Consider the following 56,063-nt stretch of genomic DNA (forward strand, 5'->3'; position numbering starts at 1 on the left):
CCTACTCCAGTGCAGACCCTCATCACCTCACACCTGGACTATTGCAATAGCCTGTCCTTGGATCTGCTTGCCTCAAGTCTCTCCTTACTCCAATCCAGCCTCCATTCTGCCATTAAAGTAATTTTCCTAAAATGCAGGTCCAATCACGTCACCCCCTTACTCAATAAACTCCAGCGGCTCCCTGTTGCTTCCAAGGATGGAATGCAGAATGCTCTGTTTGGCATTCAGAGCCCTTCGTAACCTAGCCCCCTCCTACTTTTCCAGTCTTCTTACATCTTACTCTCCAACATGTACTTTTCAATCCAGAGCCACTGGCCTTCCAGAGGTCCTGCCATATTTTAACTCGCCCCTCGCCATCCCCTCCCCCCGCACTTTCTTCACCTGTCTCCCATGCCTGGAATGTTTCCCCTTCTTAACTCTGCCCACTGACCTCTCTAGCTTTCTTTAAGCCCCAAATACAATCCCATCTTCTACAGGAATCTTTCCTCAACCCCTCTAAACTCCACTGCCTTCCCTCTGTTAATTATGTCCTATTTAACCTCTATACAATTTGCTTTGTATATATTTGTTTGCATGTTGTTCTTCCCATTAGAATGTAAGCTCCTTGAAGGCAGGGACTACCTTTTGTCTCTTCTTGCATCCCTAGTGTTTAGCACAGTGCCTGGTGCATGGTAGGCACTTAATAAAGATTGATTGATTATGTAGGACACCATATAAAATCTAAACTCCAATCTCCTTACTAGTGACCCCAATACCCTTTTTGGCCGTTTTGCCAAAGTGATTTATAAAAGTATCATTGGATCAATGATACAAGTATGTAGTATGGCAAATTAATTTGCCCAGCACCAGTCAGAAAAAAGAAAGGAGAGCTGATAAGGTAGCTCCAGAGTTTTTGAGTCCACTTCATGTCTGTAGCTTACTGTCTCTATTGTCTGGGTTGTTACTGGTGAAAAATGATGGCCAGGTCTCCCAGCACTTTTATGCCAATACCTGGTTTCTGTGTGCTGCTGTTGCCACCACTGTTACCAGTGCTGATCTAATTATTGCTTCTTTATTCATCCCCCAGACTGGGGAATTAGGAGCAGTGGACAGGGGACCTTTGGTAAATAGGAGAGACGGAGATGAAGAGAGGATGCATTCTTTGATGAGTCATAAAATGGAATTCTGCACCTTATGAAATGATTCCTCCACTAAAAGCCAATCCCAAGCCTCATGCAGTGTGGAGGTAACATTGGGTTCTTGAAGGGTATACCAGCAGAACACAGACCCTGGCAGGCCCTACTAAGCTGGAAAGCCTTCCAATACTAAGTGATAGATGTCTGTTTGAAATCTGAGGAGCAATTAGAATTATAACTAGGCTGGGGTTACCAGAGCTTTGCCCAAAGGTGATGAATTTAGAGGGCTCTAACATAATTTTCAATCCATCAGCAGGTGAGCTTAGCACTTAGTGAGAAAGAAAAACTGATTGAAATGGGAAGCTATAATATGGTGGGCTGAAGTGAGCTTTTCTTCTTGCCCCCTCTTAGACTGTCAGGCAGATGCCAGAGCTAGCTCAGTGTTTGGGAGTCTCTGAAGGAAAGTGTGGGAGAGAAGAGGTATCAGACTGACTACCAAACTGAAGGTCTACAGAGCTGTTGTGTTGACCTCATTGTTGTATGCCTGTGAAACATGCATAATATACCAGAGCCATATCAGGAAACTGAATCGCTTCCATTTGAATTGTTGTAGGAAGATTCTGAAGATCACCTGGCAGGATAAGATACCAGATACTGAGGTCCTTTCTTGAACTGAATACCAAGCATTCAAACTCTACTGCAGAAAGCACAACTCTCATACGCTGGCCGTGTTACTCAAATGCCAAACGTATGTTTACCTAAAAGACTATTTTTTAGAGAACTCACACAGGGCAAGAGCTCATGTGGTAGTCAGAAGTGATACAAGGACACTCTCAACATCTCTCTTAAGAACTTTGGAATTGATTATGTGACATGTAAGCCATTGGCACAGGACTGCTCCGCATGGCGTGCCCGCATCCAAGAAGGTGCTTGCTGTGCTCTATGAGAAAGCAGAATTGAAGCAGCTTAAAAGAAATGTGAGATGTACAAATTTAGAGAATTCACTCCAAGTGTTCACATGGACTATTTGTGTGTGACCTGTGGTAAAGCGTTCTGAGCGTGTATTGCTCTGATCAGCCATAGTCCTGTACTGTAACTTGACTCTAACATAGTGTTGTCATTTTGGTCCTCTTTGAGAAGAAAGGACAATAATCAACCAACCAGGCAGGAAGAACATTTCTCATGTGTCAGTTATTCTGCTGAGCAACTAGGTGGCACAGTGAATAGGGTGCTGGACCTGGCATCAGGGATACTCATCTTCTTGAACTCAAATCTGGCCTCAGACACTCACTAGCAAGTGACTCATTTCACCCTGTTTGCCTCATTTTCCTCACCTGTAAAATGAGCTGCAGAAGGAAATGGCAAACCACTTCAGTATCTTTGCCAAGAAAGTCCCAAATGGGGTCAAACAAAGTCAGACATGGCTGAATAACTTAACAAGTCATTGTACTAAGCACTCAGGATACAAATACAAACAAGTATGATAGTACTTGACCTTGGGAAGTTTATATTCAAATAGGAGGGGCAGGGAGAGTGGATGACAATACCTAAAGGGAAGCTAGAAGTGGAGAGTTTGGGAAAGCTGTAGAGATGGCCAGAAAGTGGTATGAAGGTCTGATTCTTATGCAAGATAAAGTGAACGCTCATCTATCGTTAGAGTTTGGGGTCTGCAGGACAAAACCCAAGGTTCCTATGGCAGAGGAGCTGGAGCTGATGACTAGAGTAGAGGCAGCATGGTGTAAAGATGTCCTAGAAGAGCTTGGCTCTGGTGGCCTCCTCAGAAGTCTCATGTTGGTATCTTAGGGTCTCTGTCTCTCCTCCATGGGGCAGTGCCCTGCCTCCCATTACACTTTGGGAATGCTTTGTGCCGCTTGCCCTGGGTACTTGCCTTAAGTGTAAAAACTCCTTTGATGGCTCTGGAGCCAACCTGGCTAAGTTTATAACCAGGAGGTTGGCCACCAGGGCATGAATTTTTTCAATGACAGGAACTCACAATGCCCATCTTTCAAGCCAAAGAGGCCTTGTAATCTACATCAGTGATAGAAGTATCCATCTGATGGAATTACTGATCCTTGGACTATGAGAAGATTACTATCCAAATGGAGCCCTTGGAATTAGGGCCTGTTAGAGCTGAAAGAGGCCTTAGAGACAATTTAGTTCAACCCTCTCATTTACGATGAAGAAATAGAGACCAGCAGAGATAAAGACCTCTGCCTGAGGTCACCTAGCACGTTAGTGGCAGAATCAGTACCAGAATCAAATATCCCTAACTCCCAGTCTCTCTTTCCTTCCAGACAGACCATGTTGCTTGCAGAGGCAATCTAGGTCAATTTAATTTTTTTTTCTTTTTTTATAATGTAGAAGTGGTGGGAATGAGTGTAGAAAAATCAAATGTTAGAAGAAGACCTGATAAACTAACTAGTATTACTGGAAAAGAGTACTTACATAGAAAAGGAGAGGGTTTTCATGGTGGGTTCCAGTTAGGGGAGGCTAGAACCAGCTCGAAGGGCTTGTGAGAGCCAATTGTTAAGTTTTCAGTGTGAGCATTTACACCTTGGGAATCTGCTAAGTTTACTACAAATCAGGGCTTGATTTTAGTTAGGTGATTGTCTAGACTTAAGAAAATGATGGAGAAAGTGGTAACAAAACAGATCAAATTTGAAGTGTGGCCTGAGTACCAACCTCGCCCCCCCTAACTGGTTGTTAAATGTTTACCAGCATACCACTGGTTCCAAGCCTTTGGGACAGAAAGGTACCTAGAGTAGAGCTAGGTGGGGCTGTGAATAGGGCACAAGGCTCAGAATCAGGAAAACTTGAGTTTATATTTTGCTTCAGACACTTACCAGCTGGGTAACCCTGGGTGAGTCACTCTGTACCTCCATTATCTCATCTGTAAAATGGTCTTAATGGCCTCTGAGGACCCTTATAGCCCTGAATTATGATCTTGTCACCCCCAGATTATCACAACTTGATAAAAAAATCCTTAAGAACCTGAGCTCCCTTTGTACTCATTCTATATTTCCAAGCAGCTTCCTCATCCATGTTTCTGGTTTCCTGAATGGGTCTAGCCATATTACCCAAAGTAGTGACCTCTCCAAGGAAAAACATGGCCTTATACATAGGTTGATCTTGATTTGGGGGTCAGGAATGCTACAGAACCTCATATAACACTGTTGTTAAATGTGTAGCAAGCAGCTCTTTATGGATAAAATGATTAATGTATGTTTGCTTAAAGTAAAGTGAGTGATAAATGTAGAAAATAGGGTCATGTTCCCATCCATTACTAAGTACTATGTTATTATGAAGCAGGCACCTGTCAGGTTGAATAGCACAGGGGGGCTAATTGTGATACTGTTTGGATGACTCTTGTATGACTTATAGAAATCACGAAAAGGCCATATTGAGGCTTCAATACCTTGGCTTTGTATTAGGTTCCTATTTAGATATGGAACTAGCCTGTTAAATCAGCTACAATATTTGAGAGTTTGTAAATGTTCCTGAAATATACTTGTACGAGTTTTTTTTATTCCTCTTATTCCACTCTTAGTTACTTATGTGTGCATGTTGTTGTCCTCAATAGATCGTAAGCTCCTTGAGCTTAGATAGATCAATATATAGACAGACATAGATTGATAAATAGATGGATAGATAGACAGACACACCTATTGACTGACCAATAGACACATATATGCTTACATAGATGGATAAATGGTTGGATAGACAGATAACATATTTCTGCAAACACATAGATACATAGGTTGATAAATAGATTATAGATAGATAGATGGATGGATGGATGAGTAGGGAGGCATGTAGATAGATAGCTGGGTGGATACATGGATGGATAGGACTTATGGAGTAATTTCTTGAGGAGAACATACTAGGGGAGATGCAATCAGAATAGTCTTCTTATAGGAGATGCCACTTGAATTGAACTTTCAAGGAAGGTAGGGGTTCTGTGAGTTGAGTTTGATAGTTTTTCAACTCTACTTTCTTCTATATCTGAAAATCCTCCAATTGTCCCTTTTTACTCCACTATTTTTTTTAATCTTATACATTATGCAACTTGATCCATGAGCTAAGGATGAATAAGACAGGTTCATCTAAGGTGAGATGAGTTACTGTATAATTAAAGGTTATCTGAGCTCAAAAAATAAATGTAGACAATGAATGAAAACAATATCATGGCTCATAAACCTTAAATATGTAAGGTTCTCCTGTGTCTCCTACAACAATTAGTAAATTGGCATTTTAGTACCAATCTGTCTTATTTGAGTTGGGATGGTGTGAGCCAACCTTTGGAGGGTCAATGCTTGAGTGAGCTGACTACTGAGGTTCGTAGGCCTATGAGCTCAGGTTCAGGGCAGGTGGTGATCACATGGGGATATAGCAAGCCTTGGAACCTAACCTAAACAACTTGCCAGCCTAATGATGATGATGATGATGATGATGATGATGATGATGACGATGATGATGATTATAACAAAAATAAAAATAGCCAACATTTATCTAGTGTTTTAAGGTCCGCAAAACACTTTACATACATTATCTCATTTTGATCCACAGAACAACTCTGTGATGTGGGTGTTTTTATTATCCTCATTTTATAGATGACGAAATTGAGCTTGAGAGAGGTAAAGTAACTTGCCCATGGTACCAAAGCTGATAAGTGTCTGAAATAGGATTTGAAATTCAGTCTTTGTGGCACCAGGTTTAGAGCTCTATTTACTTCACTGCTTGCCTATTGGAAGTTGGGCTGTTGTGAAGTGTCTGCAACAATGCTTAAGATAGGAATAAAGGGAGCCTAGAATGTGCAGTCTCTCCTTGCCCCTCCTTTTCCTTGGTAGAGGAAGGCAGAGGCCAAATCTTGCTCTTTTTATTTCCCCACAGTGTCAAGCACAGTGCCTCACAGGTAGTCTGTACTCAATAAGTGATTGTTAAATAAATAAATGAATAATAACATTTGGAAATAAAAACACATTTATATAGGGCTTTATGGTTACGAAGCAACTTACATACATTATCTTATTTGATTTTGTTTGCCCTTCACTGTCACAGGGTAAACAATATTAAGTTCCCAAAGGGCTCCCAATTTGATAGTGGGAAGGTCCCCAAATGATAGGAAGGCAGAGTAGGACAGTAGAAAGAGCACCAGATATGCAGGCTGAGTAAACGGGTCAAATTCCACCTCCACCACTTAACTACCTGTGTAAAGTCTGGGAAGTTACTAATCTCTCTATTATCAGTTTCTTTATCTGTAACACTAGGCTGGACTTGGTGATGGATTTAAGGTCCTTTTCCCTTCAAAATAGATGATCTTATGATTCAATGATAAGCAGGAACCAAAATTAAAACTGATTGGAGTCCTTTGGTTGGAAGAAGAGAAGAGATTAATCCTTCCTTAAACTCTCCATGTAGTTGGACTGGAAGGCTGAGGGGAACAGGTAAAAGTTCAACTCAATAAATATGTATTCAGTGATACACACACACACACACACACACACACATGCACATATATGCATATACACATATGCATGTATACATATATACACATTCATGTATTTATTATACACATATGCATATATTCATATGTATGTATATGTATATGGGTGTGTGCGATTTTGATGAACCACTAAGGATATGAAAAAGAAAAAAGATGTGGTTATCTCTAAGATTGAATGTATAGGGTGATGGAGAGGGTAGAGTCAAAGAATATTCTGAAGCGTCAGAAGTAGATGACAGGGAAGAATTGTGGTGCTATCAACAGAAATATGAAAGGTAGGAAGAGGAGTTTTAGGAGGAAAGTGATGAATTTAGTTTTAGACATGTTGAGTTTGAGTTAATTGTGGGATATCCAGGTAAAGATGTTCAGTACATAGTTGGAAATATTAGACTGCTGCCTTGGGGTCACATTGGGGCTGAATGTGTGTGTGTGTGTATGTGGGTGTGTAGAGACAGTAGATGGATAGATAGATAAATAGATATGGGAATCATCTGCATAGAGGTGATAATTTGAGTGACAGGAGTAGGTGAGATCACCAAGGGACAGAATGTGGAGAGAGAAGAGAGTTTCCCCCCATCTTTTTTTTTTTTTGGTATAGCCAACTTTGTCTAGCACAGGGTTGGGCACAATGTAGGTGTTTATTATAAATCTGTTAACTTAGCCTTTAGTTCCAGAAGGCACTTTTTTAGCCAAGGCACACAGACTTTTCCAGGCTCTACTAGAACAAAAGTAACTGAGATTATAAAACCATTTTGTTGTTCAGTTGTTTCAATCATATCTAACTTTTCCTGTCTCCATCTGGGTTTTTCTTGATAAAGACACAGGAATGGTTTGCCATTTCTTTCTCAGCTCATTTTACAGATGAAGCAACCAAGGCAAACCGGGTGAAGTGACTTACCCAGGGTCACACAGCTAGTAAGTATCTGAGGCCAGATTTGAATTCAGGAAAATGAGTCTTCCTGACTCCAGGCCCAGTGCTCTATCCATTGCACCACCTAGCTGTCTCTTAAAAAAAAAAAATCATCCGATTCCAAACTGAGCAAAAGTTGTGGTCCTAATCCCTATACAGTGAGGCAAGGTTTTCATGTCTCTTCTCTGAATTTTCTTGACCCTATCGTTCTACCTTCCTGACTGCTCCTTCTAAGTCTCCTTTGCTGTTTATCATCTATATCAAACCTCCTCCTGCAGCTGTTCTCCAAAGATCTGTTCAGTATTCTCTCTCTCCTCCCTCTATACCCTCTCTCAGTAATCTTATCAGCTCCCGTGTAGGTAACTCATAGATTTATATATCCAGTCCCAGTCCATCCCCTCATCTTCAGCCTCACATCACCAATTGCCTATTGGACGTTTCAAACAGGATGTACCAGAGACATCTTAAACTCAATACATTCAAAACGGAGCTTATTACCTTTCTCTCTAAACATAGTCCTACTTCTGGCTTTCCCTGTTTCTGTCAAAGGCATCACATCTTCCCAAGTTCTCACATTTGTAACCTTGCTGCTCTCTTAACCACCTCCCTCTGCCTCATTCCTCATATCCAATCAGCTGCCAAATCTTTCCATTCTTATCTCCATGACCTAGCTTTCATCTGACCCCTTCTCTAGCGCAGGTCCTTGTTACCTCGCCTAGATTATTGCAACAGTCTCCTAATTGGTGTCTCCTCATTCTAGTTCATCCTACTACAAATTACTGCCAGTCATTTTCCTTAAGTATAGGTAGGAACATGTGACTTACCTAACTTCCAACTATTGTGGTTCTAGAATAAACTTGCCTCTAGAATAAACTAGAAACTCCTCTTCTGAGCTTTTAAACCCTTACATAGCCTGGCTGTAATCTACCTCTCCAGTCTCATTGCACATTTCTTCCCCCTCCTGAGCTCTGCGATCCAGCCAAAGTAGCCTTTTCTCTGATCTTCTTCTGACCATCTGCACTGGTCATCCTATCTGCCTGGATTGCACTCCCTGCTCACCTTTACCTCATAGAGGTCATCTCTTCCTTTAAGAGGCATTTGAGGGGCAGCTTGGTGGTACAGTTGATGGAATACCCACCTTGGAGTCAGGAGGACCTGAGTTCAAATCTGATCTCAGACACTTGATACTTATTAGCTGTATGACCCTGAGCAAGTCACTTAACCCCAGTTGCCTCACCAAAAAACCCCCAAATCAACCAAAAACCAACAGCAACGAACAAAAATCTTCCCAAACTACTTTGAATTCAATTAGTTCACATATACTTATGTTTTTAAATTTTGTATTTATTCTATACATATTTTAATATGTATTTGTTTTCTCCCCCAGTAGAATATAACCTTCATGAGGGTATAGATTGTTTTCTTCTTTGTACTTGGTATACCCAGGGCCTAGCACTGTGCCTGACACACAGCAGGCATATAATAAATACTTGATTAATTAATTTATCTGTCCAAACACCAAGTTGTGCAGGGCAATGTTGGCAGTGAATGTTTGCACAGGTCCTGCTTGCTTCAGAGAATAGTGTTCAAAATGTAAAAGACTCAGTCTTGATCAAATCATTGACAAACTTTCCCCCAAGGAACAGTCTAGATATAACCAGGTCAAGCTGATAGGCTATAGAATTTACAGGGTATTATTCCTTCCAAATTAAATGTCCCTGATATTAAGCTAATAGTAATGATAGCTAAAATTTTTATAGCACCTACTATGTGCCAGGCACTGTGCTAAGCACTTTACAAAAATTATCTCAATTGATCCTTACAACAACTCTGGGAAGTAGATGCTATATTATCCCATTTTACAGATGAAGAAATTGAGACAAAGAAAGATTAAGTGACTTGCCCAGGGTCACACAGCTACTAAGTATCTGACATCCCATTAGAGGCAACATGGTAGTATAATAATAATAATAATTGACAGTATTTATATAATACTATAAAGCTTGTAAAGTGCTTTGCATACATTATCTCACTTGATCCTCACAGAAACCTTATGATATAGGTGTCATTATTATTTCCATATCACAGATGAAAAAACTGGCATGATGGAAAGAGTGCTAGATTTGGCATCAGGAAAGACCTGAGTTTGAATTACAGTTTGAACACTTATTAGTTGAGTGACCTCAGACAACTCCCTTTATTTCTCTGATCCTAAGTTTGAGGCAGTGGAAGGAACAATGAGTTTGGAATTTGGTTCAAATATCAGCCCTGCAACTTATTTCCTCTAGAACTGTGGCAAAGCCACTAAATTTCTCTGGGCCTCAGATGTCTCATCTGTGTAATGGGAAGGTTGGACTAGATGTCTCTGAGGTTGGTGCTAAGTCTATAATCCAAGTTTTGTGAACCATCAGTGGCTACTCTAATGCCTTCTGAAATTTGGATGCTGGAGCCCTAGGTAAGCAAAGCTGAATGGGTGTGTATGAGCAGAATGCAAAATGTAGCTTCTCTTATAAATCAGGAAGCTTAGCCACAAATCACCTGGCAGAATGAAGCTTGGGTAGCTATTGGATTTAGAGCTGATTCCAGACTCCCAAATAATTGCTAAGATTATAAAAGTCTTCCTGACCAGAAAACATTTTTTTTTTTTTACAATTACAAGTCAGGTAGCTTATATAGGTTTCACTGGGCTGGGAGAAGTAATATGTGGCTACCCACATTAAAACCCTGACCTCATAGACACAATCCCAGAAAAAAACACACACACACACACACACACACACACACACACACACACACACAAAACAGAGGAAAGAAAAGTCAGTGGCATGCATCTACCAACTTTTTCTTTACAAAGTAAGCTCTTGAGTGTGGCAGCCATATGTTATGCTTAGCACAATAGAATCTAAGTTCCTGGAGGGGAGATATTGATTCATTATTGGGTTTTGGTCTTTAGCATCCAGTACTGTGCCTGGCAGCTAGGTGGCTCAGTAGATAGAGTGCTAGGCCTGAATTGGGAAGACCTGAGTTCAAATCAGACCTTAAATACTTACTAGCTGTGTGACCTTGGCAAGTCATTTAACCTCTGTCTGCCTTAATCCACTGGAGAAGGAAATGGAAAACCACTCTAGTATCTTTGCCAAGAAAACCTCATGCACAGTATTGCTGTACTATGGTACACAGGGTCATGAAAAGTTGAACACACCTGAACAACAACAATGGTTCCTGGCACATAGCAGGTGGATTTAAGTAAATTGAATTTCTTATTGAAAACAAATAGGATAGATAAAAGGGAAGACGAGGTAGCAGTGTATATTGAGAAGGGATACTCATGTGAGGAAATCTAAGAACCAGAGTGGGGAAGCATAATGGAGAATATTTGGGCAAAGCTGAATGGAGGGAGAAACAGAAGTGGTTTTTGTCATTCGGATATACTATATATCACCTAGATAGAAAGAGGAGATAAATGAAATTTATGGGAGGCAAGACACAAGCCAGAGGACTTCAATTATCCAGAAATCTGCAGGAACTTTCTCTCTGTAAAATGCAGATCAGGTAATGACTTCTTCACTTGATTTAGTGACAGTTTCATCCTTCACAAGCAGAAGACAGGTGAGTTATGGTTAGATAGCAGATGTTTTGAAGAAGATCTAGGGGTGTCAGTGGACTACAAGCTTGCAATATGAGTCAGTCATATTATATAGCAGCCACAAAAGTTAATGTGATCTCCAGTTGAATTAGGAGGCATAGCTTTCAGGAAGAGGGAATTGACAATCCCATGGTAGCTTGTGTTTGTCAGACCTTATTTGGAGAATTGAATACAATTCTGGGCACCACTATCTTGCTGGCTTGAATTTTTATCCCCAGCATTTGGAACAGTGTCTGCCACAAAATAAACATTCTCTCTCTCTCTCTCTCTCTCTCTCTCTCTCTCTCTCTCTCTCTCTCTCTCTCTCTGTCTCTCTTTCTTTCTTTCTTTCTTTCATCTATTTAATTATTTATGCAGCTAGGTGGCATAGTGGATAGAGTACTGGGCTAGGAGTCAGAAAGACTCCTCTTCATGAGTTCAAATCTGGCCTCAGACACTTACTAACTACGTGATCCTGGGCAAGTCACTTGACTCTGTTTACTTTAGTTTCTTCATCTATCAAATAAGCTGGAGAAGGAAATGGCAAGCTATTCTAGTATCTTTGCCAAGAAAATCTCAAATCGGGTCACATGTATTTATCTATAGAGTTATCTATCCTCCTGTCTGTCTTTCTTTCCCTTTCTCTCTATCTTCTGCTTGAAGATTTCCAAAGAGGAGTAGGTCATGAGAAATGAGTAGGCTGAAGAACTTGGCAGTTGGAGTGTTTAAAGGAATGTCAATATGTATGTTGAAGTCCCCTTGTTATGAGGGCAGGAGCTAGGGAAGCAAGAAAAATTGTGAGCCAGTTGGGAAAGAGAAAATGATGTCAGGTAAAGAGATGGATTAACAAGACTAGTTCACACTTGTATGGCTTTTTAAGGTTTCAGAAGTACTATATATATACAACTTCATTTCATACTTACTGCAACCTTGTGTTGCTTCCATTTTACAGATGAGGAAACAGGCTCAGAGAAGTTAAATGATTTGACCATGGTCACACAGCTAGTTAAATATCTGAGGTGGGTTTCAACTCATGTTTTTCTGATTCTGAATGAATTACTCTATCCACTTATACTTTGATACTAGACACACATAAATGTGTTAGTGCTAAGAGGCACTTCTTCCTCTGTGACTACAGGGGAGAATGTTTTTAATCAGTAACATTTACTAAACATCTACCCCACACTCACAGAGTTTACTAGGTAGTCAGGGAGATGAGAGATGCATGTTAAAAAAAGGGTTTACAAAGTATTCTTTGTCACAACAACCTAGTGAGGCAAAGGTGGGACTATATCCTCATTTTTTGATGCAAAAAACTGCTTTAGCAATGTTCATTGGTTAGTCATGAGACCATAAAGATTACTAAGGAACAGCCAAGGCCAGGTTCTAGCTGGATTGTAAAAGCATGTCTGCTTGGTTATGGGCTTTTTCCCAATTATATTCCGACTATCAGTATTTGAGCCAGGATTTGAACCCAATGTTCCCTGAACACAAATCCAGGGATATTTCTGCTAAACTATTCTAATGGCAAATATTAAGTAAAGTAGATGTGAAGACTATATCCAGTAATATAGAAGATCAGGGAAGAAATGATCCATAAGGCAGGGTAAGTTTCCTGCGGGGTTTGAGTTATTTTAATGGAGGATAGGATTTGGACCTTGGGGATGGGACTTGACTGTGAGCTTCTTGAGAAAAAAGAACCATTTTTTGCCTTTCTTTGTTTCTTCAGTGTACAGTGCCTAGCACATAATAGGTGCTTAATAAATAAATTCTAGTTAACTGACTGACTGAGATGGCATTTTAGTCTGGGGAATAGCAAAAGCAGAGACATGGAAGTGGGGATAGGAGATATGTAGTGAAAAGAAGGAATAGGTTTAGATGAAGAAGACAGAGAGAGGGGAGTCATGCTGATCTCAATGAAAAAAGAAACGAGGTTTTTATTATAAGCAGTAATTGTAGGCAAGGACTTAGATAGAGAAAAGAAGGTTTGAAACAGTCACCCTAGAGAAGGAGCCAGAGAGTTGATGTGGGTCAAGTAGCAGGATTACTTAGGAATGGCCAGAGCCAAGTTGTAGTTGGATAGTAGAACCTTGTGGTGGTCCAGGTCTGCTTGGTTATAGGACTTTTCCCAGTTGTATTCTGTGGCCTAGGACCAGGAAAAGAGAAGGGGGTTTGCTGGGATTAGAAGATGGCAAGGCCTACTCAGCAGAAGGTCAAGGAGGAGAGGAAATCTAGGGAAATAACTGATGAGAAAGTCCAGGATGGGATGGCAATGTAGTATAACCAGGTTGGAGCTAGTCTGAGAGAGGTAAACACTTTTTGGGGTATGCTCATGCAAGCCTTTATGAAATATCCTCACACCTCAATGGCAGAGTGGGTTATATCCCCCACCTCAGATGAGGGTAATAGTAGTACTTAGCTCATAATAGGATTGTTGTAAGGATCAAATGAGAAAATGGCTGTAATGTATTTAGCATAGTGCCTGGTACACTATAGGTGCTTCATAAATGCTTGTCCCTTTCTCCCCTGTGCCTACTACCCCGCACTACTGAATCAGGGGATAATCATTGTCTGTAAAGTTCTTAGCATAGTGCCTGGTACATAGCAGGTGCTTAATAAATGCTTGTCTCTTTCTCCCTTTACCCCCCTTCCCTGCTACTGAGTCAGAGAAGACAGTCAATGTCTGGGATAACAGGGTGAGCAAGGATGTATAAGGGTGTGGGGGAAGTGAGAAGCTAGAAGAGAAAAGCTGTAGGCCTATGGCATCTTCCATCACTAATTAGTTCCTTAAGAACATGGAGTTAGGCAAAATGATGTTGTTGAGGGCAGTTATTCAAGTGACAATGTGACAGATGTGCTACTGGCTGAATGACTTTACAGCAGAGCTTTGCAACTTTAGGGTGGGGACTGGTTATGTTACATAAAGGACTTGCTAGAAAACAACTCTGGTGTGCTTAATTTGGGATAGGGGAGGGGAATAAACATTTATATGACTCCCACTATGTACCAGGCGCTGTGTTACATGCTTTACAATTATCTCATTTGATCCTCACAACAACCCCGTGAGGTTGGTGCTATTATTATCCCCATTTTACAGTTGAGGAAATTGAGGCAAACAGAGGTTAAGAGACTCGCCCAGAGTCACATAGCTAGTAAATGTCTGAGGCTAGATTTGAACACATCTTGATTTCAAATGCTCCTGACACTAAGTCTAGCTCTCTACCCCCTGTACCACATACCTGTATACCACATACCACATTCCTGATTTGGAAGCTGGGGATCTGAGTTTGAATCGCTGCTTTGCCACTTACTATTCACATGACCTTGACCAAGTCACTTGACTTTTCTAGGTTTCAGTTTCTCCATCTGGTTGGACTAGATAGCTTCTAAAATCCCTCCCAGTTCTAAACCTGTGATCCTATGAACCTTAGCAGTGAACTGGATTCAACAGATTCAACACACATTAGGTACCTACTGTATGCAAGGCCCTTAACAAACTTATCATCTAATGGGGGTGGTAGTCTAAGACATGTGCACAAATAACTATAGGTAGCTCATGAAAAGGACAAAAAAAAAATCTCAAAGGGCTCATAGAAATTGAAGGAGGGAAGTCATTGCCTCCAGGTAGTGACGCATTGGATAGAGTGCCATGTCTGGAGTCAGGAAGATCTGAGTTTAAATCCAGCCTCAGATACTTACTAACTTGACTTACTTGATCCTGGGCAAGTCATTTAAACATTGCCTGCCTCAGTTTCCTCAACTGTAAAATTGGGATTATTTTATTCTCAATTAAAATGGAACGAAACAAGCATTTCTGTGATACAATACAATAAAAAGATGATCGCATATGAAACTTCAAATCTACCACATACAACTTGCTATTTCCTCCAAATAGACAACAAAGTTATCGTGTAAATTTCATTTTTCCCTCCCCCCCACCAGCAATGGCTACCATCGGACACAAATAGGCATCTATGTATATGTATGTGTGTGTGTATATATATATATATATATATATATATATATATATATACACATATATATATATATACACACATATATATATATACACACATATATATATATATATATATATATATATATATATATATATACTTATATATAGAAAATGATTTCATACCCACATCTATTTATCAGTTCTTTCTCTGGATACAGACAGTCTTTCTTCATATGTCCTTCATTTTTGATCTGTGTATTATAAGAGTCAAAAAGTCCCTCAAAGTCGTTCTTAAAACAATGTTGCTCTTACTGAACACAGTGCTCTCTTGGTTTTGCTCACTTCACTCTTCATCATTTCATGCAAGTCTTTCCATGCCTTTCCAAGATCACGGAACCTACTTTTCAGGGCTATTGTAAGTATCAAATGAGATGATATTAGGAAAGTGCTCAGCATAGTCCCTGGCATAGTAGGGGCTTTATGGATGTTTAATCCTTTTCCCCTATTTCCTGCTGGAGGTGGAGGGAATAGGGCACAGATGCAGGAGCAGTCAGAGAAGACATGCTGGAATCAGCAGCTCATGAACCGAACTTCATGAGGGAGATGTAGGGAGAGGGTTTCACTCCAGTAGGACAGCAGGAGCGCAGGTAGGGAGCTAGGAGAAAGCTAGTGGTGAGACAGCATAGCAAAATGGGTAGAGCAGCAGACAGGGAATCAGAAAGATGAGGGTTCAAATCCTGCCTTAGATACCAAGTCTTTCCACTTCTTGAGGCCCCAGTGTCCACCTGTGTAAAATGAGGAGGTTGGCCCAGATAGTTTCTGAGCTCTCTTCTAGCTCTGAGTCTATAATCCCATGAACGGGGTAGAGGAATGCCTTGTGGCAATGAGGGCCAGCTGTGATGTGACCACATTGATGGTGGCTTGTATGAATGGCCCCCAAGGAGAACATGAAGAGTCCAAATGGATATTGTTTTGGGACAGGGCAAGGTCTGATAGGTTTTCTTTGGAGATTATAAATTTTCTACATGAACTAGGTTAGCTGTTTTTGTGTGTATGGATTAATTCTGGAGATCACTGAAAAAAAATCCCCCACTGTTTGCCTCCCATGTGTCTCCTATGAGCCATTGTACTAAGAGCCCAGATTGGCTACTTCTAATAACATTTTTGACAATATTCAAAAGGGCCTTGTTTTGTTTGCTTGTTCCAGTTTCTCTGTATTTTGGGTTGATATCCCTCTGCTACAACCCTCCACCAGCTGTCCTTCTATTGATTTTTTTTTTCTTCTCAGCTCCTCATTCTTCTAGTTAAGTGTATGCACTCTGATTCGTGATTGTTGGCAGACCCTGGTAACCTGAAATCAGCCTGTATTTTCCACAAGTTGCTAATTATGCCACTTTGGAGCACAATAAGGAAAGAATAAGGAATAAACGTCCTGAGTCAGGACACTTGGCAAGGCCCAACAACCTTTGAAAGCTGGTCGTGAGCTCTCTCTGGTAGACTCATGCAGAGCTTTATGAAATGTTCCTCCCACATGCCACTGAGTTTGAAGGCTCCCTGTGTCCTGAGTAGGGAGCTCCTTTGGTGCTAGGAAATTGGGCAGTGCTGATAATCGATGCCTGGGGTGAGTGACATTGATGCTGTGGGAATGCGTGGAAGAACAATTTTGGCTCAGCCTTCATGGGTCCTGTGGATGGGTAAGAAGTGGGGGCTGCTACAGTCGGGTTTCCAAACCCAACTCGGACATCTGTGAAACATATCAGGGATAGTTAAACGAGTCCAAGCACGAAACAGCTTCCAACACAGTTAGGACCATTTGAAAAAGAAAATTCTCCAGTAGGTCTGAGCTTCCCTCTTGCACTTTTTACATGGTATGTTTCAGTTTTTAAGAAAAATCGTTTCCCTAGGTGGACTAGTAGCACTGATGGTATTTGACAGCTGGGAGATTTCCTTTTTGGAATAGTATATGGGGGGTTGTTTTGGTTCTTTGAAGGCCTCTGTGGTGTGGGGCCTGTTGTGGGGGTTGGATTTGATTTTCTCCAGCTTGCATATGGCCTGATAGTACAGGTCAGTCTGTATACAGCTGGTGACCAAGAAATGATGTTTCACATTTGCTTAGTGCTTCTTACTAAGAGGTAAGACTTCGAGGAGCTCCAGATGTCAGTGGGTTGGTGCATTGGTTCAGTGGACACAATTCCAGATTAAAAGACCAAGAGGCCCTGACTTCTAATTCTAGCCCAGGCAGTTCCGTTGTGTAGGCTCCTCATAGCCTCAGACAGTAGAGACTCAGAATTGGAAGGGACTTAAAGGTCATGTAGTCCAGCCCCCATCCAAAATCTCCTCTAAAACATCTAAAGCAAGGTCATCTGGCTTCTTGAACACCTGCTTGAGCATCCCTCATAAGACAGTTCATTACATAAACAATTTTAATTATTGGAAATTTCTTTATATTGAGCTGAAATCTGTCTCTCTGTATTTTCCACTCACCTAGTCCCTTTCGGCCCTCTGGAGTCACACAGATTAAGTCTAAACCCTGTTTTGCCAGCTAATCTTTCAAATATTTGAAGATGGCCATCATCTCCCACCTACATTTTTTTTTTATTCAGGCTAACTAGCCCTAATTCTTTCAACTCATTTCCACATTACAGAATTTCAACCTCACTGCTCTGGGTCTGAGTTTTCCTGTTCCTAAAATGAGGCCTAGAAATCATACTCTGTTTCTTAGTGTGGCTATGAGAGTCACCAAAGGAATGTGAAATCTTTATACATAAAAACACCATGGGATAAAAATCATTCAGTAACCAGTATTGTAAATATAAACTAACATTAGCAACTTATTGGGCTAGGTGGATAGAGTTCGAGGCCTGAGGTTAGGAAGGCTCATTTTTTCTGAGTTCAAATTTGGCCGCAAACACTTACTAGCTCTGTGACCCTGGGCAAGTCACTTCACTCTGTTTACCTCAGTTTCCTTACCTATAAAACAATGTGGAGAATGAAATAACAAATCACTCCAGTAGCTTTGCCAAGAAGACCCTAAGAAGAGTTACTTATAGCTGAACAACAAGTGATTTATTAATAATAACTCATTTACACAGTGTATTGAGCTTTGCAAAGTGATTCTATTGTGATGCCTATTTAGGATCATAGGATTATAGATTTAGAACTAGAAGGGACCTTAGAGGCCACCTTGTCCAACTCACTCTGAGGTCCAGAACTAAGTCTGGAACTGAGTCTGGAAATGAGGTCCAGAGAGAGTTAATTGGTTTTCACAATGTCACATTGTTAGTAAGTAGCTGAATCAGGATTTGAATCCAGATCCTCTGACTCCAGAGTCAGAAGCAGTGAGAAATGTTGCCTCATAATCCCAAATTTAATATGTTCCACTTTGGTCATTTTCCCAACTGGTGATATTTTCTCCCATTGTCATTACCTCAGGGGAGTTGCAAATTGGATTTTCTGTCTTTTTGTGAGGCTGATTTCTTTCTGGGTTAGTAAGAATCCAAACTTCTTCAAACAGCTTATACTGACAACTCCAAGAATTCCTCAGAAACTTGGCCTGAGTGGTTGTTTATATCTGGCCAGCAAACATTATGTGTATCAGAGAATAGGTTCCTAGAACAATTATTTTTCTTCTTGCATGACCTTTGCATTTGGGACTAGATCAGGTCTCTAAGCATTCAAACAAATGCAGTATGGTAAAGTGTGTGTGTGTGTGTGTGTGTGTGTGTGTAAATGCCAGATTTAGAAAGACATAGGTTCAAATGCAGGGCACTAGGTGGTGTAGTGGACAGAGTTCTAGGCCTGAAATCAGAGAGACTCATCTTCCTCAAGTTCCCTATACCAATGAAATCACAGATTAAATTACAATCTCTATCTATCTATCTATCTATCTATCTATCTATCTATCTATCTATCTAGTCATGTTACATATCTAAATACATATATTCGTATACATACATGTATGGAAGGTAGCATGGTACAATGAATAGACAGATAGCTCAGAGTCAGAAAGACCTAGGTTCAAGTCCCCAAACTGCAATATTCTGAAGAGCAAATGAGATGAATTAGCACCTAAAAAACACATTCTGTAAAAGTAAATGTAACTATTATAGAATGGGCAGCTATGTGGTCCACAGTGGATAGAGTGCTGGGCCTGGAGTCAGGAAGACTCACCTTCGTGAATTCAAATCTGGCTTCAGACACTTACTAGCTGGGAAAGTCACTTCACCCTGTTTGCCTCAGTTTCCTCATCTGTCAAATAAGCTAGAGAAGGAAATGGCAAAACACTCCATTATCTTTGCCAAGAAAACCCCCAAATGGGGTCATGAAGAGTTGGACATGACTGAAATGGCTGAACAACCATGGGTTCAAATGTTGGACTTGCTCCAAACTCAAAATGAGTTATTTACCTTCTCTGGGTCTCAGTTTGCTCATCTGTGCAAGGAGGAGAATGAACTAGATGACCTTCGAGCTGTATTTTAGCTCTAAATCCCATGAATCCTGTTAGTTTTTCAGGGCTGGCCATCATCATATGTTTTTCCTTTTTCAGTAGTGGGAGCTTCCACCAGCCTGATTTTGAAAGATCAAGCCCATTGCCACAGGCTCAATAAAACTAAGGGATCAACTGTATGGAAAATTAACTTCCACCTGATGCAGGAGAAAGAAGAAAGACCCTGAGATACAGTTTGAAATCTAAGCATGAAAAGGAAGTTAGGAGTGAAAATTGGTGAAGAACTGATGGCACACATAGATTTAAAAAAAACCCAAAACAACAAAACCAAAAAACATTCTTCCCCAAAATGCTCAAAAAATAACCACTGCCTTCTGGTGTCCAACTGAGTATGTGAACAAAAAACAAAGCCAGATGCAGTTGATTAACTCCAATGCTTCCTTACTGCAAGGCAGCCATGATGGGCTCCTCTCTTGCACTCATTTCTTCAAGATGAGTTTCTTCAGTTTAATGCACCCTGCATCTTGGTGATCTACCACCTAGGGTGGGAGCAAGAAATTGTAAACATGACATAATGCAGTAGGCAATTTTCTGTGGCAACCGTGCAAAGCCTTCTCTCTGTCCACAACATCAGACCCTACTTATTTTCCAGCTTTTGACACTTGGCTCTTGCTGTGACCAGAACTCATTTTAATGATCTGAAGTTTGCAAATACTTTCCCCACCTGGCATTCTATAAAATGGCATCAGATGTGATGGCTGTTCTACCACTGGCAAAGACAGCAGAACCCTTGGCATAAGGCATCCTTTGTGTCCTTGAAGTTGTGTTTTGGCATGCAGAAGACCCACAACTAGAATGTTTCTCAAAGAAACAAAATATCATCCATTCAAAGATCATTAATAGAAATGGCAGTGTTTTAATCTTCTATTTATAGGGCAATTCCTGAAGGCAATGTAGCCTGGTCTCTCCCTGTTTAATTCCGGGTTCAATTTGTTGTCAATTTGGGCTCTGTCCTAGATATAAATCAATACATGCATACACACATAGGCATTGAGTCATAATTTGATCAAGAAACGTTCTTCATCCACTTGATTTTTCCTGTGTGAATGATTAGGCCAGACTCTTAAATGGTTGTAGATTCTTTTCATGTAATATTGAATGGTTGATGAGATTCCTTCCAAGTTTAAACTTATGCGATTCTGTGATCTCATTCAGGAGGCTTTGTAATATTCTGGGACTTGAGATGGGGGAAGACTAATCTTTATCATACCAATATTCTTCTAGTTTTGTTGAATGGCTGGCAGTGATGGAATGCTACAGTCTCCCAAGAATTAAAATGAGTATCACAAAGAAGATAATGAAAGGCACATGATGAGTCGAGCAGGCTGTAATATATGACAAATAAGGCATTTTGAAGAAGAACTAGAATAAAAAATATCACCAGGGAGTTGTATGAGTTTAAAAATATGGCTGGTCACATTGAGGGAACGAGGTATAATGGGAAACTGCTCAAGTGCTTCTCTGGTATTTTTTTTGTCATATATCAGGAGGAAATAAAGAAGGTTCTTAGCACATTGGGTCAGTCACCCTATGATACACTTATGGTAGGATATGAACAGGATTCATAGAGAATGGGCAGACATGGATAGGTTGTGATCCGAACTGGGAAAAGGAAAATCCAATTTTATGAGATGATTGGAATATTTTGGAAGATTTAATTATTGAGAGGAATCTTCCTTCCATTAAACTGATAATGTCACTTGCATAGTATCCTCCCAATACTGCCCAATATTACCACCACTTATTGGGTAAAGGTTGAAGAATGTAACCCCTGTTTTATGTATTGAGAAACAGAGGCACAGACAGGTAAGCATCTTCCCTGGGGAGACAGGGTGAGTCTGTGACTGAGCCAAGACTTGAGTCTTTTTGAGGGGAAGTACAAGGCTCTCTGAGTCCCCCAGTGGAACCTGACAGAGGTCTAATTTAGTTTCTTAAGTCCTGGCAACTAGGATGCCATGTGTTTGTATAGACTTGCACCATTTAAAAGGTTCTTGGAGTTTAGATCTTGCATGTAATTTGCTACATTAGCTCTGGGCAAGAATATTTGCTTTTGGGTCCTCTGTGGTTTAAGTTCCTTCTCAGTATTAACCTGACATGTTAGACAGAGCTATACTGTAAAAAGCAGCAGGAGGCAGAGGGTTCAGAGCAGGGTGAAGGCAACGAGGCTTATTACTAATAGCTGTTTTGCAGACGGTGGGAGCTCTTATGTGATTTTCCCAGTGTGTCTTTTTTGGACATTTTGCAGCTGGGATTAGGAAGCCATGGCTAGATCAAATGAAGCCTTTGGAGTGGAGGAGGGGCTATTTCTGTTGAAGCGACTGGCCTGAATTATTGGTCTGGCAAATACCTTTTAATTAAGTGAGAGTGTCTTGGGGATGACTTTGGGCCAAGGTAGAAGAAGAGGCATACTATGGAAACAGCCCTGGGTTGGGAATCAATTCTTGGGTTCAGATCCTGGCTGGGCCGCTTACTACCTGTTCCTGAACTGCTAAAGAGATGATCATACTTGATGTGTGAAGGTTCCAGTGATAACAATGATTACAACACTTTTTGTTCTCACTCTCATTTCCTTTTCCTTCCTTCTTTTCTTCCTCTCTCCCTTCCTTCCTCCCTCCCTTCCTCCCTCCCTTCCTTCCTTCCTTTCTTCCTTCGTTCCTTCCTTCCTTCCTTGCTCCCTCCCTCCCTCTCTTCCTCTTTTTTCCCTCCCTCCCTTACTTTTTTCCTTCCTTCCTTCCTCCTTCCTTCCTCCTTCCTTCCCTTCCTTCCCTTCCTTCCTTCCTTCCTTCCTTCCTTCCTTCCTTCCTTCCTTCCTTCCTTCCTTCCTTCCTTCCTTCCTTCCTTCCTTCCTTCCTTCTGTCTCTCTTGCCTAGGCCTGATTTTTCCAGTTAGGAAATTAGTTGTTATCCTCTCTGGGACTTAAAATGGAATTCCATCTGGGAACTTAATGAACTAATTTACCTCCGAAGAGCAAACAAGTCATTGTCAGAAAGGAGTTTACTTACCACTAGGCTCAGGCCCCTTGTGTCATTTATCCTCAGGAGAAGGTACTCCTGGGGGCAAGTCTTGTTTCTGGAGAAGCAGAAGCCCAGAACATGAAGTGATAAGAAGTGGGTCATATAATGATGAGCAAATAGCAGAACTGGGCATCCTAAACCCAGTCCTCTGAGGCGAAGTGCCTGCTGTTATTATAGTCATTATCACCATTATCTGGAATAATGTATCTGGAATCATAAATGGCATTTAGTTCTGGGCCTTGCATTTCAGGCAGGCATTGACAAACCAGAGCATGATGCCCACAGATTGAGGTGACCTGAAATCTGCAACATGAGGACTGGCTGAAGGAACTGGGGGTATTTGGCCTGTAGGAGAGGAGATTTTTGGGGGGCAGTGGGGGAGAAGGAATTTGATTATAATAACTAACTTTTCTTGACACTTTCAAGATTATTTTCCTCCTAAGAAGCCTATAAAGCAGATAACAGTACAAGTGTCATTTCTGTGAGACTTATAGGAAAATAGCTCCATGGACTCAGAGAAATTTAATGTCTTGCCAGTAGTCATATGACTGGGTATGTATCAGAGGCAAGCCTGGGAACCAGATCTTCTATTCTTCACAAAATATCATTACTCTTTCATTGTCTGAAATACTGTCATTTAATAGGGATTAAATTTTCCCATGGCTCCAGAAAGTCAAAGTAGAAACATTAGGTGAGTATTATATTAGAAGGAAGCAAATTTTGGCAAAATAAGGAAAAACTTCAAACTTGATCTGTCCAAAAATGTAATGAGTTGTTTCATTAAGATGAGCTCACTAAGTTGTGCTATATAAATGTAATGGAATGCTATTGTGCTATAAGAAATGATAAGCAGGCAGATTTCAGAAAAACTTGGAAACACTTACATGAGCTGATGCAAAGTGAAGTGAGCAGAACCAGCACACAGTAACATCAACATTGTACAATGATCAGCTATGACTAACTTAGCTCTTCTCAGAAATAGAATGATCCAAGACAATTCCAAAAGATACCTTGTGAAAAATGCTGTCTATATTCAGAGAAAGAACTGATAAAAGTCTTAATGCAGATTGAAGCATAGTATTTTCATTTTTTTTCATGGTTTTTCCTTTTGTTCTGTTTCTTCTTTCACAACATGACTAATATGTTTTACATGATTGCACAGAAGTAATCTTTATCAAATTGCTTACCATCTTAGGGAGAAATGAGGGGAAAGAGGAAAGCAGTAAATTTGGAACTTAAAATTTTATAAAAAATTAATGTTAGAAAGTATCTTTACATGTAATTGGAAAAAATAAAATGTTATTAAAAAATAAAGGAAGTTCACAGAATCACAGAATTTGAGAGTTAGAAGAGACCTTGGTAGCCATCAAGCCCAACTCATACCTGAAAACGAATCCCCTCTAAAATACAATTAACAATTGGTCATCTGGCCTCTATCCGAAGGCCTTCAAAGAGGTGGAAACCTCCACCTTTCAAGGCAACACATGCCGCTTTTGGGTAGTTCTGAATATTAGGAAGTTTTTCCCCAACATTGAAATTACTAACCTCTTTACATTTTCTTCCTATTACTCCTGGTTCTGTTCTCTGGGATCAAACAGAATATTTCTCTAAAATGCTTGAATGCAGCTGGAAGGGTTAAGCAGAAACCATTTGACCGCTTGTTGGGCATATTGAAGGGAAGATTCATACTTCCAGAAAGGTTTTGATTAGATATTATCTCAAGGTCCCTTCCAACTCTAAGATTCTATGGTTAATATTAGAAAGAATTTAATATTTATGTCATATTAATTGATCACTTTATGGCTACCATTTTATTTACATACGACGTAGGTAGTATAGAAATCATTCCCATTTTTAACAGAAATATCCAAGTGAGAGGTACTGGAATTGATGGACAAGCATTACATGGTGATGGTGGTGACAGCTGTTTTTCCTTATTACTATACCTGTTCTTTCACTGTCATGTTGCAAGAAAAGTAAGAGGCACATCAGACTCCCACCCAGAGGAGCTCAGAATGACTCCATCTACATGAAGAGGAGTGAATCAAGTACAAGAATGTTCCCCTTGCTGGTGGTCATCCTTAAGAGTCCAGCTTTTGGTGGCCAACAGAAGGTTTGTTTGCCTCAGGAAGAAGCAAACTTCATATACAAGGGGATTTCAGTCTGGAGGCAAAAAATAATATTACAATACACTAGGGGGAAAGTCCTGGCTGAAAGGAAGTTCTTTATTTCTGCTGAGGCTACCATCTTTCCAATCACATTCACAACATCAAAGAAATCTTTGACTCTTCCTTTTCACCTTTCCTATTGAATCACCCATCAAGTCCTATTGATGATATCTCCTTAATATTTATGGTAGCCATCAGTCACCATAGAGCTACCACACATTTTACCATATTTCACTCATATGGCCTCTGTTGTAGTTCAGGATAATTACTCCTCATCTGAACTACTATAATAGCCTTCTAATTGGGCTTGCTGTTTCCTTCCAGTCTCTTACCTCTTCAATCCATTTTTCCCATCATTGTCATGTTGATGTTTCTAAAACACATATCTAAACATATCACTCACCTATTAAAAAATCTTCAGTGGCTCCCTGGTATCACTAGAATAAAATATAAAATCCTTAACGTAATACTTTAAGGCCTTTACAACATGACTCCTACCTACCTTTTTGGTCTTATTTCATTCTATTTTTCTTTTCATGAACTCTCTTGGAGTCAAACTGACCTGCCAGCAGTTCCCCTCCATGGTGTTCCACATTTCATCTCTATGGCTGTATATGGGTGGTCTCCCACACACATCAAACACTTCCTCTTAAACATAACCCTCAGAGAATCCCTAGCTTCATCCAAAGCACAGCTCAGGTGCCAATTCCTATACAAAGTTTTCCTGAAGCAGTATTTTACAGAGAAAAAGCATGTTGGATCTGGAATTAAAGGTTGGATTATATTTTACCTTACAGCTTCAAATTTGTGATCCTAGTCATAGGATCTGCAGTCTTCCCCTTCCCCAGTTATTAATGCTTTTCCTCCTTTTGAAATTACTTCAAATTGTTCTGTATTTATCAACTTGGGTACATGCCATATCCCTTCCCCCAAAATAGAATATAAGCTCCTTGAGGAAAGGAACCACCCCATTTTTGTTTTTATTTCTCTAGAATCTAGTAGTGTCCTCCCCATCAATTGTCAAAAAGGAAATGTCTTTGAGAATTAGGGGCTACCACAGAGCTTTAACCAGAGAGAGCTGCTTTGGGCCCACCCTTTATAGCAGTACTTGTTTTTGAAGAATTTATTGCTGGGTACTATCCCTATAGAAACGGTCAGTTAAGTCCTATCTTTCCCCACCCAAACCCCCAACTCCACCACTACTATGATCCTGGGGAAAAGGAGGAAAAAGATGTGGCTAAATTATCTCAAGAATACCAGATGACTTGGGTGTGACTGTGGCCTTTGAGAATTTCCCTTGAATTCTTTTTTAGCACAACTCTGGCCCCATGTTCATTTCAGGGACGAGTGGGGAAGCTGGGTTCCATTTGGAGGAACATCCATTATTTCTTTAATCCTTGGCTAGAGCAACCAAAAATTTACAGGAAATGAAATCCTATTTCATTACAACTTTCACGTACAGAAACCTTGAAATTTATAGCTCTTACATATAAATTGGAATTAGTTATTTTCTTCACTCTTAGTTGCTTTTGCATTAGTGGGAAAATATGAGAGGTGTCTGTTGGCCAAAATGATAGCTGTTCACGCTCAAGCACTCTAACCCAAATTCCCCCACCTAATGGGTAAAGAGTCTGAATCCTTATGTTAAGGCCACTGGGTTCAATTTCTGCTGGGATGTAGTTTTTAAAATTAAATTTCCATTAACTTTTCCCCTCTATATAATTATATACTAATTCTTAATATGTTTCTAAAGATGAATGAGTGAAAAGAAACATCTTGATACATGTATCATGTAGCTGAGGCTGAAATATAATGTTGACAGCTTTTTAGTGCAGAAGACAGGGAAACCAGCAAGGGGGTGAGTCTTTAGACTGGGCCATGGGCACTTGGAGCAACTGGGGCAGATGTGGCAGCTGGAAGATAATTTAGAAGATAGTAGGCATTGCAATTGTTGTATTCAAGAGTCTAAGGATAGAAAGGAAGGGAAAAAGTCAGATCAGAGCTAAAACTTTGGTAAACTTAAAAACATTACTCGATGAGGATTGCACGGTGATAGGGAAAGGAAATATAAATAAGCTGGCAATTTGAAACAAGATATAAACGGTGGGATAACAATAATCATGCCCGAACTTCGAATAGTTCTTTAAGGTTAGAGAGGCAGAGTAGTCTTGTGCATAATAAGGCAGAAAGATCTGAGTTTGAATCCTGTTTCTAGCTATGTTAATTTCCGTTTCCTCATCTGTCAAATGGAGATAATAACACAGTTATCCCTTCTATAACCCACACAGTTTAGATATATCTCAGGATCGGCATAAGAAATTAAATGAAAATTTTTGGCAAGTTTTGCGGAAGCTGCAAACAACATAGGAAGCCCAGCAGATGACACAGAAAAAGTTTAGAAACTCAGAAGTGCATAGAAAATATATACAGTATTACATAATATCAACATAGTTTAAATTATGATACCATAATAATTCAGACTTCTTTGGTATGAAGGGAGGGTCAACAAATTTTACATTGATTTTTCAGATCTTGGGGTGGGGGGGTGGGAGTAGAGGGTTTGGGGGGGGTGGGACTAAGCCTGTAACACTGCTGATATGGAAGGGATAACTGTACCTGAATTACCTGTCTTGAAGAATTGTTTTAAGGCTTAAATGAGATCACATACATAAAAAATGCTTTGTAAATTTTAAAATGCTAGAGAAATGGGAGTTATTATAGTCATACAACAGCTTCCCTACATAAAGGTCTCCCTAACCAATAGGCAAATGGCATAGTACATATTAACCAAGACTCATTGTAATGAAGCAAAATCTTGCTGTACTGGAGGCTGCAATATGGAAATACCAATCCCCTCCACATTCTCATTGGTAGATGTCAATGGTCACTGGGCAGGCCTGAAACAGCATCAGGGTGCCCCAAGGAGCACTTTCCCACCCCAGCTGGAAGGAGAAACTATGTGAACATTGATGTTTATTGGCTTCTCTTCACTGGGACTGGGGCGAGTTACAAGGAGAAGGTGTGAAATCGTATTGGACACAGGTAAAGTGTTACAGTGTGTGAAAGGAGCTCCTGCTCCTATTCTCAGACTCTCTCAGACCCAACACTGATTGGGAGAGGCATTTGGGGACATTTTTCACTTGCCTTTGTTTCACTCATCAGAAGAGAAAACTTGAGCCTTTGGGGTAGAGGAAGTGAGAAATTGGGTTTGTATGGGAGTAAGTGTTAGTATTACAGATATTATTTTGTCTCAGTTCTCTGCAAAGTCCCAGTTTAGGCTTTTGGAAGTTGAATTTTGATTACCTGAGAATAGATCTCAACTTGGTAATTTAGCTTCTATGGAACTAACTATTCCCTGTGATGTTATTTCATCTAACTTTTTTTTGTGTGTGTATGGAACTAATAACTGCATTAGTTGGAGTGTATCTCTACATTCTCCAATTTGATTTCTGCAATAACTTAATAAGGCAGATGGGGAAAATCATTATTATTATCCCTAGCACATAATATAGTGCCTCACACATAGTAGGCATTTAATAAAATGTTGACTGAATTGAAACAGGATTACTATAAAGAGATTATTATAGACATGTTTACCTAGATTTTGGCAAGACACTTAACAATATCTACTAGGCCATTCTAGTGGAAAACATGAAGATATCTGCACTAGATAAGAGTATAATTAGGTGAATTTAGAACTGACAAAATGACTGAATGCAAAGAGAAGGCATTAATGGTTAGATGCAAACTTAAAACAAAGGGGCCTTAACCTGAAGTTCATGGACCTCTCCAAGAGATCTTTGTAAAGAGTTTGGGTATTCCATTACCTTGAATGGCAAAGACAAATTATGTCTTCTTTTTCACTAACCTCTAACTGAAATTTAGCATTTCAACCAATTATTTAAAAACATAATTTTGCGAAGGTGTCTTTATACTTTTCCAGATTGTCAGAGGAGTTCATGACATAAAAACACGTATGAACCCCTGACTTGCATGTCTATTGTAAGTTGGAGTGGAGAAACCCACTTGGTTTTGTGCTGTTTAACATTTTTTATCACTGACTTGGATAAAGGTATAAATACCATATTTATGTCTTTTTGTAAATTAATTTTTTTTGTAATCATAAGCTTGGCAAATAGCAACAACCGTTAACATTACTGAATACAAATAAGAGCAGGAAATAGGATTGTATATAAAACCAAAAATTTCTATAAAAATATTGTTTTGTTTGAAAAAGCATATAACAGATTCAACACATTAGTTCTAAAGATGCCATCCTTGTCTTCTTAGCCCTCTGAGTTTACTTCCAGTCTCTTCTATACACTTAAGAAATTTTTCTTTTTTTCTTTGTAAGGAGTCATCACTAACCTTCCTGTCCTCCATACTAATTCTCCCCTCCCTCCCAAACTACTTTTTTTTTTAATAATAAATAACCCTAGCCAAGTAAAACAACTATATAAACTGAACATTTCTGAAGGGGTATGTTGCATTCTGCACCTCTAATCTATCATCTCTCAGACAATACCCTGACTAAATTTGCAGATGACAGAAAGCTGGGAGGGACAGTTAACATGTTGAATGGAAGAATAAAAAAAATTTTTTAAAAAATTACCACAGGCTAGAATATTGGGCCAAATCTAAGCATAGAAATTGAACAAGATCAATGTAAAATCATACACTTGTGGTAAAAAAATCAAATTCACAAGTATGTTACAACATTTTATTTGAAAAAAAGATCTGGAGGTTAATTCAATTTATGACATTATATGCCAAAAAAAGAATTCTTTATTAGGTTCAATCAATCAATCAACAAGTATTTATTAAGTGTTTACTATGTGCCAGGCAATGTGTTAAGCACTGGGATATAAAGAAAAAGCAAAGCCAGTCTCTCATACAGCTTATATTCTAATAGGAGAGACAATAAGTATGTGTTTAAGTGCATATACAAGGTATATGGGTGGCTAGGTGGTGCAGTGGATAGAGCACCAAGCCTGGAGTCAGAAATACTCGTTTTCCTGAATTCCAATCTGGCCTCAGACTTTTCGTAGCTATGTGACCCTGGGCAAGTCACTTAACCCTGTTTGCCTCAGTTTCTTCATCTGTAAAATGAGCTAGAGAAGGAAATGGCAAACCACTCCAATATCTTTGCCAAGAAATTGCTGAATGGGGTCACAAGGAGTCAGATACAACTGAAATGACTGAACAAGTAAGCAACAAGACACATATATACCAGAAGGAAGGTAACTTTAGAAAGGAAGGCAAAATACCTAGGGGGACCAAGAAAGACCTCCCACAGAAAGTGATGTTTGAGCTGAATCTTGAAGGAAGCTGGGAACTGTAAAGAGCAGAAGTGAAGAAGGATAGAATTCCAGGTCAAGGGAACAGCCAATATGAAGGCACAGTGATGGAAGATGGTGCATCACGTGTGAAGAACCCAAGTGGTCAAGTATGGAAGGACCATAGAGTGCATGGAGGAAAATAACACGTAAAGAAGACTGACTCAAATATTTACGAGACAAGTGAAAAGTGTATGACCCTAGATAAGTCATTTAACCTCTCTCAGCCTCATTTTTCTCATCTGTAAAATGGAGATAATCATAGCACTTTGCTGTGAGGATAAAAGAAGATTATATTTGTAAATTGTTTTGCAAACCTAAAGCATTATATGTGTGCTATCATCATCATTATCCTTATGAAAAGCAACTTTGGAAAACTTCAGAACTCTGATGAATGTAGTGAACAACCATGACTCCAGAGAACCTATGATGAATCAGCATTCTGTCTCTTGACAGAAAGGTGATAGACTAGGGGTACAGAATGATATAGCCATTGTATAGAAATGTTTTGCTTGACTGTATTTGTTAAAAATTTATTTTTTAAAATTTGTTTGAGGGGCAGATGTATAGGAGAGAGGGAATAATAGTAACACCTAAAAAAGAAGAAAAGAGCATTAATTATAATGTATTATGGCATAAATGTTATGCATAATTAATTATAAAACACAAAAGAAAGCAGAATGGGTTTCAGAGACACAAGATAGCATTAGAATTTCCATGTTAAATTTATTTTATATGTACATATATGTATGTATATACACATACAAGCCGTATATAATTGAGATTCATGGTTTTATATGCAATTCTCCTTTCTGTTCTTCCTCATCTATGGAATGATCCTGTTTGTTTTTGTTCATCAAGTTCATAAAATACATTTAAAACAAAGATGCTGCAAAAAAATAATAATAATTAAGACTGAAAAGACAGAAAGGTTGAGGTGGAGAAAGGTTCAGGTTGAGAAACGGCTTTAAATGCCAAATTTCTTAGAGGTTATAGGGAAACACTAGAGTTTATTGAATAGGGGCTAACATGCATGGTCAGACCAAAGCTTTAGGAAAATCACTTTTGTATCTACGTGGTAAATGGGTTAGAGTGGGGAAAAAGGCTTGAGGCAGGGAGATCAGTTAGGAGGCTGTGAGTGAAGAAAAGAAGACTGATTTGAGAGATTTTGTGGAGAAAGAGACAACAGGGATTGGACAACTGATTGGATATGTGAAGTGAGATTGAGGAGCTAAGGATGACACTGAGGTTGTGACCCTGAGTGACTAGGAAGATGGTGGTACCTTTGAAAGAAAGAAAGAAGTTTGGAAGAAAAGTTTATGTTTTGGTTATATTGGGTTTGAGGTACCTCTGGGGTATCTAGTTCAAAATATCCAATAGAGAATTGGAGATGTGAGCCTAAACTAGGGCTGGCTATGAAGATCTGGGAATCATCTGCATAGATATAATGAAGGCAACTGGACAATGAATCCAATTCTTAGGAGCATGAGAATCTTGCTCAGCTATAAAGTGAGTAGCTTGGAGTGTGACTCTTTCCTGTCTGTCTGGTGTTCCAGAAGGAGGTTGAGTTAATGTGGGTCTCTGGGTGGGGAAGGGGCCTTGGGCTGAAATCACATGGCCCTGCTGTTGCTTCTCTCATTGTTGTTTCTGTCCTTTGCTATTATTAGGTGAAGGAGTACCATGACCTGGTGAGCTTTTGAAAGAGCAAAATGGCAAGCCATCAGAGGCCCAGGAGTCCAGATGAGGATTTGATGGAAACCAGATGGTGATGAGTGAAATACTGAGCAACCTGCTAGGCCCAGCCCAGAGTTAACTGAGGCATATATTCATCCAGTGGCTATGCTCATTTGGAAGCAAACTTGGTGAGACCAAGGCTACGGAGAAACGGTTTAAATTTGAGTCTATTTTTCCTATGGACTAGTATGGTTTAGGGGAGATCATGTCCCCAAGTGCTGAGAGGAGATGTCCTTCTGTTCTTGCTATATCTTCAAAGTAAATATCCCTGCTTAAAAGTTATATGATTTTAAATGGCTAAATGGAAATGGGTGGTAATCAGTGGCAATTAACAATGGAAAGAATACACTGGAACAAGGTCCTGAGCTAATAACATCAGAGAAATATTACCACACCCCCTTCAAGGATAGATAGTACCCTAGAATCTTGTGAGGCAGGGGAGATGTAGTTAGCCTTGCTGGAAGAGTTAACTCATGGGAGCAGATAAGATCACTTAGTAAGAGAGTATAGAGGGAAAAGAAAAAAATGAGCCTTGGACAGAGTTATGAGGGATAGCTATGATTAGTGTATACGACATGAATGAAGAACCAGCAATGTGGAGTAAGGTGTGGTCAGGCAGATAGGAGAACCAGTAGGGAACAGGAACACAAAAACCCAGAGAGGAGAGAGTTTCCAGGAGGAAAATGCTGCCAAGAGTATCCAGTACTGCTAAGAGGTCAGGAAGGTTAAGGATTGGAAAAAAGGCCATTTGTTTCATTTAGAGATCATTGATAATTTGGAAGAGAGATGTTTCAGTTAAATGATCAAGTCAGAAGCCAGGTTACTGAAAGTTCAGAAGCAAGTAAAAAGAAAGGAAGTGAAGGCACTAAGTGTAGCTACCTTTTCCTCAAGGAGTTTGTCTAAAGAAGGGAGGAGATATGATTAGCAGAATTCTACTGTGGATTTTTTCAGAATGGGGGAGAGAGATGTTTGTGGGCAATCGGAGATGAACCAATAGATAGGAAGAAATTGAAGATTAGAGGGGGGATAATAATGGGATGATCAGTTAGAGAAGGTCGGAGGGAATAGGATCAAGGTTACTTGTAAAGGGGTTGGCCTTGGCAATAAGCAGAAGGGGCCATTTCATTATCAGGAAATCAAGTGTAGGAGGAGATACTGGGGGATGACATTAAAGGAATATAAGAGTCAAACAGGAGAAGGAGCTTACACTGAATGGTCTTTGCTTTTTCAGGTAAAGATTTTGGCTGAGTGGATACAGATAAAAGGGGCAAGGAAGGCTTGAGGAGAGATGAGAGAAGGTTGGGAATAATTTCTGTGGGGAGTGAGATAGGAAATCAGTTGTTTGCCTTTCATTCTGGAGGAAGACCAATGACATGAGGAGGGCAATGTCTTGACTTGCAAGTGAATTGGATTCAGGTGAGACTGAGCTGAGCAAATTCATTAGCTTCACTCTCTCTTCCAGAGTCATGGGAGTCCAGTGGCTAGACATAGGTCAAGACCCCAGGCAATGGCTCCAGATGCAGTAGGAGACCATGGACTTTTTAAATTAAGGTCTTTCCCAGATCTCAGTTTGTTTGAGGCAACACCCATTCAATAATTAAAGAGCAGATAAGAATTGAAGCAAAAATTTGCCTTGACAAAAGAATCAGTCTGGGCAGGGAAGACCTCCAGAGTTTCTAGCCAAAACAGAAACAGTTGCCACTTATGCTCATTCTGAGCCACCAAGAATTGCCTTGTTGCTGGAAAGACCCAGTTAATGTTAGGTAATATAAATTTGTAGTCTTGCTACAAATAAATAAGTACTGTTGAATGATTTCCTTTGATTCCTTTCCATAGAAGATGAATAGGCTTGAAGGAAGAGGATAAGGGCTGTAATCCAGGTTTGAAATGATTCACCAAGGGGTTAATATTGGGAGAGGAAGAAAGTGTAGTGAGCACAGGGGTAATCAACTTGGAAGATGATGAAGGTTGGAGATTACAGTGGGGATAATAAATAGGGTTGGGGTGGTAAGGCATAGGGAGATATAGAAAGATAGAATGTTATGATTAGGTAAAGGAATTTTGGAGTTCTTGATGTGGAAGTGGAAAATATGTAGGTGATGGGAACATAAACGATATAATCATTTCCTGTGTGTGGCTGAAGTAGAGTGGAGGAGTCAGTCATGGGGGCTGATGGATTGAGGAAATGGAATGTTAAAAATATTTGAGGGAATATTAACATTTTTTGTTAAAGTCCCCCTAGAATGATGGTAAGAGTTGGGGTAGAGGTGAAGACTGTGAGCCAGACACTGAACTCATTTAGAAAGACAGAATGTCAGTTGCCAGGATAACAGCTGCCAGGATATTGATTGGATAATGAATTTGGATAGAGTGAACTTCAGAGAACACAGTGTTATTCTAAGAGGGAAGGTATGGAAATCACAGTGGGGAACAAGGAGTAAGTACCACATTTTAGGAAAGATATAGATCAGCCTCAGCACATCCAGAGGAGAGTATCTAGGATGGTGAAAGGACTAGAGAGGATCAGTTGGAGAAACCAGGGTTGTTTAGCCTGGGGAATAGCTGTTTCAATCATTGTTAGTTATTCAGTTATCATCCCAGAGGATGACTGTTTCAGTTATTGTTTTTGTTATCATTGTTGTTGTTATCATTGCTATTATTAGTATTATTACTGCATGAGAGTTTAAAGAGCTGAATAACATTTCAAAATAATTTACTATTGTATCTGAGGCCCCAAAGTAACATGAAAGTCCTAAATAAGTATAATATTTAATTTTTTAAAAAATAAAGTGGAATTAAGTTGGGAATTGATGAAAATGGAATGAACATCTAAAATGATGCTTAATCCAAAATCCATTTAAATATAGAATTGGAATATGGTTTTAGATATTTGAATGTTAGCATATCTGGTACTGATATTTGGGGATTTAGAATATTTCAAATTAAACAGTGAAGCAAAACAATAAAGGTCTAATTCAGGAGGGGTGTACTGAAACCAGTTCAAAAACAGCTAAAGAGCAGATTGTTGAATTTCCAGTGTGAGAATTTATACCTCAGGAATCAGCAAACCTTTCTACAAGCCAGGGAGTAGTTTATTGTTTTGTTGATTATTTAGGAGAAAATATTAATAATGAAGACTAACTTAAGGCGAGTTATGGGTACTCTTCTCCTTCTAGAAAGCTACTTGTTAAACATTTAGCAACATATCAGGGGGCTAGAAATTGACCTGACTTCTTTGTCTTATCCTCCTTTACAAGATTGTTCTCCTTACTCCATTGCTATGATGGACAATATCACTTCTGAGGCTGATACAATATATTAATATAAAAGCTAGGCAGTATGATCTCAATAAGGGCGCTGATTTGCATCTACTTAAAGGATCAATAGGCAGCATAGTAGAAAGGAAGCAGTTGATACAGTTGAAAGAACACTGAACCTTAAGTTAGGAAACCTCTCTTCTGAACTCATCACAAGTATGTCATGTAACGCCTTTGTATTGTAGTTACTTGTACACGTATCTTATCTCTTTCTAGGCTACAACCATGAGTTCAGGGTCTATGTCTTGTTATTTGTAGCCTCTACAATACCTAGCATAGCACCTTTTGCTTAGCAAGTTCTTGCTAATGAATAGTTATTGAATGAATTGGACCCAGATTCTTTCTAATCCTAGTTCTACTGCTAATTGTTTATCCTGGGACTAGTAACCTGTGACCCTGTTGTCCCCATAAGGTCTCAGCTTCCTCATCTACAGATGAAAGCATTGGCCTAGGTAATTTTGAAGGTCCCTTCCAGATTGGGCATAACTTTGAATCATAGGGCCTGAGTTCTGCTCCTAGCCCTGTTACCTATTATTTGTGTGACCTTGGGCAAACTACTTAATCTCTTTAGACCTCAGTTTCCTCATCTGTAGAATGAAGGGGTTGAACTAGATGATCTCTGAGGTCTTTTTCATCCTGAGATCCGTGGGCTTAATTTCTATGATTTCATATTAAAAAGGTCTTTCCCTTTAACCCATACAGAGCTAGAGCAAACCTAGATTCTGATTTTATCAATAAAAGTCTTGATTTTTCAGGGTTGGAGACACATCAGTAATTATGGCAACAACTCATTAAATATAAACTGGACAGAAGGCCAGTCTAAATTAGATGAATTATAGAAAAATTTGAATTTATAATGCAATGACTTTCAGCTATATACAATAATTCAAATTAGACTAAACAAAGAGTTTACTAATAGAGAATTCCAAAGGAAATTCACTTTGATAAGCATATAATAATATGTTGATTGTTTTCATTTAAATAGTGCATCTGGGATGCTTAAACATTCCTGAAAACAGTATAATTCCAACTACTTTTTTTGAGGCAATTGGAATTAAGTGACTTGCCCAAGGTCACAGAGCTACTGAGTTTCTGAGGCTGGATTTGAACCTAGGTCCTCCTGACTCCAGGGCTGGTGGTCTATCCACTATGTCACCTAGCTACTTCTATTTTCAACTATTTTAAGCATTCTTGCTTAAAATGTTAATTTATATTATGGAGATGATGTTATTGAAGTGAAGTGTATTGGATGTCTGTGCTGGGGAGACCTACCTCAGTGTTCATCATTTGTGGTGGTAACCTTTGGTTCTTGAACTCTCGAAGGCTATCTCAATTGAGGGCAAACTCTGTCAGGTCCTACCAACTTGGAAAGGCTTTGTGAATAAAAAGGAAATTGGATTTAGATCAGTTTCATGACCAATCTTGGTACCAGAGGACAGATGTCCTTTTTTCATCTTGGAAGAGAAGTAGAAGGCTTCAGGGACAGAATGTTGCAAACGCTATCAGATGTCAACTTTCAAAGAAGATGTGTATTTTACATAGTGATAAAAAAAAAGCCTAAAATAATATAAATTCTAAAACTTAGGGCTGAAAATAATCTAAAAATTCAAAGAAATTATTGTTATTGCTATAAGAGAGCTTAATATGTGAAATCATCTTGTTCCCTGCTAGGTTCTTTGACTCCAAATACAATGCCTTTATTGATGTTCCATTTTGCACAACATAGGAATTTCATTAATTAGGTCCTTCTAGCCTTTGGAACTAATTGAGTCCAGCTCTCTTCTTTTCTATTTAGACGTAACTAAATAACTAGCTTGCTACGTTTCAGGGATTAAATTGTTCTTGTAGGTTTTGCATATTTATACTGTTAGACTATAAACTGTATCAAGGTCAGGATTATATCTATATTATAAAGACTGTATGTTGGTGCCAGTGTCCTGATCCTATTCACAATGAGATGTAAATATTGAAGAAGGCCTTCCTCACCATGGCAATTATGAGCTCCCGAGCAGACCCATGGAGAGGGGAAAAGTTTTCCTGGTGGGAGAGGAGATTGAAGGCCGTTTCATCTGGATAAATTCACATTGAACACACCCTCAATAACTCATCAGAAGAATGTGGTCTCTAGAATAAGAGGACCTGGGTTCAAATGTCTTCTCAGGTGCTTTCTGCCTCTGTCATCTTTGGAAAGTCGTTTAACTCCTCTAGATGTCAGCTTAATCTGTAAAATGAGAGCATTGGATAAGATGCCCTCAGAGTTTTCTTCCAACTTTGAAGCTCTGATCTTATGATCTCTCCTTCCTGAGTTGATTCAATTTTACTTAGCCTTAATCACAGGAGAAAGGTGTGGTAAAGTCAGCCACTTGGCAAAAAAACAAGCTTTTTTATACATATGGTTTCATTAACATGCATAAAACCAGCAAAATGAATAAAATCAACCATGTGACTACACCTGCAGCTTCTCCCACACATTCTCTGGCTACCTGCTACCTGTGAGCTTTAGAAAAGATTAAGTGCACTGAATCAATTCACTAGTCGTTTCCTTTTCCTGGACAAACAGTGGCAGCATAGTGTTGAGGATAGACTGCTTGACATGGAATCAGGAAGGCCTGAGTTCATATCTAGATTTGGATACTTCTAGGTGTGTGACCATGGGCAGATCACTTCATTTTTCTGGGTCTCAGTCTCCTCATCTGTAAAATGAGGGGGTTAGACTAGATGGTCCCTAAATTCCATTCTAGTTTTAGATCTACTGTGCTATGAAAGGGTAATCAAGCAATAAAATGTGGTTCCCATATGCTGTCCCACTTGTAGCCTTTAAGAGGATCATAGCCAAGCAGGTGAGGGACTCAGCATCTTGGGGTGGTGACTTATCTCCTTCCAGTGACATAGAGATATTAACTCAGGAGGACCCCTAGCACACAAAGAAGCTCCTCCAGTCCTTTTTGTAACTTTCAGGTTGCTCTGTTCAGGCCATGCCTCTGATTTCTCTCGAATCTCTAGGGTGGGGAAGGGGAGGGGATAAAAGGGGAAAGATTTACCTGATAACTTTATTATATATTTAAAAGAAATAGCAAGTTGTATATAATAGATTTACAGTTTCATGTGCAATCATCTTTTTTTATTATACTATGCTATAGAAATGTTTGTTTTATTCCATAAATTAAAAATAAAATAAATAAAAATTTTTAAAAAATAGGCTCTCTGATGGCATGAATTGCCATCAGTCCACTAGCTTTGTAATAGAAAATTGGTAGCAGAGCCAGCATAGACTCTGTTCTAGTTCTATCTTGTCTTTTGCTCCCCCTGCACAGTCCTTCTGTGCTCTTAAAGCCTGTTCCTCCCATCTATGTCCCCCTCCCCCTTTACTGCCACGTCTATATAATTTCCAGCCCAGCTACAATTCAGCCTTTTCATCAGTACCTTGGCTTCATGAACATGTTCATTTTTGAAGGCTTCCTAAGACTATATGATGGGATCTCTACATGCCAGGGTTCACTCTTCTACAACAACAAGGTTGGTTAGTTTTCCCTTAGACAATAGACAAAGCTATCCTTGCCACTTGATTTGCCCAGGGGCCAGTGCCTTCCTTGACCAAGTTTATCAGTAGCTTCTGACCATATTGTGGTTTCCTGGTCACCAAAGGACATAACAAGGTTCACATGGAGTCAGAGCCCTTAAGACTTATAAGATGTCCCAAGATCAGATGGGGATAAGGGTGAAATGTCTACCCAAGTTAAGTACTGGCATATCCTGTTGAATATTCTTTCTGTGCTAAGGCTAAATAAACTTTCTTTTGTTAACTGTTAAACTGTTGAATGACCTGGAGTGTCTCATTTTGATCCAGCACAAAACCTGAACCAATGGTACTGGACTGAGTCAGGCTCACCCTAATAGGAAGTCACAGGAGACTTGGAGCTCATAGTCCCCAGTTTGGACAAAAGCATAACCTTTGTCACTCCTGTAACTCCTTAAGGACCTCAACTAACACCTTGAGGAGAGTGGGCAGAGATGATTGACTGTTGGATGAATAAAAGAGTAAGGACACTGAGGCCTGAGAAAGCAAAAGTGATTAGCTATATCTTTGTTCTTATCAAATAAGATTCCTTACTCAAGTACCAAGAACTGATGGTTACAAAAGAACTTGCCTGAGACCAGTCTTATGATCTGGAATGTGCTGAGAACAGCATGTTAATGAGGTTTTGAGGATGTTTTCTCTATTTATTTCAGTAGTGGATAAATTCACCTTGCTTATTTTGAATATCATTTAATTAAAGGTGTTACTGAGCTGAAATAACCCAAGCCACTGTTTAACCACCTACAGTGTGATGTGACACAACTATTTAAGCACGGAAGCCGAGATGAATGATGTTGATAGGTTGAAAAGTGGTAACATTATTTAGAGCTTTTCTCTAAGCTATCAGTCCTGTGTTCCTCATTACTCACTCCTTTTAAAGGATTACACTGGAAAATACAAAATAGCTCAATCCTTTTATTTCCCTTCAGTTCCTATATAGTAGAACTCAAGAGCTGTAATTTGCTAATCATATTTTATCCCTTGTGGCAATCATCACAGTAGCGGTTTGGGTTACTGTGATCTCTAAGCATCCGCCTGGCTATTTGTGTACAGACAAGGGTTGTTTTGGCAAAGGGGACTTATATTGATCAAGAGTACTTCAGAGTGATTTAGCCCCCTGCAGCATAGATTCTATCTCAAAAATGCAAATATTGGGAGAGGCTTTATCTATATATCTCTATAGTGAGCTTCTAATTTTTTGACCTTAAGGAAAGCAGTGTTGTATGGTATCATAAAATGGGCTTTGTACTTGGAGCTAGAAGATCTGGGTTTGAATTTTGGCTCTGCCATAAGTTATGTAATGTTGGAACTTGGTTTATTCATCTTTAAGATAAGGGAATTGGTCTTGAGCCAGGAGTGGGGAACTTTCCAGGCCTCAAGGCCACATGTGGCCTTCCAGGTCCTTGGGTATAGCCTTTTGACTGAGTCCAAGTTTTACCAAACAAATTCTTTGTCCTGTGAAGTCTGGATTCAGTCAAAGGGCTGTACCTGAGGACCTAGAGGACCACATGTGGCCTCAAGACCTCAAGTTCTCCACCCTTGGTTGACCATTGGTTCTCTAATATGGTTTGAGAACCCTTGGGAGTCCTTGAGACACTTTTAGGATGCCTACAGGGTTGGAACCATTTTCAATAATAATACTAAGATGTTATTTGCTGTTAAAATATTCCTCCCTTTTCCAACTACATATCTGTGTGAGGCTGTATTTTCTTCATATATTTCAACCAAAAAGTAACATCATAACAGAGTGAATGAGAAGTGGATCTAAGACTATGTCTTCTATTAAACTAGACATTAAAGAGATTTGTAAAAAAAAAAAAGCAAAAAATGCTATTCTTTTTACTAAATTTGTTTTGGAAAATATAGTTATTTTTGATAAACAAGTTCACATGTAATGGGTTTTATTGTTATTTGTATTAATTAATAAATATTTAAAAATTTTTATCAGTTTTAATTTCTAATGCAATAGATAGGTAGGTAGGTTGCTAGGTAGAGAGATATGACTTACATAAACAAGAACTCTGGGTTTCTCAGTAATTTTTAAGAGAGTAAAAGGGTGCTGAGACCAAAAAACTTGAGAATGGCTGGAGTAGATGATCTCTGGAAATCCCTTTCACCTCTAAATCATTGTTGTTCTAAATCATTGGCCTCCAAATTTTTGGCCTTCTAAATCAATGGTTCTCTAAATTGTAGGTGCTTGGAGCCTCTCCAACCCATAATCCACGACACATCATTACTGTCATGGATAAGGAAAATTAGTAAGTCATCCACCCACTTGGTTTGGGCCCACCTTAATAGTAAATGGGAGAAGATTCTACCTAAATGAATTAGCCTTGCCGATCTTAATCTCATTGGAATTTCTCCTGCTGGGATAGAGTGGAAAATTCATTGTATCCTGAGTCAGTTTGGCAGGTTTTTGATAAAAAGAAAGTGGCAAGTAGAAAGGCCCTGAGCCTGTGGAAAAGTGCCCGTGGGACTAGAAGGCCTGAAGGCAAACCTCACCTATTTTACAATTTTACCCAGGGCCAGTCCAGGAAGTAGTACGTGCTGGAATGGTTTTCATTCATGCAGAAGTTGAATCAAATTGAAAAGCCTCCAAACCAGAACTGGAATATTATTCTACCTTGTTCCATAGCCATCTCCAGCCCCCAGGGCTGTGAGGGGTAACTGTGAGGTGAGCTGCCCTTTTTTGCTGATGGAATTATTTCAATTCCTTGGGCTTCACTTTCTTTATCTTTTGGGACAAGGAGTATACAATATTCCCAACTTCTGTGAGTGCAGCTGCTCTACTGTAAACACTTGCTCAATGCAAAGCACCCCATCATAATGACATTTGCAGTGTAGTTTGTGGGGAAGGTGGAGGAAGAGAGAGAGGAGGGGAAGAAGGGGGAGAAGGGGAAAAAGGAGAAAAAGGAGGGAGGGGGCCGAGCAGACACAGCCCTGAGGAGAAAACGATGATTGTCTCCTTTTGGTCTCTGCTTTGTTAAACTTGGCCCAGGTGCTGCTTTTAGAGAAGCCCGCCCAGGCCTCCTCACAAACACCTGGGAGGCCAGCCTATCGCCTGTGGCTGTTTAGTAGGTGGGTTAGAAGAATCCAATCTACCAAGTGTCTAACTCTATAATGTATACAATTCTAGTTTTAACTGAGGAAGAAAAACATTTTCTTTCTCTTGGCCTTTATCCTTCTCTCTGTTTGTGTTGGTTTCAGGGCTTCTTTTAGACTATTTTCCCCCTTTATGCTTCTTTTTAACTCTCTAGCAATTATGCGCTGACTGCAGGGCATTCCTCTTCCAAAGCACTGGGCAGCCCCATTTTTATTGTTTGACTTAGCAATAACTGCATTCAGCAGGACTCTCTCTGTCTCTCTGTCCCTTTCTCTCTGTCTCTGTCTGTCTGTGTCTCTGTCCGTCTCTCTCTTTCTGTTTCTTTCTCTCTGTCTCTCTCATTCTCTCTTTCTGTCCGTGTCTCTGTGTCTGTGTCTGTGTCTGTGTCTGTCTGTCTGTCTGTCTGTCTGTCTGTCTGTCTCTCTCTCTCTCACTGTCTCCATCTCCCTAAAGACCAAGTGTGCGTTTCTCACCTGTTCTTGTAAAGAGCAAAGACTTCCAGCAGACTCCATTGCAAGCAGAGAAAGTCAGAGAGGAACCTCAAACGATAGCAGCTTCTGTTTCTCTTGCCCCTTATGCAACTCTCAACTTATGGCAAATAACTCCAGGAGACCATGGTTGTACTTCCCCCTGGGAGAATGTACACCTCCCCTGTATGTACTCTCTTTATCTCTCTCTTTGTCTCTCTTTCTGTCTCTGTCTGTCTGTCCCCCTAATCTAATTATCTAGAAGAGTCAGTCAGGTACAGCAGAAGTGTCAAACATGCCTACAGCCCACAACACTCCCTAGTGAGGCCCAAGCCTGATGAAAATGGAATTCCTGTCTGATTTCAATGTTGATATACTAATAAAAAAAAAGAAATGTATAAACATGTGTGGTTTTCTAAGTCAACATGAGGCCTGTGGGGATCCTTATGTATGGTCTAGAGGTCCTTGTTTCTACTTGAGTTTGATACCACAGAGGTACAAGATATTGAATATATTACACTGGACTTGGAGTCAGGAAGACCTAGATTCGAGTCTCCATTTGAGTCCAGCATTTATCACAGTGCTTGGCACACAGTAACTCCTTAACAAATGCTTGTCTAGGGGCAGCTAAGTGGTGCAGTGGGTGGAACACTGGCCCTGGAGTCAAGGAGGACCTGAGTGATACTTACTAGCTGTGTGACCCTGGGCAAGTCACTTAACCCCAATTGCCTCACAAAAATACATAAACACATGCTTGTGCACTTGACTTGCTCCTGACCCTTACTGTCTATCAGGCCATGGCTTGCTTTATTTGTGAAGTAGAGATGACAATAGGTATACTACTTACTTTCAGGGTTACTGTGAGGCTCAGATAAATGAGAGGATATATGTAAGTCATTTTGCAAACCTTAAAGCATGCAATAAACTCTAGCTTCTTAAAAAATAAATTTTTGCTATATCTCTTTTAAAACCAACCCTATCCTTGTGAAGAGGCCAGGTGGCCTAGTGGATAAAGATCTGGCCTTAAAGTCAAGAAGAGGCACATGCAGGTTCTGCCTGTGACAAATACTGGGTATGTGACCCTGAACAAATCACTTCACTTCTTAGTACCCCAGGCAACTGTTTAAAGCTGTAAGTTAAAGATGAGTTGTTAGTCATCCTGGAGAAGCATTCCTTACATTTATGAAATCCTAAGTACAGAAGAAAAAAGGGAACAAAACCAAATTCTTCTAGTGGTCTTATCTGGCTGTGAATCCTGTGGTCACCTAAAGATCAAAACTGAGCATGCCCTAAAAAAGAGATGCCCAGTGGGTGTACTGAGGCCACAGCACATCCCCAGAGGCAACAGAAAGACAAGAAGTGATGGTAGAAGACGAGATCAGGAAGGGAGGTGGGCTGTTCATTCAGTGCCAGGGACAGCTTGAGTGTCATGCTGGTATTCATGAAATATTAAAAACCCTTGTTTCTGTAACATTGGATAGACACAAAATATGCCCTGGGGAGGGTTTGTGGGAGGACATGTACAAGAATCACTCAGGACAACAACCTGGGGATGAGCTGTAATTTGCGTCGGTGGAAGTAGTACCCCCTTCAATGAATCTGAAAAAGCATTTATTAAGTGCTCACTGTGTGCAGTTAACTTTGCTAAACACTGGGGATACAAAGGTGAGACAGTCAGTCTCTGCCTTCACAGAGCTCATGTTATAGTAGGGAGAGACAGTCCATGTAGAGAAGTGGTGACCAGGAAAAAGTGAAGTCGCAAGGGATGTGAGTGGGGGCATTGGATGTTCAGCGGTTGAAGGGCCCTTTCCAGAAGTAATTCAGGTTTTCATTTGATTACCGTTCTTAGAGCATGAGATGGAGAGATCAGGGGATGGCCTGGCAGCAGGATGGTATGGTTATCTGGCTGGAGTGGGCTGGATGTAATGAGGCCCCACTAATCATTTCAGCTTAGAGGAGGGATGGGCAGTATAATTGGGAGGGTGTAATGTAAAGCTTGGGGGGTTGCATTAAAAAAAAAAGGGATTCCTCCACCCCATATTATTACATCCTTGTCTACTCCTAGCAACGTGCAAACGAACATGTCAGTATTTAACCTTCTGCTGTTTGGTCATTTTTGCATGTTGAATACTCTATTCACCCACAAGTATTGTTGTTTTGTTTGTTTTTTTCTCACCCCAGATGGAAATGCAACAGACAGGAAGCTTCGAGCTGTTCAATTTATTTTTTAAACCTTGGATGGGTTGTTCCTCCTTAGTAGACTTGGTATTCCCTCACACTCTTGGGGGTTCACCACGTGGAGACCTGATCTGCTCTAGGTCTATTGCCAGCTCAGAACCCCCAAACACAAGGGATCCACCAGTCTCCACCTCCCCCAGGAGCAGAGATTCCCAATGTGAATCATTATATCTCACACCAACAAGTTTTTAAAGGAATAATTTTAATTCTTCCTGCTTAGTGAATGTCCTATTATTTTCTTCAACATTTGTTGTTGTTCAGTCATGTCTGACTAGATGCAGGAGTGGTTTGCCATTTCCTTTTCCAACCCATTTTATAGGTGAGAAAACTGAGGCAACCAGGGTCACACAGCTAGTAAGTGTCTGAAGTCAGATTTGAACTCATGAATACGAGTCTTGCTGACTCCAGGCCTAGCACTTTATCCATTTCAGGCCATGCAGCTGCCCATTCTTTGAGATTGAGGTTTACTTTTACAACATGTGTTTTTTTTCTTTTTTAATGGTGTTAACTAATCTCATTTGTTTTTCAGAATATTCCAGTTTTGGAACTTGAACCTAGGTGTTTCTGACTCTGAGCCATCTGTCTATTCATCACAGTATGTTACCTTTAATATATGTGTGTATATATGAATATATGTGGTTAGATATGTAATGTGGCTAACTAGATAGATGAATAGATAGATAGATAGATAGATAGATAGACAGACAGACAGACAGACAGACAGACAGATAGATAGATAGATAGACAGACAGACAGACAGACAGACAGACAGATAGATAGATAGATAGATAGATAGGTAGATAGATAGATAGATAGAAACTGGAATTTGACCTGTCATTTCATTGGTATAGGGAACTTGCAGCTGAAGAAACTCTTTAGACCAATGCAGGTCAGCACTTTCCCAACAACTTATGATCTTAAAGAGTTGCCTTTGAGCACTGAACCATTAAGTGACTAGCCCAGGGTCACTCATGCAGTATGTATCAGAAAGGGGATTTGAACCCCTGTCTTCTTGGCTTTAAGGCCAGTTCTCTATCTTCTATGCCAGGGGTGGGGAACCCATGGCCTCACATGTTTTGTGATGTTTGGATTCAGTCAAAGGGCCACACTTGAGGACCTAGAGGGCCACATGTGGCCTAGAGGCTGTAGGTTCCTCACCCCTGCTCTATGCCATGCTGCCTCTATATAACACGTGCACCCCCCACATGTATGCACATGTGCATACATGTACACATATATACACACATATTACATATGTACATGCACATATCTCCATTACTATGTATTTCTCCCTATTTCAACTTGTATGTATATGGTAATCTTGATAAGTAAAGTGAAGCAGCACCCTTTCCTGGTAGCTGTTATTGCTGAGATAAGATTTTCACCTTTGACTTATTCCTCCTTTGTTCACAATTATCGGATCACTGTCTCTTTCCCTGCTTCATTCAGGGTTGTTTGATAATTGGGTTAATAGATCCTCAATGGATAGGGATAAAGACAGAGACAACAGAGGAAATGGCAATGAATAAGAAGGAGGCACAAACATAAATATGTATCTGGCTTGTAAGAGAATCTTTGGAATGGGCTCTTGGAGCTGTCATCTGGAAGTGTTGCCCAGTGCCTACTGATACATTTTTCTTCTCCAAGCTCTCTATTTTGGGGTCTGCTATAAAACAATAAAATGTTAATTAAAAAGAGCCTTCCTGCTTGAGGCAGCGTGTTATGACAAGTTGTATGGTATTAATGGCAATTCTGTGAAATTTAATTTGAGGCATATTTCTTAAAAGAAAAAAAAAGCTCCAAATCTATTGCATGCTAGTTTTAAATTGGCTCTTGTTATTTAGTTGTTTACAGTCATGTCTGAGTCTTTGTGACCCCATTTGGGGTTTTCTTGGTAAAGATACTAGAGTGGTTTGCTATTTCCTGTTCCAGCTCATTTTACAGATGAGGAAACTGAGGCAAGCAGGGTTAAGTGACTTGCCCAGGGTCACACAGCTAGTAAGTGTCTCAGGTCAGATTTGAACCCTGGACTTTTTGACTGGCACTATGCCACCTAGCTGCCCCTTAAATTAGCTACTGCAGCCAAATGTCTCCTCAGATTTTATTCTCTCATTGTTCTAGCTCTAATGCCCATTTCCCTACCCCCCCATTATTTCCCCCCATGATCAATTTCCTCCTTGCACAAACTACTCCATCTCTGGAAGGCTGGTTTCAGAACACTTGCAGATTGCCAACTAGACATTCCATAATTCTAGGACAGAGGGTAAAAAGCAGAAAACCTTCCAAGTAAACAAGTAATATTCTTAAGCATTTTTCCTCCTTATAGGATAAATTCAACAAGTATTCATTTCAAAAATAGGAATTTGTTCAATTGAACAATGACCAATTAGCTAAATTCAACAGCCTCTTTTTGAGTGCCTACTATGTGTAAAGCCCCAGGTTAGACACTGCTAGAGAGTGACTCATTCCCTGCCCTCAAGATACTCACAATCTACTAAAATCATATCTTTGCTTTGGAGTTAACTTGAGAGGTCACCAAGTTTAACCCCTTAATAAAATGCTAGATTTGCCTATTATATGTATATATCTATATATAGGTATATAGATATGCATATAGATGTGTATGTATATTATATATACATATACATATGCACACACAGTAATATATATTTGTAATTCTGACAACTTGTCATGTTTTTTGGTGACCCTACTTGACTGTCTTCTAACCTCTTTTCACCAGCACCCTTCCCTTTATGTTCAGATTAGTGCTGTTTAGGAATTAAAGATGATCTGTTCTTTCCCATTCATCCTGAAAGGATGATTAATAAATAATTTAGCATTAAGCCCTTTGGAGAGTGCAGAAGTGGTTTATGTCAGCCTCAGAAATCATTATATTCCACATGTTTCCATTAAGGCATGTAGAGCCTGTGAGACCTGGGCATTCGAAGGGCAAAACCTGGGCAGTTGAAGGGCAGATTTGGTCTCAAGGCTCCTGGACACTAACCTTTTACTCTTCTTCAAATGGGGACTGTTTACTGGCAACAGAACTAAGTAGAAAAATAAAAACAACCCGTAACCTTTACATTTTCCCATAGTTATAGATTTTTTTAGGATTGTCTATCGGACCGAGGGAGGTCTGGTACAGGGTTTTCTCTTTTTAGGGTTTAATCTGGTGAGATTCAACTGAAGCTTGCTGTTACTTTTTAATGGTTAAGCCCAGCATCTTTTGTTAGACGGGACAGCATAGGCTAGGAATTTTTCTCTTGATGGTCACTAGATTGGGAGGGATAGGGAACTTTAGATGGTTAAAACCATAAATCTTTATCTCTATTTACATCATTACTGGGAACATGAAAAGGAGAAGGGCATTGGTGGTCCACTATAGACTGTACATAGTCCATAATTGTTTCTATAACTTTAGACAATTCTAGTGTGTGAAATTATTTGGCTGGAAATAGATTGTAGCTCAGAAGTCCAGGAAGTCTTGCAAAGTTTGGAGTAGTAGATGGTTCTCTGAGATCAGGAATGGTCAATCAAGAATTCGCTACCAACAGTTAGAACATGGGGATGTTAGCCTGTTACCAAAATAAAATCTGAGTTAATTCAATGGAATTTAATTCAGTTTAATTCAATTCCATTGAACAAAACCTAATGACTTGACAGGTGCCAAGGACTATGCTAGGTGCTAGATGATTTTTGATAAGATGTCTAGGTAGGTATGGGTGGACCTGGCCCACAAATCCAAGAAATTTTATGACTTTAGCCAGTTTAGAGAGAACCGTGGTTATAGTTAGGTTCTGACATTTCTATCAGAAGCATAAGAAGAGATAAGATGATTCCTAGAATCTCAGAGATCTTCTCATATGTTATGTCAACAGTTCAAAGGTCTGCAAGAGAAGCTGCTAACCAGGAGAGGTACTCAGAGCCTGAGAGTGTAGGTATAGCAGAATGGAAACACACTTGTAGATAGTTGGTGGGAGCCACGTCCACCAATCAGCAACTGTCAATAGAGCTGTGAGATTGGAAGGAAGGAAGGAAGAGTTCAGGGAAGTGATACCCTGGAAGAATCCATCCATGGGGCACAACAGGACCCTGGTTGCCCATTAACCACAGTCTCCACCTGGCAACAGGCTAGATCTTTTTCATCTAGCATCAGGAAAAGATCTGACACCGGTAATTTTTTTTCTTAGTCTTTCCTTTTCCCAGATTGTTAGAAAGGGTATTTGCAGTTTAGAAATTCTGTCATTCTATAGCAAAGGTATTGTTTGTTATTGTTGTTCAGTTGCTTACAACTCTTCGTGATCCCATTTGGGGTTTTCTTGGCAAAGACACTGGAGTGATTTGCCATTTCCTATTTCAACTCATTTTACAGATGAGGAAACTGAGGCAAACAGGGTTAAGTGACTTGCTCTGGGTCATACAGCTAGTAAGTGTCTGAGGTCAGATTTGAACTCATGAAGATAGGTCTTCCTGACTCCTGGCCCAGTGCTCTGTCCACTGAGCCACCAAGCTGTCCTTCTCATAAAAGGGTCACATTTGACTATAGACAGTGGTATATGAAAGTGACAGGGTTTTATTTCTCCTTAGATATAGAACACATGCCATCAGTCATGCAGGGTCTGGCTTACATTTGCTGTTATGCTGGCCTATGGGCAACAGTAGATGGGGAACAAGAAAGCCAGGTCAAAATGTGGGGAAAAAGTAGAGGAGGCAAGAAAAAAAAGTGAGTTAGAAATAGGCCTTTAGTCAAGGACCCAGAAGTACACAGAGATAGATTTAGAACAATCATATAGATTTGGAGGAAGCTCAGAACCCAGGAATCATAATGAAACTAGATAGATGTTAAAATGAACAGTAGGTCATCACCAGGGAAGTGGTCACAGGAGTAGAAGTAGGGTCGTGGATTTATTGTTTAGAGGTCATCAGTACCCATGCTCTCATTTGGGAGTAAAGTGACTTGCCCAGGGTCACATATACCTAAATATGAACTGGAGAGCTGGAGGGGCCCCCAAAGGTCATCTAGTCTAATTCTCTCATTTTACAAATGATGAAACTGGGGCCCAGGGCAATCATGTGATTTGCTCAGAGTTGTATAGGGTTGTATAGTCTCAGACCTGGCATTTGTACCCAAGTCTTCTGATCATTATTCTATGGCAAAGTCTGATTTGAGCCCAGTTCCTGGGACTCTAGGGCAGCTAGGTGGTACAGTGGATAGAGTGCCAGGCATGGAGTCAGGAAGACCTGAGTTCAAATCTGACCTCAGACACTTACTAGCTATGTGATCCTGAACAAGTCACTTAATCACATTTGCCTCAGTTTCCTCATCTGTAAAATGAGCTGGAGAAGGAAAGGGCAAACCACTCCAGTATCTTTGCCAAGAAAACCCAAAATGGGGTCACAAAGAGTTGGATACCACTGAAACAAATGAAAAACAACAACAAAATCTGGGACTCTAAGGTCATTATTCCTTCTATTGTACTGTTTTAACCCACTCACGCATCCAAGATACAAAGATCCTGAAAGTGACGCAAAGTCCATCTCAGACAAGAAGAATCATACTCTTTATTGATTAACTCAAGATTATGATACAAGCTGCTGGAATGAAGGGAGGAAGGAAGCAAGCAAGCATTTATTATATACCTACTACATGCTAGCACCACGTAAATATTATTTCATTTGATCCACACAAGGACTCTTAGGAGGGTAGGTGCTAGTGTTTTTAATCAAGGAAGGACCGAAAGGGAAGAAAGTGATACCTTCTCATAAAAGTGTCATATTAGACTAGGGGCAATGATGTGTCAAGTGACAAGGTTTTACAGTTTTAATAATAATTCATTCGTTATGCCTCCAGAACCACAACCACAGTCAGTCAGAGTGTAGCCTGACGAGAGGAAACATGTGGAATTGTTCCAACTGTGTGACCTTAGGCAAGTCATTTTGATTCTATGGACGTCGGTTTCTTCGCCTGCCTGATGGGATTTAACTAGATCCTAAAAACACTCTTTGGGGTTGACTTGATTCTATGATTCTAATAATTCAGCAACAAGAAAAGCCTAAGGGGGTGCCTCCCAAGAATGATGTTGAGATAGTAAACACAAGAAAAGGGAGAAAGAATATTAAACACTTATATTAATGATACATCACTTATTTACATAACTCCTTTCTCTACAACTGGTACAAGCCAAGTTGCTAGGTGCTGTAGAAATCTCTGTTAGTATCCAAGAGGCAAGTAAGCTCAGATTAAATTAAATGAAATAAAATATTTATTTAAATATTAAAAATTTATTGCAAAAATGAAGAAACAGAGGCCTTCAGAGTCTTACTTTATGGCAAGCACTGGGGACATAAGAATTAAAAAAAGAAAAAGGCCCTGCCCTTAAGAATATTGCCTTGTCTTTTGGAAGAGTTACTACAGCTGCTAGGTGGTCCAGTAGATAGAGTGCTGGGCATAGAATCAGCATGACCTGAGTTCAAATCTAGCCTCCAATCTTGGTAAGTCTCTGACTTAATTTCCTCATCTCTAAAATGGAGATAACAATAACACCTACATCCCAAGGCTGTTGTGAGAAGATGAGATGATAACTGCACATAGTAAGTACTATATAAATGTTAACTATTATGAAGAAGGTGCTTTGTAAATCTTGAAGCAATATATATTTCTTATTATTACTATTGTTGTTGCTATAGTAAGTACTAATGCTATGATTCTGAACGAGAAGATTACATTTTATTTAGTATACTGTACTTGCTAAGGCAAGGAAGTCGACTATTGCATTTTTAAGGGTTAGAATAAAAAGTTGCCTCTACCTATCCTGAGTGCAGGGGAAGTAAACTTCTAATTAACCAGAAAATACCATGTTATGGACATTCTGTAGTCAGTCAAAACATTTATTAAGCATCTGAAATACATCAGGCACTGTGCTAGGTGCTAAAGATACAAAAAAAAAAAGCAAAAGACAGGAGCTCATAGTCTAATGGGGAATATGATAGTGTGGAAAGAACTCTGGACCAGGAATTGGATTCTCTTCTAGGCTTTAACTATTGACTAGCTGTATGATTTAATGAAACACTTCCCTATGTGGTCCTCATTTTCCTCATTTGTACAATAAGTGGGATGGACTAGGTGGTTCCTAAAATCCTTTCCAACTTTAATATTCTGTAGCTAATTAAAGCATTTGTTTAATTATTTGTGAGCTCATAAAAGGGAAATGGTTTCTTCAAATATCCAGTGAAGAAATATTTGAATCTGCCAGCCCCACAATCCCTGACCTGGCTTTCGCTGGCATGTTCATATGACACTTTTACTGAACCCTGCAGAGTGCTCGCTATTAACAGCTATGTTCAGGCAGATAACTGATTAGCAGAGCAGTGTGTAAACATTGGGGATGGGGTGGGAGCTCCCATAGCCTAAGCAAGAAGGTCTTGGTAGGATAACAAAACTAGGCATCCCATTTCTAAGATAGGAAGCATGAAGGATCCTTAGTACACCATCACTTCTCTAAGGCTTTTTCTATTTGGCAATTCTCTGACCTTCTAGAATAGAAAGTTGCGAACTCAAGTTCCTGGCTGTCCCCCAAAACTGATGCTTCAGGGCCATGCTAGCCACTGCCAGACAGTAGCCTCAGGCCCTTTGAACCTTTCTCTGCTGTTCTTTCAGTTGTGTGGAAAAGGCTAAGATGCTAAAATGTTAGGGAGATGGGAGACAAGGTGAGGGGAGGATAACCCTGCTATATATCTCTGCTGTCTCTCCCTTTCCCATTAGGGAAAAAGGCCCATGCATGGAATTACTGACTGTCACCCAGAAGAATACCTGAAGGAACCTGTGACACAATGCTTGAAGGGAATGTGCTTCCTACAAGGCCATGTCTAAGCCATGTGGGAGAAGACGCACAAGATGTCACCTGGCTCTAATTATGCAAGCCTCATTTAGCAATCTGATATCTAGCAAGCTTTCTTCTTCCTCTTTGCCATTTGCTAGATGTCCTAAGTGTTCCTTTAGGAATCTTTCCTGATTTCTCCTCTGTGGATACTTCCTCTGGGAAATAAAGTTAATGAAATTTGAAATTGTTCCTGTTTCAAACCCCAAAGTTAGCAATACACAATGGCCATTTCTTTATTTTTTTTTCTTAATTGATTAGCCTTTTTTTTTTTTTAGGAGTGACCTACTCATTGATTATCACTGTGGATATCTGAGAAGAAAGGAGGCAAATGAAAGCAAGATGAGAAGGGCTACCGGATGGGAAACAGGCCCAAGAGAATTGAAATCATAAAAACAAAAGACTGGCGATCCAGCTTAAATAGCTTCATCATTATTAATTTAGGAATCTTAAAGAGGGTCAGTGACAACATGAAAAGGGCATGTAAAAATTGCAATGGCAAGAACAGAAATCTGCAAGAGAGAAAATATTAGTCAAATGAGTAAATGTTCTCAAGTCCGCTGCAGGAGCTGGTGTTGTTTGAGTGCCCTGACATCTTTGGGGCTGGCCCTGCCATCCATGTCTGTGGGGCATCGGTACCAGGTGACACATCTGGAAGGCAACAAATATTCAGAAGTCCCTGGAGTCAGATGGGGGCAAGGATGTTCTCTGCCTCTAGGCACATGGTGACTCTGTCCCTGAACAAGCCAAGTATATGCAAAACATTAGGGCTTCCGGACATAGGCTTGTAGGTTAGTTGTAATGGAGCCATTGGATGAAACTGTATTCCTTCCATGAAAGGGATGCTCAAGCTCATAGTTAGTCCACTGACTCTAATAGACATGCTTTGACAATGTACTGTCACTGTGGCTAAGAACGCCCAAGTTTTGGGAAATGTACTTTCTGTGTGTTCTGTCACCTACTTTATACACTTTGTCTGCATTAAATGTTTTGACCTCTCAAAAATTTAATTAAGTTAAAAAAGAAACTTGTTTTTTTTTGGGGGGTGGGGTTGCCAAGTTAGGAAAATCATGGTAACTACCCTGTTTATGGCCTTGTCCCCCAATCCTCTTCAGCCCTTCTTCTAAAGGACACTTGCTCTTAATGTGACATGGATATTAATTAAAAGTGAGCAGTATACAGATTATAGGTTGTCATTATGATGATAAGATGGTGGATGACCACCATATTGTTTTCTTTCCTCTAAGATAGCAGCCTGGTATTCTGCATTGTCAGCTCATTAGGGTATGTCACTGGAAAATGCAAAATAGCCCAACTCTAGCATTATCAGCTTCTTTCAATTCCCTTAGTACAGAACATCAGAAGTGGAGTGTGCTAATCTTATTTCATCACTTAGGCAATGGAAGGTATTTTTTTTAAATTGGGCTCAGTCATAGGGGGCTGCTGAGCTGAACACTCCAGGCTCATTTTGGCAGAAGGCAGGTGTGTTATGTCAATCCAGCCTACTTCTACTTAATCCAGAGACAGACAAATCTGATACATGAAAATCCAAATTTGTGAGAAAAGATAAATTAGGGGATAATTATTCCCTTTGCAGAAGGACTCACTCCAGGGTTCCTTTAAATACATTTTAAAGGTACTCTGTGCATTTGTTGATTCAAATTACAGAAATTCAGTTGCTGCAGAATATTTCGGGAATCCAGCTATTTAATAAAGCAAAATACTAGAAGGATGGGTACTCAGAATCACCCATAGTCTTTGCCTGAAGTGATGTTGTAGAAAGAGTACTAATTTGTAATCTGGAGACCTGAGTTCAAATGTCAGTTCTGTTACTTATGACCTGTGTGACCTTAGACAAGTCAATTAATTTGTCAGAATCTGTTTCCTCATCTGTAAAATATGGTCATTAGACTTGATGGTACCTAAGCACCCCTCCCATGATCTTACTACTAGAGTGCAGGTGATGGTGGTAGAATATTTCTCTGGTTTAAGGGGACAATAAAGTTTTGTGAAGGGGGAGGGAGATGGGTAGACCTGGGACTATCAGGCATGTTTAGCCTCTAAGATCAAGGAATGCCGTTAACTTATTCTTTGATATTCAGGCTTCATTCACTCAAGAGAATCTGTTCCAGTCTCAGGGACTTCTGATGTCTGTTACTTAGAAGGGGAAATGTGGAGGTTATCAGGTTTTGCTTCCAGTTACTGGGGTCATCTACCAACTAAGGCGTTAGACTTAAATTCTAGGCAAAATTATGATCCCACATCCCAATAAAGCCTCAGTTACTTCATCTGCAAAATAGGGATCAGAAGTCACATTTTTTTTTTTAGCAACCCCAGTGGAATGCTGTGTGAGCTAAAAAGCTACAGTCTGTAGAATGCATGAGACCTCCTGAAAATGCATCCCATTAATAAAAAGGTCGTGTTTAGCCCCTCCTGTCAGCTTTGCTCCATTGGATTTGACTTGAACATGCTGTGAACAGACAATGTGGAGGTGGCTTTTTCTGCCTGAGAGCATGTGTCTATAAGCCAATGCTCCAGAGTTACTGGAGATGAATAGAGGGGTCAGTGCCTGCTCTTATGTTAATTAGCGATTAATCACTATAAGTAATAGATTAACAAGAAAGCCAATAAATTTATGAAATACATGAATCAGTTAATGAAAAGCCTAATGCAGTACCTTTGGCCTAGATCATTTCTGTTCTTCCTACCAGTCAGATTCAGGCACATTGCTGCCCATTCTCAGCCATGCCAGGAATTACAGGGGCACTCATTTTAGCTGAAAACTCAAAAAGCTGTTAAATGAGTTAATCTCCCACAGCTGAGTTGGGCAGAGCTGGTGAAAGAGACACAGTGCAAAAAGCTGGGAGAAGGATGCCAGAGACTGGACTCAATAAAAATGCCTCTTGTGGCTTAATAACGTGCAAATGCTGTCAGGAGGAATAGAGGCAAGGTGCAGAGATATCTGCCAATGTAGAAAAAGAGAACCAGCAACAGAGAAGATTAAAATGGTGACAGTGGATGGTGGTGAAGGGACTTTCTTCTCCCTGGGCTTTCCACACATAAGGAGAATGACTTCTTCCCTTTCTCTGGCTATTCAAACCCTACCTATCCTGCAAAACTCAGCTCATGCCCCACTTTCTTTGTGAAGGCTTCCGTAAGCTCCTTTTTCCAGACTTCAATGATGGCTCACTTCGGAGAAGTCATGTGTGCACATCTGCATGTGCATGTGTGTGTGTGTGTGTGTGTGTGTGTGTGTGTGTGTGTGTGTGTGGCAGGGGTAGAGGAAGGGGTGGTGTGATGTGTGTAGATTGGAGAACATCCCAGGGAGTATATATAGGGATAGCATAGGATACAAGTGGGCTATAAGAAGTGGTCAGGGCACAGGCCCATCCCTATGTGTACTCCATGGGATATCCTTCAATCCACACTCCAACACACACACACACACACACACACACACACACACACACACACACACACACACCCTACCCATTGGGGGTGGCTGCTGAGAGCAACCATAAGCATCAAGACAGGTCCTTGGGTACCTGAGACCCTCAAGGTTCTTGAGTCAATCCCTACATGCAGCCAAGGGGGGAGAGGACAAAAGAAGAATG

General features: G+C 40.0%; 1 long non-coding RNA gene across 2 annotated transcripts; it reads left to right on the top strand.

The window, feature by feature from the left end:
* The first annotated feature begins 31,802 nt into the window (after positions 1-31,802).
* On the top strand, positions 31,803-53,459 carry LOC110208687 (uncharacterized). Of its 2 annotated transcripts, none has more exons than XR_013485736.1 (2): positions 31,803-31,998; positions 52,728-53,459. It is a non-coding gene; the product is annotated as an uncharacterized LOC110208687 (long non-coding RNA). The 2 variants fall into 2 exon arrangements; XR_013485738.1 differs by lacking the exon at positions 31,803-31,998 and adding an exon at positions 45,053-45,167.
* Positions 53,460-56,063: the final 2,604 nt, after the last annotated feature.

Source organism: Phascolarctos cinereus, unplaced genomic scaffold (genome assembly GCF_003287225.1).
Source record: "Phascolarctos cinereus isolate Bilbo 61053 unplaced genomic scaffold, phaCin_HiC Scaffold_4;HRSCAF=312, whole genome shotgun sequence".
Taxonomy (NCBI): Eukaryota; Metazoa; Chordata; class Mammalia; order Diprotodontia; family Phascolarctidae; genus Phascolarctos; species Phascolarctos cinereus.